The following is a 72,089-nucleotide window of genomic DNA, read 5'->3' on the forward strand; positions in this document are numbered from 1 at the left end:
TATAAACAGAAATTATTTCTCAGTTTTGGAGTCTGGGAAGTCCAAGATCAAGGTATAGGCAGATACTGTGCCTGGTGAGAATCTGGCTTTTTGGCTCAAGACAACCATCTTTTTGCTATACCTCATGACAGAAGGAGAAAGGGACTCTCTCTGCAGCCTTTTTAAATAAGGGCACTAATCCCATTCATGAAGGTGGAGCTCACCTCCTAATACCATCTCCTTGGGAGTTAGAATATCAACATATGAATTTTGAGGAGACACAAACATTAGACCATAGCAGATACAATGTAAAAATCTGTTTTTACAAAATATAAAGAAAGTGCTGTTTAGATAAGAGATTCCAAATGTTTTAGTATTTTATCTTAATGTAAGTCAACTAATTATTATACAAATGAAAAAGTATTTAATGCCCAAATTCCAATATTAACCACTACATTTAAAAAATCCAGAACTATGTTTCCCTCAAGTACTCAAGGCCATGTCCAAAAAGGCCCTGTGGACTAACAAGAATAACTAAAACTTACTGTGCACATGTGCCAGGAACTGCAGTAAGTGCTTTCAATGGTTTAATTCCTTTAATTCTCAAAACAACCCTAGAAAGTTATGCCTAATTTACAAGTGAGAACACTGAGCCTTAGAAGGTAAAATGACTAGCCCACAGACTAAATAGCAGATTAGGATTCACAGCTGTTCAAAAACACAGTGTCTCAATCCTCGTCAAATTCAATTGGTTTACCTGTAAATACTGCTTTGACTCTAATGTGGGTTTTGTAAAGATTTTTAAGAAACTTCAAACATATTTCTATATTTTAATGACTCTCAACATGGAATGCAAGTTCTTAAACAACTATTTGGAGGGTTAATTCCAAGTTATTATGATTAACTTTTATTAACTGGATAGCAAGTAAATGCCAGTTATTGACTATAGTGCTAAGTCATATGTTACTCCACTTAATCACAGCCTATTAAATAGATATTATACAACTTTACAGATGAAGAAAATAAGACACAGGGCGGTAGAGTGTACTGCCCAAAGTTGTACAACAGGTAAAGGGATAGACCTGGATTCAAATTCAGGTCAGTGTGCTTCCTTAATGCATCCAACAAACTGCTACCTAATAAAGCCTCCCTAGTGTCACAGGAATTGATTTGAGCAACCTGTCTTCTGATCATTTCAGGAGACTAACAGTCTGTTTTCAAATCACTGGTCAAGTTTTCTGCACCTAGAGCTCCGCTGAAGACACAAATACTCTTTAAATAAAAACACGTCTCTAGGATAGTCCAGTGTATGGCAATTTCTATTAACAAATTCACCAACTGCATTGCTTTTGTTACTAATGGCATAAGCACCCTAAATTTCCCTTACTGAAGTAAAACCTAGTCAAACTTTTTTGCAGGAAAATCTCTAAAACGTTTGTAAGTATCAAAAAGTTGCGGAAATGTTGATACTTTAAAATAAATCTTGACCCAGTAAGAACTGGCACTAGGCCTTTTATTTTCTTGCAGTCAGCAAAATTACAAACCTATAAAAATTCAAACAGTAGTTAAGGGCATGCATTTTGAAGTACCTGCATACGTGGTGAGTCACTTCAGAAACTTTATACTGAGACCATTTTTAATATGTAGGCAGACCTCACTTTAAAAACCTATAACCACTAAACAACGAAAGAAAAAGCAAGTCCACAAAGCGTTTTACTAATTGTTTTCTGAGAACTGTCTTCTCTAGGGGAGAAAAAAGAATATTACTGGCTCCTATGCAAACATATTTAGAAGTTGCCGTTTCTAATAGTGCATTAATCTCAATCTTTGGAAAAATCAAGTGAAGGCCACTTTAATCACTCAGCTTAAACAAGCAAGATGTAAGGAGAGAGCAGAGTTGGAGGAAGTAGAGAGAAATGGGTCAGTAGGTGGCAGATGTTAACTGATTCAAACTAGAAAGAACTTCAAAAGCATGGACCAGGCTTTGTGAAAATTATTAAAAGGAAGTACAGAAAAGAAAAAAAAAAGTGCAAAACTTGTGCAAGAGTGTTCTATTGAGTAGAACAGTGGTCATCCAAAAAATCTATTGTATTTCTTTTGAAAAAATACAGAATTAACAATATTGTCAGTCATACATTACCTTTCTAAAGCATTACTAGAGACAGCAAACTTTATTTCCACATTTACTTTGCATAATAATCCTGTGATATAGGTTGTATACTCATTTATACAGATAAAGAAACTGAAACTCAGATTAAATAATTTGCTAACAATCTGAAGTGAGCTACAGCTCAAATATAAACCTTATGATTCTAAGACCAGCATTTTATATAACACTATATTAAACTACTAGTGGCCTGGTGCACAAAATTCATGCACGGGGTGGGGCGGTGTCCCTCAGCCCAGCCTACACCCTCTCCAATCTGGGACTCCTGTAGGATCAGGCCTAAATGGGCAGTCAGGCATCCCTCTTGCAATCCGGGACCACTGGCTCCTAACGGCTCACCTGCCTGCCTGCCTGATCGCCCCTAACCACTCTGCCTGCCGGCCTGATCGCCCCTCACCACCTCTGCCTTGGCCCCACCACCATGGCTTTGTCCGGAAGGATGTCCGGAAGGTCTCCCGGTCTAATTAGCATATTATCCTTTTATTAGTATAGATGGCCATTATGGTCTTAAATATCTACACAAGAGGTAGAGCAATATATCATTTGGGTTAAGTTTTTTTTCATAAAACAAAGAAACAAAACAACTACTTCTATCTTCTCTATCCCTGATAAATGTTTTTTTTTTCTAAAATATAAGCTTACAAACCAATGACTGGTGATCATGTGATAAACCTATCAGAAAAAAAAGAGACTCTGAACAGCCTCAGCAATCTTGAGAAAGTAGAACAAAGTTGGAGGGATCACAATAACAGATAGTAAACTTTACTACAAGGCCATAGTAATCAAAACAACCTGGTATTGGCATAAGAACAGGCATATAGATCAATGGAACAGAAAAGAGAGCCCAGAAATCAACCCATGTCTCTACGGTCAATTAATATTTGACAAAGGAGGCAAGAGCATACAATGAAATAAAGACAGTCTCTTCAATAAATGGTGTGGGGAAAATTGAACAGGTACATGCAAAAAAGTGAAAGTAGACTAACGATTTACACCATACACAAGAATAAACTCAAAATGGATTAAACACTTAAATGTAAGTGGTAAAACCATAAAAATCCTAGGAAAAAAAAACGTAAGGAGTAAAATCTCAGACATCTCTTGTAGCAATATATATTTTTTTCAGTTGAAATAGTTATTATTTATTTACTTAGATTTGTTTATAGCTTTTTAAAAATCTTGATTGTTGAGATTACAGATGTCCCTCTTTTTCACCCCGCAGCTCCCTTCCACCCAGTTCCCACTCCACCCCAGGTCCTCGCCACCCTGTTGTCTGTGTCCATATGTAATGAATACATGCATATAAGATCTCTGTCTCATCTCTTCCCACACCCCCACCCCCAAATTCTCTGAGAATTGTCAGTGTTCCATTTCCATGCCCGTGATTCTATTCCATTCGCAGGTTTATTCTGTTCATCAGGTTTTTTATCCATTTGATTTTTAGATTCAATTGTTGATAGATATGTATTTACTGTCACATTCTTGTTCATAATTTTTACCTCTTTCTTCTTCCTGCTCTTCTTAAAGAATACCTTTCAGCATTTCATATAATACTGGTTTGGTGGTGATGAACTCCTTTAGCTTTTTCTTGTCTGTGAAGCTCTTTACCTGACCTTCAATTCTAACAGATAGCTTTGCTGGGTAGAGTAATCTTGGTTGTAGGCTCTTGCTATTCATCACTTTGAATATTTCTTGCCACTCCCTTCTGGCCTGTGTAATTTCTGTTGAGAAATCAGCTGACAGTCCTATGGGCACTCCTTTGTAGGTAACTATTTTTCTCTTGCTGCTTTTAAAATGCTTTGTCTTTTACCTTTGGCATTTTGATTATGATGTGTCTTGGTGTGGTGCTCTTTGGATTCCTTTTGTTTGGGGTTCTCTGTGCTTCCTGGACTTGTAAGTCTATTTCTTTCACCAGGAAGAGGAAGTTTTCAGTCATTATTTCTTCAAATAGGTTTTCAGTATCTTTCTCTTTCTCTTCTTCTCGCACCCCCATAATTCGAATGTCGGTATGCTTGAAGTTATCCCAGAGGCTCCTTACAATATCTTCATATTTTTGGATTCTTTTTTCTTTTTTGCTCTTCTGGTTGGGTTTTTTGCTTCCTTGATTCTCGGGATCTTCTAGTCTACTGTTGAATCCATATGTTATTCTTTATTTCAGTCAGTGTATGCTTAATTTCTGACTGGTGCTTTTCCATTTTTTTTGGCATTCTCACTAAGATCCTTGAAGGTCTCACTAAATTCCTTGGAGATTTCCAGAAGATTCTTGAGTAACCTTTTAACTGTAGTTTTGAACTTTATATCCAATAGTTAATCTCCTTGAGCTGATAGACTGGCCTTGTATAGTAGGTATCCTATAGGGCCCAGTGGCCCAGCCTCCCTAATCACCTAAGGTGGACACTCTTGGTGCACCCCTTTGTGGGCTATGTGCACAGTTTTGTTGTAGTTGAGCCTTGATTGCTATTGGTGTCACTGGGAGGAACTGACTTCCAGGCCAATTGGCTGTGGGGACCAGCTGCAACTACAGTGGGAGAGCTGCTGTGCAAGAGACACCCTTATGGGGCAGGACTTGCTTCAGTGGGGCTCTGGTGCTTAGAGTCTGCCCTTGAGTGTGTCACTTATGGATGTGAAGAGTTGTAATCTGGTATGGTCTCACACTGACCACTGGTACACTGGCTCTTGGGTCTCCAGGGAGGTGCAAAGTCAGCCACTGCCTGGGTCCACTCAGCAGGAGCTACAGAGAGATTTGCAGATTCCTCCTCTTTGTATTGGGTTTGGAAGTGTCCAGACTAGGCCCACCTGAGAAGCAAAGCAGGCTGGTGCTGGTGCAGGCAGGCCTTGGGCCTTTTATTGATATGTTTAGGGCTCCCTGACCCAGCTGCAGCTTGTTTGACAGGTTTTAGGCTGAGAAAGGAAAGACCATTCATATGCAAAAGCCCATGCACACAGCTTGAGTGGGGTTGTAAATTGGGTGAGGCAGGGTCTCAGGGAATCTCCAGGGCAGAGCAAACAGCAATGGCTGCCAGTCAGCCCCACCCCAGGGAGGTCCCAGCACAGGAACAATGATCGATGCGAGCACCTCCGTCTGGAAGAAAGCCACCCCCAAGTTCCTGCCCCAATGCCAGACAGTCCAGTTTCTCCCCATTATGTGTCTGAGTCCCCCAGAGCCTCGCCCTGCACTGGAGCTCAGAGCCAGTGGGAGCTTGTAAATCCAGTTCATGGTGCTGGCCTTTTAAGAAGAGCAGCTGGGTCTCCAGCAGCCTATGTGTCACTCAGCCCCAATCCGTACTGCTTTCTTCCATTTTTACAGTTCGTAGTTCTTACTGCCCATAGGGACTTCTTTCCCCAGCTCTGGAACCCTGGGCTGGGGGTCTGGTGTGGGGCTGGGACTCCTTGCTCCTCTAGGCAGCCTCCGCAGAGGCAATCTCCCTCCTGATTAAAAAGGCGGCACACCCAGGTGCCGTACCAGTCCCTTCCACACCTCCACACCTCCTACCAGTCTCAATGTGCTTTCTTCTTTACCTCTCTAGTTGTAGTACTTCCACCCAGCCAGCTTTCCCACGATTCTGGGTGATAGTTGTTCTGTATTTTAGTTGTAATTTTGGTGTGGTTGTGGGAGGCAGCAAGTAGAGGCGTTTACCTATGCTGCCATCTTGGTTCTCTGTTTATAGTTTTTTTTCTTGTAGCAATATTTTTGCTGATATATCTCTTAGGGCAAGGGAAACAAGGGGAAAAATAAACAAATGAACTACATCAAACTAAAAACCTTCTGCACAGCAAAGGAAACAAGATGAAAAGGGAACCCATTGTATGGGAGAACATATTTGCCAATGGTACATGAGGTAAGGGATTAATTTCCAAAATATATAAATCATTCATACAACTCAACAAAAGGAATACAAACAATCCAATTAAAAAATGGACAAAGGACCTGAATAGACACTTTTCTAAAGAGGACATACAGATGGCCAATAGATATATGGAAAAAAAAAAGCTCAATGTCACTAATCATCAGAGAGATGCAAATTAAAACTACAATGACGTATCACCTCACACCTGCCAGAATGGTTATCATGAATAAATCAACAAACAAGTGCTGGTGAAGATGTGGAGAAAAGGGAACTGTTAGTGGGAATGCAGACTGGTGCAGTCACTGTGGAAAACAGTATGGAGTTTCCTCTAAAAATTAAATATGGAACTGCCTTTTGACCCAGCCATCCCACTTCTGAGAATACAGCCTAAGAATCTTGAAACACCAATCAGAAAGAATGTATGCATCCCTATGTTCGTAGCAGCAATTTTTACACTTATTTACTAAAAACAGCCCAAATACCCATCCTATATAATAAAACCCTAATATGCAAATTGACCAAACAGCATAAGGACTGGCGTAATGACCGGGCACTATGACATGCACTGACCACCAGGGGGCAGACGCTCAATGCAATGAGCTGCCCCCGACCGGCATCTGCCCCCTGAGAGGGAGGCGACTGGCAGCGGTGGTGGTGGGGTCAGCGAGTAGGAGGCGCCAGGCTGCCAGCCAAGGTGGGTGCCAGCGGGAGCCCCCGATCGCCCTGCCGGTTGCCCCACAAAGGGAGGCGACCAGCGGCTGCGGCGGGAAGCCAGCGGGTGGCACCAGGCTGCCAGCCACGGCAGGTGCCAGAAGGGACCCCCGATGGCCTGGCCCACCGGTCGCCCCACAGATCGGCCCTGATCGCCGGCCAGGCCTAGGGACCCTACCCTATATATTAGGAACAGTCTCTTAGATTTAAGAATTAAAACCTGGCAAGGCTACTCTAACACTGAAAAAACAGGATGATGCAGCGATGATATGCATGGACTCTGACTTGCACATTTTGTGGTCAGCCCTGATTCTGACACTTATAACTGTGTGACAAAGCCAATTACTTAACTTCTCTCTGCTTCAGTTTTTCTACCCATAAGATGGGAAAAATGGTACTACTACCTCAGAAGGACCATGTTATGTACTATTTTTTATAATCAGGGCAAAAAAATATAGCTGCCAATACAACAGCAAGATTCTTTTCACCTGTATGAAAAGTATGGTCACTGGTGCATGCAGCATCCCGGATTGCGAGAGGGATGTCCGACTGCCAGTTTAGGCCCAACATCCCCTGAGGGGTCCCAGATTGCGAGAGGACACAGGCCTGGCTGGGGCCTCTAATAGTGAATAATCTTGAACATAGGGAGTTTCTAATTTAAAAGTTCAATATATTATGCTATGGAGACATAAAAAACTACATTCATCTAATTTTAGAAATTCATACTCCTTAACAAGTGATTCAGAAAATATATAAAACTGGTTTTTGTGTTATTTCATGTGAATATAAATCATGAATATCCAGTTAATAAAGTAAATACGTACTGGAAGAATTTGACCTATTTACAACTTTAAGAAATATATCATTTTGCCCAGCCAGTGTGCCTCAGTGGTTGAGCACTGACCCATGAACCAAGAGGTCACCAGCTTGATTCTGGTCAGGCACATGCCTGGGGTTGCAGCCTCAATTCCCAGTAGGGGGCGTGCAGGAGGCAGCCTATTGATGCTTCTTTCTCATCAATGTTTCTATCTCTCTATTTCTCTCCCTTCCTGTCTCTCTGAAAAATTAAAAATAAATATGTTTTCTCTCTGAAACATATTTTCTCTCTGAAAAATTAAAAATAAATTCATTTAACTAAATGAATTTAAGTGCCCTTCTTTCATTTCTTTCTATTCCAAGCAAGACAGCTGGCAAGTTTTTTAAAAGGAAAACACAAGACTTAAGGGAGGTGGAAAGGTGGACACTAACAACGAAACCTTGGATATGGCTGAATGGGACCGTGTTTACCACTAACTAGTCAAACTAGCTGGTGTATTCACATGGGTTTGTGTGTTGCAAAGACAAAACATGAAGCAGGTAAGCTGCTCAACTGACAATCTTACTATCCCCTTCCTTCCTAGCAATATATCACATGTTCTGAGACTCTGGGCCAAGAAGCAGATGAACTGCTATGCTACATCAATCTAACAGCATGTGATAATGCAAACAGGGAATTTAGTAGATAGGCATTCAGAGGCAGAGGCGGATGACCTGGTTGCATAAGTCCATGGATCCTGATGAAACACTGATAGAAAGATGGCAGCTGATCCCTAAACTAGAAGGTAGAGTTTTCATAGGCAGGAGGACCTTAGGACTGCCTGCTTTATTTAATGTGTATTTCACAATGTCTAAAACAGGAACATTTTATATCTCATTTTGAATCAAAACATTCTTATAAATAGTGCAATACTGAAAAGGTAAAATGCTTCAGATGTTTAAAACAGGCAAAACTGGTTCCATCTAAACTGGATTTCTTTCACTCACACTAAATTCAGAATTTACCAACACTGAAATGTATCCCTCTCCTCTGTTACAAATGTCAAACATCTAATTTATCCATACGAAAACTTAAAAGAAAAATAAATAGAAAAATATGGCATAATCTTCTTTCCTATAATTGAAAGGCTTATCTACATTTTCTAAAAAACGGAGCAATGACACAAAATACAGTACCGTCTGGAAGTGTTTCTCCCATATGTTAAAATACTGGCTCCTGAGAACAGAGTTCTGAAACAGCTCACAATCCAAACATTTCCTGAAAATTAAGAGAAATAAGTGTTACTTCAAGTGCATCTTATCTTTAAAAAAATAGTTTGTTTTACAACAAAACCCTAACTACTGACTAAAATAAACTAACTCAGAAAACAAACAAGATTTATTGCAAGATAAAAATATTCTTAACTATACAGGCTTTCCTTGGGCAAAGCTGTTGACCAAATATGATTTTAAAAATCTGCATTATAAAATTATTTACCAAAATAGACTACTTGTTTTTATTAAATTTTTATAGTAGTCAACAGAGAGTCTGAAACAACTTTTTTTTTTTTTTCTTGACCACTGGGAACAAAATTTGTTAAACTCAGAATTGGAACCATCCTAGATGTAGAATGGCATCCACTTGAGGGAAAGTTTACACTTTCAGGAACAAAACAGTGGGTGAAATGTTTTGGGCAGGAGGCACAGTCTCCATTTAATACTGTGGTAGCTGAGGAAGCTTCACATTGGTCAGCAGGCCAAGGGCAGTGAAGCTAGTTGGAGATAAGGAAGACATGATACCAACTCCCTGGCTCCATTACAGCAGCATTCCATTTATATCAGTCACTGTCCTTATATCTGTTTTACAGTTCTAGAATTCTTAATTTCTATCCTACAGCCTATAACCTATATTCATAAATGATAGCTTAGCCCAGAAATAAGTCCATAAACCTGAACTTTAACCTCTCAAAATAAAGTAGCTATTTTACTTATTTCTTCATTTCATCAGTGGTCTTTACTATCCCTAAAACCATACACAGGTACCAAATGTCTGAGAGATGATTCCTCAATATCCTAGGAGGGAAGGCTCTTCAACCACTGTACCTCTAAGTCACTGTCTCTATATCTTGCTTATTGTCATTCTCCCTGTGAACTTTTCATTCATCTTTGAATCCCCCAATACTAGCATGATGCAAGGTACAGAGCAGATACTCAGTAAATGTCTTAATAAACCAGTGAATCTTAGAAATGCTATCAATGACTATACCATGCTGAAATAAAAAATACCATAAAAGGAAAGAAAAGTTATATGGTTCAACTACAAGAGAGAATAGTTGCCTTGCTTTAAAAAAAAAAAAAATACACACACACACACACACACACACACACACACACACACACATACTTTTATTGATTTCAGAGAGGAAGGGAGAGAGAGAGAGAGAGAGAGAGAGAGAGAGAGAGAGAGAGAGAGAAAGAGAGAGAGAGACAGAGACATCAATGATGAGGGAGGAATTATTCATCAGCTGCCTCCTGCACAGTCCACACTGGAAATCAAGCCATAACCCAGGCATGTACCATGACCAGGAATCGAACTGTGACCTCCTGGTTCATAGGTCGATGCTCAACCACTGAGCCATGCTAGCTCAACATACTTGCCTTTCTTTTAATTACTTCATTCTTTCTCTCTCTCATCCTTACCCCCCCCCCCCCACCTCAGTTCTTTATCAGCAAGACTCTTCAAGTACCTATGTCAATGCTCAGCCAACCCCTATAGACAATTAGCCTAGCTGGGTAGCAGGTATCTTTATAGGTGAATTGGGACTCCAGTCCTACTGTCTGAGGTCCTACACCCTATTGGCATGATAAATGGACATTAACACAAATCCCCTAAGCACATATTGGTAGCTCCTAAGCTACCCTCCATCAACAGCAGGAAATGTCACTTATATGTGTAAGTCAAAATACCTAGAATCAACACTAAAGGCAGAATGTTCCCCAAACTTTAGAAGACAGAAAGTATCACCTTAAAGTAGAATTATAACTATTAGAAAAAACAAATACACAAACACCCTGAAGAGACTTCCTACTGACTAAAAAGTGTGTTTTTTTTAATGTGGGTTGTTTTTTTGTTTTGCCCCAAATCATTTCCTATTAGGACACTACTTTTTCAGCAGCTAAATAAAAACATTACCAAATCATTTTACATAATAAAATTTAACCTTATTCTGACCTTCCACATAAAGCAAACAAACCTCTCTATACAATAAGATCCCATCAGAACTATGTAAGGTGATAAACAATACCTTAATTGCTTTTATTTACATGACTTTGAAACTATTCTGGGCTGAAGTCACTGACTCAAGGTCACATTACAAAAAAGTAAAATGTGTGTCCAGCCAGCAAGGTTCAGTGACTGAGCATCAACCTATGTACCAGGAGGTCAAGGTTCGTTTCCCAGTCAGGGCACATGCCTGGGTTGTGGGCTCTATCCCAGTGTGGGGTGTGCAGGAGGCAGCTGATCAATGATTCTCTCTCACCATTGATGTTTCTCTCTCTTTCCCTCCCTCTCCCTTCCTCTTAAAAAAAAATTAAAAATTAAAAGACAAGGAAAAGGATGCAATATACCCAGGAGGAATGATCTACTTAAGACAGTGTGGTAGCACCTTCTCCCTCCCTCATTAGGAGACACCAAATGCTTAGTGCCATTAACAGGTACATCTCTATTTGAAATGTATTACATACATACACACTAATTTTATAAATATAAATATGTACTAAGACTATATATTTAAATAAGTTTATCACATATTATGGCTTCCTTTATAACACCAATCTGCCTGAATAGAGACAAATGACAATTCTATACCCCAACAACATTTAAAATCAAAACATGAAACAGGGCAACTCTTTTTTTCCAGTGTCTCATAAAAATTGCTAACAACTAAAATTCAGGTTACGAAGCTATAAAAAATTTTAGGACAGGAACTGCAAAAACAGCATCCCAAGTACAGATTTTTGGTGGTTCAACTTATCATTTTTTTCGACTTTACTATGGTGCAAAAGCTAAATGCATTCAGTAGAAACCATACATCAAATTTTGAATTTTGGTATTTTCCTGGGCTAGCGATACGCTGTATGATACTCTCTCCCTTGTGACAATGGACAGTGGCAGTGGGCTGCAGCTCCCACTCAGCCAGCCATCAAGGGTAAACAACTGATACTTTACTGTGCTGGCAGCATTTTTTTGGATATTGTGTTTTGTTTTCACATCCCATCAGGTCTACAAAATGTCAATTTATGTCTTCTGCTTCTAGTGGGAAAAGGAGGAAGAAGGCAATGACTTTTGAGATGGAACTCAAGATAACTGCCCAACTGTAGGCTAATGGGAGTGTTTTGAGCACATTAAAGGTAGGTAAGGCTAAGCTATGGTGATTGGTAGATTAGGTATTACATGTATTTTCAACTTACGATGGGTTTTCAGGATGTAACACCATCATAAGTTGAGGAGCATCTGTATATTAAGGGTTTCTGCTTTTTTTTTAACCTTAACAAGCATATGTCCAACCAATTTGTTTAGAGGAGCAGAAGACTTAACATGCCTCAAAGCCAATAATGCCACATTAGTAAAACTAAGGAGGCACAATAAAATGACAGAAATTAACTACCCTAGATTAAAAGGAACAACAAATATTTTTCAAAAACCTCAGAATATATCAAAACACACAAAAACAAGTTACCTCTACAAAATATTTCCCTTCAGTTTAGTAAAATTCTAACACAAATGAGGTATTATTGGCACTTGAGTTTACTGGAGAAAAGGGAAGGAAACTATAAAGAATGGAATCTAGGTTACACTAAAAATGTTTGTCATAATGGTACAAATGTAGAACGCCAAATTTTTTTAGGTTTATTATAATATCACCAGGAAATTCATTTAAAAAGTATGTGTCCATTAAATTAGATAAATTTCCATTATTTAATTTACTACACAAGTACTTTTATACTACTCAAGCCAATCTTTTGCAATTTAGAAATGATTTAATGAAAGAGAAACAATATTATAAAATTTATGCTTTTATACCTTCTCTCCTTTGGTAGAAGGGCAAGACCTTTATCGTGTAAACCTATAATGGGTCCAAATCATTTCATTTGATGCTACTCCACAAAGAACACAGGATGAATACATATTTAAGTACCATAATCCTAAATAAACTCCAATGTCATGATGTTACTTTGTCTTTTCTAAATGAGAAATAAAACACCTCAATTTCTTTTTATAAGTTAAGCCAATTTCCTTTGGAATTTCTCAGTTGTAAAATAAAAATATTTTTAAAGGTACTAGTTACCATTATGAATCACATGTAATGTTCAGTGACCATGTCCTCTTTAGATATTTTAATTTTCTTTCTTTAAAAAGCAATTCAAGGTCTAATACAATATATCTAAGGTTGACCTTTGAACAACATGGGTTTGAACATTGTGGATCCCCTTATACACAGATATTTACATTCAATAAATACCTGTACTATTTTTTATCCATAGTTAGGATCTGTGGATGTGGAGGGCCAACTGTATGCCATCCTACCTAATAATAGACAAATATGCAAATTGACCGTACCTTCGCTATGCCCATGATGGGCCAGGAGACGCGGGGGGGGGGGCGGGACTTGGCGTGGCCGGGATAGCCAATTGGGCCAGCGGGATGCTGAGCTCGCGTCGCCAGCAGCAGCGCGAGCACAGCGTCTGCGCCATGGCTGTGCTGCGGCACAGAAGGGGCCTCGGGGGCAGCAAGCTCACGTCCCGCCGCAGACCATCAAAAGCGGGGTGCTGGGTGTCTGTCCACTCAGGCACCCAGCTCCCCCGTGATCGAAAGCGAAAGCGTGTAGGTTACCCTACACGTGCATGATTTAATCATGCACTGGGCCTCTAGTTCTATATAAGGAACTTTAACATCTGTGGATTTTGGTGTCCACAGAGGTACTGGAACCAATCCTCTAAGGATAATGAAGAACAACTTAAGTTTATGAGGAGTCAAAAGTTATACAGGGATTTTCAACTGGGGGGGGAGCGGGGGGGGAAGAGGGGAGGGCAATTAGGGAGGGAGAAGGCACACCTAACCCCAGGTGTTGTTCAAGGGTCAACTGTAATCTGCATAATTATGTAACAGGCAATTCATGGTTCACATACTGTGAGAAGTATAAAAGCAAGGGGGCCAATCAAAATCTTCTAATATTATTTCCAATGTTCTTGGTTATATTTTTATTTGAACTCAAATTTTAGGTTGGCAGTAATTTGATGATAAAGATAACTTCGTTATTTCTCAAATACTTCCTCTGTCCACCCAAATGACTGAAAGCCTTATACTCCTAAAGCTCATTGATTATGATCACAATACCTAAGTTCTAATTCATCTACATAAAATTGGGATTTTCCTTTTCATGGATGTATTAAAGCCTTTGCATATCTTTAAATGGGCCACAACCTTGAACTGAAAATAAACTATATTAATGGCATCACTCTTACAGATCTCAAAGTTAAATAAAGAGATAACTCTGAGTCTCGGTTTAGACACACTTAATTTTAACACAATGCATCAATCTCAGGTGAGCCTAGTAAATCCTCCCACAAAGCCAAGTGTGTGTGTCTTTCTATTTTTTCTTTTCCCTTTCCTCTTCCCCATGAGGTTAATGAACTAAATATTACACTTCTTAAATATATTTGATGGTATGGAGGTAAACTATCCATTAGTCTGTAAAAGAGGTACCTGAGTACTTACCAGTTCAGTATGTAAAATTAAATCCTGGACTGACAGGGTTGCTTAGGTAACACTCAGAAAAGAACAATGTGACTCCAACTATAGGGAATAAGCCATAAACACTCCATAAAATCAAGTGTATCTAGAGTAGACCATCTCTCCATTTGAAATACCTGCTATAGAATATGTTAATTCACAATTCCAATTAGGAAATATATTTCTTCCTCTTTCACCTGTTCCCTCACCCATCTTGCATTCAATTCCATAAATAGCAATTATCTCCCATTATAAAACAGTTGGCGGTTAAAACAATGAGCCAAGGAAGAAAGTACAATATTCTATAACTGACATTTACTGCATTGGCCTTGGACTTCTAATCTTTACCAGACGGGCACACAAATCAATCCATCAGCTCATAAAGGTGTGCTTTTTTAACCTCTAAAACAGATGGGATTGGCCAGAAGTGTCTGGCATGTCAAACTGCTAATCACTGCTGCCCTTTGCACAAAATAACCCACTTAAGTTGAGGCATGGTTGCACTGTAACCGACATTAGTCTGTGGGAAACCCATTTAACTGTCACACACTCCTGCCACTCCTGCTCTCCCTTAATTAAGCCTAATGCCTTATGCTTTGACCTTTTGTTCTAGTCTATTAACCCTATCTAGTACAAGTTCAATTATGCTAAACTAAAAACTTTGCTATAAAATATTAAATGCCATGCTCAAAAAATCATAAGGAACATCCTCCCAACCCTTAGCTCTATGCACCTTGTTACTCAAAGCATGCAACAGTAAAACTTCACTTTTGGAGTGATACTGATTCTTAGAGAGTCTACAGTGAAGAAGAACCAAATTATCAATCTAGTCCACCGCCTTTTTTACAAACTGAAGCCTGAAAACGCTAAATGACTCTCCCATTTCATGGTATCAGAGGAGCCTCATTGAAATCTATCTAATTTCTAGCTCTAATCTTTTATTATCCATGGTACCTCTGATTAATAAACTACCCAGCAGTGTATTATGGTTACTAATGTTTTCACCACAACTCATTACATTTTACCACCTTCTAGACTACACCACACACAAAGACCTAAAGCAAAATAAATGGGCCAATCAATAGAGCTTAGAAGTAATGTTTTCCTTTCCTCCCCACACCAAAAATTTCTAGCTCCTCACTACTTTCTTTTTTCTTTTTAAAAGTAGCAATGGTTGTTTAGAACTGCTAAATTATGCAACACTTAAATAGCAATATGCATGAATACAATTTTTTTTTCCCCTGGTGATTCATTGAAGTCTTCAATAGGGCAAATGACTTAAGATCCAGAAAGCAATTACAAGTTGCTACTTAACCCCAATGGACAAATTCACAGCTGATTATCTTTAAAATTATTTTTACACCTGATATGTATATGGATTGCTGTTCACATTTATCCGAAGTCTAAAAAATAAAAACTTTAAAATTCACTGCAAAATGAAATGAAATGTAGTCCAAACTAACAAGCTATTATCACAGGGGGATTTTTGTTTTAGTATATAATAATGTGTCTTATTATGTCTCCTTCCACTTCATATAACTACAAAACATTTTACTACTCTATACAATTAAAGGTCAATAACATAAAATAAAATTTGGATTTCTATTTATAACTCGTTAGAAAAAGCATATCAATTTTACATTTTCAAAAATTTAGAGTCAGATTTTAATTTCATATTTTTGGCTGACTGCCCAAAGGCCCAATGCCTATTTTCAAATATTAACAAATATTGTCATTTTTGCCTTTAGCAACTTGAAACCGTACAGGTTGGTTAGCGCCATTATAAAATGGAAGAGATAATAGTTTTCAAATGAAGTATCATTTAGAGTTGTGATGAAATGATGAATAATTCCAATGACAAAATTTACTACTTTTTAACAGGTAAAAAGAGAATGTGGTACAAGAGTTTAAAACTCAAAGTGAATGTGTTCATGTTATTAGAATGCTGCCTTCAAAGGAAAGTATCTCTTGGAGGAACATACACAAAGATGTATAAAATGTAAAGCATGCGGATGGATGAGTAGTCAAAACTAAAACAAACACTTGTAGCAGCAAAGCAATGATTTAGAGTTTCATTTGCATTTTTTTGCCGCATTGGCAAATAATGTTAATGCCTTAGTTATTAAGAGTCAGTTCATGAAAACAGAAATTAAATTTGGGTCTCTGCTGAGGAACTCAACAGTGAAAAATTCATACTAATGTATAGAATTGATGCACTCTATAACATATTGACTGGCAAAGAAAGGAAAAGGCAGTTTGGATACTCGCTGATGAAAGCACAAAGAAGGATATACTACACTAGGGGTCCAGTGCATGAAATTCGTGCACGGGTAGGGTCCCTAGGCAAACAGGGCCGATCTGCGGGGCGACCGGCAGGGCAATCAGGGGCCCTGGCTGGCAACCGCCTTGGCTGGCCTGGGGCCTGAGGGCTGGGGGCAGCTCCTGCATTGAGCATCTGCCCCCTGGTGGTCAGTGCACATCATAGCGACTGGGCATTCCACCGGTGGTTCTGCGGTTAGGTCAATTTGCCTATTAGGCTTTTATTATATAGGATAGTGTGCTAAGTTTTTGCTCTTTACTGAGGACAATAGTCCATTAGTCTGTATATCTTCTTTTGCTATGATTTATAAGCATGTGACTACACAGAAAAATATATGAACCATGAGAAGAGATGGTTTTTCTGTTTACAAAAGACATCTACTTCCACGCAAGCAAAATTAAGTTTAGTAAAAAACTTTGTCTTCATATAACAAAAGAAACTGGGTTAAAGTTATTTTAAGAGCATTTGTTAAATCTCAATGCTGTAAATATATAACCCAGATAATCTATACATTTTCTTTAGCATTTGAAAATTGCTAGTCTAGAAATTTCTGAGCTCCATTTTAAAATAATTTTCTCTTCTGCCTTAGCATTATTACTCTAGTTGAACATGACAGTGTTCTAACAGAAAATTCACCTCTAGAAAAGAACAAATCTCAATTTATAAAAAAATAACAAAAGAACTTCATATACTAAAGTATTATAACTTACTGGTTTGAATCAAGTCATTCTTGATACTCTAACTTTTAAGATTATTGAATGTCAAAATTTACTCTAGACATGAGATTTGAGAGGTCTCCCTCCTTTCCAACTAGTCAAATCCAATGCCATTAAATGTGTCAAACTGGTGGATTCTTATGACAACTGGAAGTGACTAAGGAACCTGCCTATAAGATTCTAGAAATATTTTGTTACATTTCCTAAAAAAAAAATTTAAGTGCTCCCCAATGATTCTGCGGACCATATTTTCTAATATATTATAAATTGAATATTTTTAAAGAAAAACATTACAAAATAACCCCAAGTGCCAAGTAATTATAATGTCACCAACAGTTAGGTTCAGTTTTCCCTTCATAATTAATATGCCTGAAAAAAGATAATAAATTTTAAGGAAGGAATATTATTCCTTTTAGAAGTTCTAACTTAACCTTTTGCACTTGGATGTCGAGTGTGACTCGACACGGTTAGCATCAGTAGCAGCTCGAGAAAAAAGCAAGCAAGTGCAAAGGGTTAAATACATTAAAGAAAAAATGAAGAACAGCAGCTATTATGCAAAACTTATCCTATATAATAAAAAGCTAATATGAAATCAACCAAATGGCGGAACAACTGGTCGCTATGATGCGCACTGACCACCAGGGGGCAAACGCTCAATGCAGGAGTTGCCCCTTGGTGGTCAGTGCACTCCCGCAGGGGGAGCGCCACTCAGCCAGAAGCCCTGAACCTGGCTCATGGCTGGCGAGCGTAGCTGTGGTGGCAGGAGCCTCTCCCACCCCTGCGGCAGTTGGACATCCCCCGAGGGCTCCCGGACTGTGAGAGGGCACAGGCCAGGCTGAGGTACTCCCCTGAGTGCATGAATTTCATGCACCAGGCCTCTACTACATAATAATTAGCAGCTATCTATACTAATAAAAGCCTTGAGGGTGATCAGGCCAGCAGGGGAGGGCCTTTGGGGGCAATCAGACTGGTAGGGGAGCAGTTAGGCATCAATCAGGCCAGCAGGGGAGTGGTTAGGAGGCGATCAGGCTGGCAGGCAGAAGCAGTTAGGGGTGATCAGGCAGGCGAGCAGTTAGGAGCCAGCGGTCCCGGATTGTAAGAGGGATGTCCAACTGCCGGTTTAGGCCCAATCCCTGTGGCCTAAAGCGGCAGTTGGACATCCCCTAAGGGGTCCGAGATTGAAGAGAGTGCAGGCTGGGTTGAGGGACAACCCCCCCCCACCAGTGTATGAATTTTGTGCACCGGGCCACTAGGTATAAACTAAAGGCTCAGTGCACAAAATTTGTGCACTGGGGGGAGGGGGTGTCCCTCAGCCCAGCCTGCACCCTCTCTACTCTGGGACCCCTCGGGGGATGTCCGACTGCCGGTTTAAGCCCACAGAATCGGGCCTACACGGGCAGTCGGACATCCCTCCCACAATCCAGGACCGCTGACTCCAACTGCTCACCTGCCTGCCTGATCGTCCCTAACCGCTTCTGTCTGCCAGCCTGATCACCCCCTAACCACTACCTTGCCAGCCTGATCGATACCTAACTGCTCCTCTGCTGGCCCGATTGCCCCCAACTGCCCTCCCCTGCCGGCCCAGTCACCCCCAACTGCCCTCCCCTCCCGGCCCAGTCGCCCCCAACTGCCCTCCCCTGCTGGCCCGGTCGCCCCCAACTTCCCTCCCCTGCAGGCCCAGTCACCCCCAACTGCCCTCCCCTGCCGACCTGGTCACCCCCAACTGCCCTCCCCTGCTGGCCTGATCGCCCACAACTGCCCTCCCCTGCCAGCCATTTTGTGACTACACAGGGGCAGCCATCTTGTGATTTGGGCGCAGCCATCTCCTGACCACCTTGGGGTGCCCATCTTGTGACCACATGGGGACAGCATCTTGTGCGAGCGCGTGATGATCAATTTGCATATTACCTCATTATTATATAGGATACACAGAGGCTCCATTCCTGACCGTCCCCACTAAAAAAGCCAGATTTTCCCAAGAGCTGGCATAGGCACAGTGCAATTCAACAAATGTTTATAACAGCCTTATCTGTGCCAGGCAACTACAGCACTGACAACACACTGATGAATATACTCCTATTCATGGGGCTTTCCCTCTACTGAGGAAGACAGACATTACACTAAGCAAGTGTGACCATTACAATGCAGAGAACCATGAGAGACAAATGGATCTTGTTAGAGGCTTGGGGACTGTCTCAGCATCTATGCTCTTTCTCACTGTCCCATAGTGGGAATATTTCTTTCTTGTTTGCTTCACCAAAGTCAGGAATGTGGTCTGTCTGTGGCCCACATAAACAGCTACCATTAGATTTCTTCTCTCTTGCTTTCTTTCTAGGGGGTAGACCCAGGGGGTTGGTTCAGGGCACATTATCAGCAAAGGTCCACACAGTGCCCTCTCATCTTGTTACCTATTCACAGGAGAATACGGGAATGGGGTCCACAATCTTCACATTATGTTCCCAATTAAACCCACAGACCCACTCACCTCCATTAATGGTTTTAGGACATTACTTTTCAGTAGTAAGTAGAGCTGGCCTGTGAGTATTCTGATCATACTAGTTGACTAAAGGTACCTGGCTCTGTTAATCTACAAAAAGAAGTTCCCCTGCTGATTTTTAAAATAGAACTATGTATTTACATACAGAAACAAAGCTGAGGAACAGATGTGCACGTGTACTGTAAAATTTCTTTTTAAATCTTCAGCCTAAAAAGTACATTCCAAGTACCAGAATATCAAATAAATCATAAGACGGTTCTGAAGACCATGTTTTAATAGCATGCGAAGAAAACAGGCTACAAAAATAAGGATGACATAATTGGCCTTTTCTCACTCTCCTTCTTAAGAAGACCCAGTCCTTCTGGTCATCACAGATCCTTCCTATGTGTTTGCTTGGACTACGCTTTAACACCTGAAACACAAGCCCCTCATTCTGAGACTGATTTAGTAAAAACCAAAAAAGTGTGAAATAAATTAAGACTTGGTTTCTTATCCTGGGTTTACCCAACTGCTAGCTATATGAGTTTAAAATTTCTTTAAATTCTTAGGGCTCAATTTCTTCCTGTGTAAAATATAGGCAATAAATGTTAAAGAAATTTTTAATTACCAACAATAATAAAAATGTGGAATTAATCATTTACCCAACTGTATCACAAGAATACCCTTAATAAAAAAAATAAAAATAAAAATAAAAGGATAAGTGAGAAATTGAAAAGGAAAAATAGGGGGAAGAGGAAACAAAAATAAAGAAAAAAAGACCGCCGAAACCGGTTTGGCTCAGTGGATAGAGCGTCGGCCTGCGGACTCAAGGGTCCCAGGTTCGATTCCGGTCAAGGGCATGTACCTTGGTTGCGGGCACATCCCCAGTAGGGGGTGTGCAAGAGGCAGCTGATCGATGTTTCTCTCTCATCAATGTTTCTAACTCTCTATCCCTCTCTCTTCCTCTCTGTAAAAAAAATCAATAAAATATATTAAAAAAAAAAAAAGAAAAGAAAAAAAGGTATATCAGTACCAAATGGTAGCATTTATCACTATTTGGTATACAGTCCACACCAACCACCTATCCTATGTGCTTTTCATTAAGCAAGATGCCTCTATAAATTGACTTGACAATGGGGAAGTAGAACAAGGTACCTCTGAGACAGTATGTTTAAACCCAGAGCATCCATATCAAATTCTCTTCTAACCAAAAAACCTAAGGTTTCTATGAAATTACTTCAACTTGTGAAAGCCCAAGTCAAAAAAAAAAAAAACAAAAAACACACACTATAATAATAAAAGAGTAATATGCTAATTAGACCGGACAGCCAAACGACCTTCCAGATGTAGCAGGGGCTGCGAGGGCCGAGGCAAGCCGCTGCAGCTGCGAGGGCTGAGCCCCTTGCACGAATTTAATGAATCGGGCCTCGTGTGTGTGTGTGTGTGTGTGTGTGTGTGTGTGTGTGTGTGTGTATACACACATACACACACACATATATACAAAAGTTAAAAAAGAAGAAAGAAAATGTGACAGCGATTCAGGTCAATCATGGATTACCAAGATAGGTAAGAGTAACATTTTACTAACAAAGTGAACAATGGGGCATTCATTGCTTGAGTTTTGCCTCAATAACACTGGGTAGTGGGAAAGAACCTGATGGTGAATAAAGCAACTTCCATCTTTAATCCTTGTCTATTTTAATTAAACTTGTAAAAAGGCATGAATGGATTAAAGAAATAATATATGGATCTGAACTCCAGAAATATATATTTTCCCCCAGACTGTTCACTAAAACAATTTCTCTCTTATTTGGCTAGATACACTATATTATCTTAATAAATCGTAGTAAAACATTTCTCTGCAGCTTTTATACAAACACTTTTGTTTATCCAACATTTACTTGGCAATTCAAAAATCCAAAGCTCACTAGAAAATATTATGTATAGGAGACTTACATCTCCAATATAGTTTCAATTTGACTATACCTTTTAGTGTAGAGGGAACCACTAAGCTTGATTCTTTTGGGTTCAAAATTCCATAAATTTTAAATGAGGCAAGTAAAAAGATTTGGAGAGATTTATAACCCCATTTCTCATTACCTCAACAATAAAAGAATATGCCCAATGTGTACTTTAAAAATACTATATGCTACACACCTCCATATCTCAAAAATATTTTTCCTCACCATGGTCTACTCCCAAAATGAAGCTAAATACTCCTCATCTCTTTATTTCTGCTTCCCTCTGATAAACTCACAAATGCACTATCAATTTCCTCTTTTTATTGCAAAACCTAGTTTATTAGTATAGGATAGTCTTTAAAATAAAATTATTGTGGATGAAGATAGGGCAATAAAAAAAAAAATCACATAAAGAACTGTAAGTCAGGAGGTTTAACTTTTCAACCAGGAAGAGCTATGGCTCTGAATTTGCTACAACTGCTCCTTGAAGTGGGCAAACGTAATTATCCTTGGGAATACCTGAATTAAGACCATAACAAACTATTTTAATGAATTATATCAAGAAACAGTTGCTTTCTCTGCCTCAAAGAACACGATGGTAATTCTGTGGTACACTTCACAGGGGTTAGCACTGATTGCATCGTTGCCCTGGTGAAGACATTTCCCCAGTAAGCACAGGGAGCAGGACATCAGCTCTGACAACTGACATCAACTGCTGCAGAAATCATACACTGGAAGTGATGTCCCTTCCCAGCAAGACTGGTCTGAGAATCCAGGCTAGGTAGACTATGTGCTGCATGAGTTCTGTGGCCATCAGACTGCGAGCAGGGTTTTTTGATGATTTTCTAAAAATCAAAGAGAGACTGGTTTTCTCTTCAAATGATGGCATACTCTCAGGAAAAAGCAAATTGTTATCAATGAAATTAGCTTTGTGACCTCAGGCAAGTTACTCAGGCATCCCTCAGACTACTAGTAGGTTTCTTTATCTGTAAAATAGTGAAAATGATACCTATATGTCACTGGGGAACTGTCAAGTGACCAGCACAAAATCTTCCTTTCCCTGCTCTTCATCCCAATAAAAAAGGCTAAAGACAAGTAACTAGAAAACAACTGTTTTATAGTTCAAGTTTTTACCCAATCATCTCTACTCTCCTTTTAAAACAACAGGCTTGAAATCTTTACTGTATATTGTCAACAAGAGCATATATTGATGTATAGTCAGAATTCCCGAATTTAAAAATCAAATCTTATTCCTTTATACAGATTCTACGGATGTTGCCCAGAGATATAAAATGATGCTCCTTTTATCTGTATCATATTGTTTTAGTAGCAGAATCTAAGCTAGAAAAGTATGTGTGAATAACAAAACAAAAATACTTTTAAAATGCTTTTCAAAAATCAAACTTGAGCCTACATGACCCACTGTGCAAATATTCCCTTTAAGAGTAAAAATATAACTGATTAACTTATTTTGAAGATATTTCTATATCCCATTTGGGAGTGTTTCACATGTTTTCAAATAATTTTTCTCCTCTTTTTTCTGTCCTCCTTCCATTCCTTAATTTGTCTTTTTTCCATTGTATAAATCTACCACTTTATTGTAGAACATTAAAGACTGTTTCAAAAAGCAGTTGTAATCCTTTAAGCAATTCACATCTCTTGATTTTTAGATAAGATTCCTCAAGAGAGAAGTCCCATTTTATTCTGAACTTCTGACTCCAACTTTCATTGTGTCCTGTTACATGTCAGGCTCTATCTATATTGTCATTAAATCACCAAAACAATATAATACTATTCTCATTTTAAGGTTGAATATAAATGCAATTTCCTATCTTACTATCGCAGTGCTAAATTATCATCTGATTTTTTAAATTCAGCAACATATTAACATGTTCACGTTATGTACAGTACAGGCAAATTCAGCAATTAAAAGCACAAAATTACAAAAAACTAGCTTACCCACAAAAAGGCTTAAGTTTTCTTCTCATCTATTTTAGCTGTTAAAGAAAAGTAAAATAAAGCATACTACTAACAACAAAAGCTTCTAATTCCTCAACCCATTAGCAAATTATAGATTTGAAAACAAGGAGTGGCCCTAACTATCATTTAACAGGTGACTAAAAAATGACTTTCTTAATTAGAAGTCCAAGGGTGAAAGACTCCTTTCCACCAAAGCTCTGAATAAACACCAACATCAGGTCAATGAGAGTTGGCCTAGGCCCCCTGGTATCTTAAGCTGATGACTCAAATTCCCAACAGGCTTCCAGTTTAAGATTTCTTGAGACAGTAGGCTTAGTCACACAAGTGACCTGGAATTTAAGTCAAATAAGGGTCTCTTCCTTCCATTCTTAAATATATTTTTGTTAAATGACACAAAGCTAAAGAGGAATATGGGTTTTAATTTAGAACTTTATTCAGAGGCATACAAAGTTTAAAGATGTTCTGGGGATTCTGAACCACGTTAGCTTTGAATTCAAAACGTAACTATTAACCCTGTCAGAGAAGCAATTCTATTTCCAAGTTTCTTAACAAAATGTTTTTTTATTCTAGCCCTATTTATTGAAAGAGGGAGGAAGGGAAGAAGGGAGGGAGGGAAAGTGGAGGGAAGAAGGTGGGACGAGAGGGAGGGATGATGGTTGGTTGGATGGATAGATACCACAAGCACCTTCCTAGCTGAAGCTTCAATCCAACAAATTCTGGAGTTCTTCTTAAATTTATTTTGACCAAAAAACAAATCAGATGAGTTATAATTTCTGTAACAGGTAATTATCTTTAAAATTATCTTCAAGAACAATCCATGTTAAAATCTGTTATAGCCTTTTAAAAATAATCTTAATACTACTAAGTAAACAGAGTGAGTCCTTTTTACTTCATATCTCCAAAAAGTGACTTTTTTCTATATCTATGAGTTGCCAGTCTTCTAAATTCTTCAAATTTGCTTCTCACTATATTACTTCTAGAGTTCTAGACTAAATGTTATCTCCAGCATGGTTCAAAGTATTAATTTTAACAAAATCCTAATAGTCGTAAAATGTATCACATTTACAATTTCCTCATTGTTCTTCTCAATATTTTACGATCTTAAAAAACTTATCTTATGTTCCTAAAATACCACAAGTTTTGTAGTGCTTTATTTTTACTATTTGCAAAATAGTGTAGGAACCCATTTGAATTTGCAAAATGCAGAGTATGTACTATATATAAATGACAGCAATTAGTAAAAAGGTCCTACTTATCTCAATCTTTATATTTAGTTTGAAAAAAATAAAACCACCCTTTCTGTAATTATTTACATCAAATATCCTATTATCAGATATCCTATCAAAGAGTTCTCCAGTTAACCACCCAAACCTCAACATTCTGTTTTCCATGTTCAAATAAGACCACTGGAAAATACCAGATCTTAAAAAGAATAATTTAAAAAAAAAAAATCTAATATTAATTCATTTTCCCCCAAAACTATAATTTCTGGTTCTATTCTGGCAACCAATGTTGATCCTCTTTTAGATATATTTAAGAGAAATTTAAAAAACAAAGTGCACAATGCACAAATGGGAAATTTGTCATTGCTCCCCCTCAAACAACCACTATTTATGTAATATTGCTGCTCTTATAAAAGGGAATCCATTACCATCAGCAATTCATGTCCCTGCTTCAGCATCAGATGCAAACAGGATACAGAAACAAGATCTCTCTCATTTACTTTTTGTTCATTGCAACCTCTGGACATAATCCTCAGTTCCATTCCATCAGCCTGCTTCATCATCTGACATGCCTGATTTTTACCTTCTCAAGTCTTACTGACTATCCTGGTGTTCTATTTCTCTGATTGTTGTGTCACCTAAATACCTGCAGAATGAGTTTGCTCCCCACTCCCACAGTCCCTTCAAAAAACTTCAACTTAAGGATATGCATCTTGAACAATTCAATTCATGCCTTTGAACTCATTATCCTGAAAGTGCTCCCCCCCATCCCCCGGCGCAATTCTGTTGAAAATGTTCAACTTTTCAATAGTAATAAAAAGTTGCTTTTCATAAAAATATTTCTCCAGTTGGAAGACATGGGTACAAAGGACTTCATTAGAAGAGCAAATGCTTTTCCCCCCCATCTTCATCCACGTAACAGTAAATCATCATTAAAACAAAACAAAACCGACCCTGACTGTGTATCAGCCACATGGAGTGGCACACAGAAAAAGCACAAGAATAAAGAACCTTCACCCCCCACCACAGCCAAGAATAGAAGCAACAAATGAAGAAGGCTTTTCATAGACAAAAACATCCAAAGATGTAGCAGCTATTTATTTTAGAAAAGGAGACCAGAACTAGAGCAATAAAGAGAGGCTTAGCATAGACTAGAACTCCTTCTTCTCTATTAACCTACACTTTAAAAACTAATCCTGAATTTTAAAAGGCAAAACTGAACCTATCAAAATTTTAATTAAACAAATTTTCCTCATAAAAATGAGATGTTTTGAACTTATTTGGGGCAGTATTATCTTTTAACCTGATACACAAAACTAGTGTTTTTAAGTTTCTTACAATCTTAAAGTTTTAAAATTAAAAACCTAATTCCTTTAATGTCAGATATCCTTAGCCACTCTGGTTTAAAATTACTTCTATGCCAGCATCTTCTAGTACTGATTTGCAATGGAATCTGTATAATTAATACTAACATTCTTCCCTCTAATAGTTCCAGAGAGCCAAGGATGACATCTCCTTGTATCCCTATTTATTCCACTGGATTGACATGTTTTACCTCATCTGTCACCTTCCATAAAATTCTGCTTTCAGATATGACTTAATTCATTTTTAGTTGTCCTCAATATTCTAAAATAGTGATGTTTGACAGAATTAATAGTGTTCTAGTTCTCTCTGTTCGACTGGTATTTAATTAAAGATCCCGGAGGCCTTCTTTTTCTCGGGTTATACCATTTAAAGAGGAACATTACTTCCTCCATGGACAATATAAGCCACGTGGCAACAAGGCTGCCTTCCTAAGGTCTCCCATTTAACAGATTGCTTTATTATCTGTAAACTTCCAACAAGGCAGATTACCCCTTTATTTCACGTTGATTTTACTTTTCACATCTCTGAACCACAATTCTACTATAGCCTACATTCTCTTTTACCTTTGAATTTCCAGAATGTTTTGGAGTTTTAACATTCCCTTATATTTTTATTTTATCATTGCTTTTGTTTCAACCTGGACCTCAAGGAGTCCGAATGGAATTTAAATTCTTGAAGATTTCTTGAATCTCTGGTAACAATGCAGCAAGTCTTTAAGCAATGAGAGCTACCTTGGGACACAAACTGAGAATACCTGTTTTAAATTCTTCTGAATTAGTATCTTTTGGAGAACAGCCCACTCAACTTAATATGTCATAACTTTCAATTCTAAAGGTAGCACGGATCATTTAAATTGCACTTGCTATTTAATACACAAATATTTGTTCTCTTGGATTGCCTTTTGTAAGCTAGCACTTCTTAATCATTTTTTAGGTCTATTGGAAACCACAAGAGACATGTCAATTTAAGCAAACTTCAGGAGCAATCAACTAACAAACAGACTCTAGGTGGTGGTATAGGTTATTTTTTTCCCCAGGATGTTTTGCTCTTAAAACTCCAAGAGTCAGAAGAGCCTTTAGCTTCTTTTACAAACACTTCTTTATTGGGAACTTACAATATTTCAGGGTGTTTACATTAGTAAAATCCAAGTTCTGCATAGTTCTGAGACACATGCAAGAAGTGGGTCTAAAGCAAGTCTTCCCATAGGTGTAAAATCTGGTTTTCAACTACCTCGAAGGCACTACAGAGAATTCATTTGAGTAAAACCAACTATCTATATTTTCATTTTTATTTTTCTTCCCTCACATACCTCAGGCACTTTCAGAGGTTAAGCATGGAAAGGGGTCTTTCCCCATGAGAATGTATGCAACAGACTAGAGTAACAATTCTGCAGCCTGCAGGGTAAGAGCTGTTCTGCTGACTGACCCTTCTTTGTCTCCAGGAACTAATTCCGGGCAGAGAAAAGTTACTATTGGTCACGAAGCCACTAGCCTCTGAACCAGTTAAACCCAATCCCCATTACCTAATGGCTGGGCAAAACCAGTGCAAGTTACTTCGAAGTCGAAACACATTTCAACATATTACAGGCAGCAACCCACATTAGGTGCCAGGCACTTGAAGCACCATTTGTTTAAAAAGTCCACTTATTTCAGTCTCTTCAACAAAGGTAGCACACTGGTCATTAAACACTGAATGAGCCCATCAGGAAGGGGCCACCCACTTGCTAAGCCTATGATTCACTAATAAGCAGGTTCAATGCAATTCATAACCTTAAAGAATAAACTTCCAAAGCCCTTTACTTCACAATCGCCCCCCCCCCAATAATAGAAAGAGCATTTATCTTATATAACCCGATAACCTTATCACGTTGGATACCTACAGACGGTCTCTCTTCCTCTAAAGACAGTTTTTCAGAACAATCTCACATTTGATCCTTTACATTCCTGGAGACAAACTGCAACTTAGTTGCACCAACTGAGTAAAAATCCTTGTAGCTGGGAACGTCTTAATTTTTTTTTTTTCCAAAATACAATGTCCTATTAAAACACTATTTTAAAAACTCAAGAGTACTTATCATTCCGTACTTTTACTATCTTCGAAACCCAATCTGGCCACGAAGGAGCTAGAAGGCAGAAACTCCTGAAATGCTCCCGAGATCAACATGTGTCACAGGCTCCCAGCTTGTCCACCTCCGAGACACAGTGGATTCCTTTGTTCCTTCGGCCTGAACACCAACTGGACTGAAATTGGGAAACTACTTTGGGAAAGATGGGAGCATCTGCAGAGTATGTCCAGGGACGCCTTCCCTAAAGCGGCGGCACTCACTAGAGAACACCGAGGCAGGAGGAGAGGAAAGAAGCCCCCCGGTCCTGGCTCCGGGTAAGGTGATGGCCGAGGCCTCGGGTCCACGGAGCCTGGCCCGCGGGAGGGCAACGACTCGTACCGACGACCCGGCCGGGGGCTTTGGTGGGGCCGGAGCGCCGTCCCCCTTCCCGCTCGCTTTTCCTGCCCGGGTTCCCGCGAGCACCGAGTCGGGAAGCGCCGGCGAGAGGCGGCGAGCTGCGCCCGGCGCCGCCCCGGCCGCCCCGGCCGCCCCGGGCAGCAGGACCGGGAGGAGCGCGGCGAGGAGCGCCCGAGGGGGCAGCGGAGCGCCGCGACCCGGGCCCGGTCACCCGGCCCGCGCGGCGCGCGGCGGCCGCCCCTCGACCCGGGACGGGCACGGACCGGCCGGCGAGCCCGGGGCCAACCGCACAACTTGCCGGCCCCGCCGCCCGGGCCCGGAGAGTTCCCGGGGGACGCGGCGCCGGCGGGAGGGGCGGGACTCCCCGGGAACGCGGCCCCCGCGCCGAGCCCACCCGCCGCCGGCACCCGCTCCCGCCGCCCGGTCCTCGACGCCCCGCGGCCCTGCCGCCCACGCCGACGCCGAGGGCCGCGCTCCCGGCCGTTTCCGGCGGCGCCGCCGCTCCGAGGACCCCGGCCGCCGCCGCACTCACCCGAGGCGCCGCGGCTCCGCGCCCGGGCTCCGTCCGGCTCGCTCCGCGGAGGCGCCCGCGCCCGACCTCCCCCGGCGCCCGGCGAGCTCTTCCCTTCGGGTGCAGTGGCGGACGCGAGGCCACGGGCGGGCGTGGGCCGTGCCGTCCCCACCTCGCCGCCGCCGCCGCCGCCTCCCGAGTTCGGGGCTCTGCTGCAATGCCTGCGCGGCTGCCTCCGAGCGCCTCGCTCCCGCCGCCCGCCGCCGCGCTCCTCCCTCCGCCGCCCGGCGGCCGCGGCCGGCCCCTCCCCTCGCCTCTCCACGCCATTCAGCGCTCCAGCCAAGTTTCTTAACCCTTTTTTCCCCTCCCGCCCATTGTCCCCGGGGCCGCAGGAAGCCGCTCGGGGCCGCGCGGCTCGCGGGAGCCGAGGACCCCTCGGCGGGCGGTTTTCCTCCCGCCCCGCCCTCCAGACGGCCGGGCGGGGGCTGCGGGGCCCCGAGGCGGCGGGCCGGCCCCCGGGCTCCCGGCTCCGTCCCGCCGCCCCCGACCGCACGGCGCCCGGAGAGCCCCCCCCGTCCCTGGGGCCCGGGGCGTCTTTCTGGTTACAAAGGCCACGGGCTCTCTTTGGGGGCACAGCGTGGGGCCGGGGGCCCCGCCGGAGTGCTGGCGCCTTGGGCGTCCCTCCTCCCATTTCCCCCCACGACTCGCGTCCCCTGGGCTCCCTCACCCCGACTTCCTCCTCCCGGTAATCTGCTTGTCCTGCTTTAATCTTGGGGACCGGCACTAACTCCAGGTCACTCTGACCCCACGCCCAGCACGTAGTAGGCGCCCGGGAGTGAGCGCGGAGGGCCGCCGGGCGGCATCGTGGAGGGAGCCCGCAGGGTGCCCCCGGGGGCCGGGCTCCGCTCCGGCGGCTTTGTGTCGGCGGAGCCTCCGGCGGAGTCCGTCCGCGAACCCCCGCATCCCGGGGAAGAACCTGACCCCGCAGGACAGGGCTAGAGGAAGAGGGCCGCGCTGCTGGGGCAGCTTCTGCAGCTCCGGCTCCGAGTGAGAAACAACAGTTACATCTCCAGGCCCGGGCGGCAGCGCTGTGGAGCCTCGGAGCTGCCTGCAGCCTAACCTTGCTGAACCCGCCTCTAATTTGGGGGGATACGGATTGGTGAAGAGAGAAAGTGGAGGGAGGAGGGTGTCATAGGAAACCGTAATTTCTCCGTTCTTATATCTGCTCTTATAAAATCTTACCCTCCGCACAGCTCACTAGATTTATTCACACCCCCTTCCATACTTCCCCAGATATCAGGTTGCTTTTTGACTCTAGCATCTAGCATTTAGGAACTCGCCGAGAGAAAGATTACCAGGGGAAATGGGTGTCATTGCTGAATTGCGCCTAATACAAAAAACGTCAAAAGTGCAGCTTAGCCTTGCCTGAGCTTTGAAATGGCATGCCTGTGTTAAATAACACACTTATTACACAAAGCAAATGAGCAATGAGGCACTCCATTCTTGTATGTAGGTTTTCATACCCTTTAGAATTCTATTCTTTGAAAAAGAGTTGCTTGTGACTTTTTAAAAAAATTATCCAAATCCTAAAACAGTATTCTATGCCTGTTATATAATGGCTGTACTGTGCATTTAAAATTTCATTTAACCTTTAAAAATGTGAGAGTTTTGGAATACTTCATAATCTTAAAAGTGGAAGCATTTTTTAAAAAAAATAAATACTTCATAAATCCAGCACTGAGCACAGTGCTGGGCACCTGATAGGACTATTTTTCTGAATGGTAATGGTGCATTTTAGAACAATTATTTTACATCATCCTAGTGATTTCAACTGTGCAGTCAGTTGCTATCATGTATAGCTTAAACCTCAGATGATAGCTCATTATTTGCATATACCACAGTTTGAAATCTCCAGGTAACGTAACAAATCTGCTGTTCTATAATGCATCATTTTCCCAGGATTGATCCAAAGCTAATTGTTCCAGTTACAGCATAATTTGAGCTTGGCCCTTTAAGAAGTCAAACTCACTTTTTGAAAAACTGTTTTCAATTTGTTATACAAAGTTCTAAAATCTATTATAAATGTTTCTATTAAGCAGTTTACTGGACTTCATTCAGCTTTTTAAAACAAAATTCAGGGTTAATTTTACTTAAAGTATTGATTGTAGTGGGTTGTAGTAGATTCAACAAATACATCAAGTTCCCATCATATATTAGGCTCCTTCCTAGGTGTTAGGGATGTTCCCAGGAGGTATGTAAGTTGCAAATCGCTGCATTGAAGGACTCTAGGACACAATGACCTAGTGATTATCTCTGTCTTGTAGTTTCTATCTCTCTCCCCCACTTGACTAAACCAACAATCCGTTGTCCTTTCTCTGTTGCCAGCCTGCCTGCCTCTAATATCCTCCTCCTCTTCTGATTGGCAGCTTCTAGTCTGGTGCAGGCTGGGAATCCAGAGAGCCTCACTTTTCAGAGTTCAATCTAAAGTAAAAATCTGTTTCTGTATATAAGGGACTTGTGCTCACCAAGAAGTAAGGCCTATGCACCTTAGTGCATAGACTTTGGGACAGATATTTGGACTGCTCAAACGTTGCTTTAAAAAGCATTTTTTTTTTCTTCTTAACTGGTGTTTAGATCATTGAGATTGGTTGTATCTCCTAATAAGTGAAGTTACACTTACCTGCCTTGCCCTCCAACACAAGTGTTAAGAAGTCCACTGCCATATGTTAGATGACTTAACAAAGTTACTCACCTCTTATTATTTATCTATCTTTTCAGCCTCACAGAAATCCAATTATTGAAATCCTGAGCTTTTTTTTTTTGATAGTACATTAATGTTAAATTAAGTGCAAACATTTTATAGAATACATTTTTACTTAATCATGCTAACTGGAGCCATTTTGTTTTTGTTCTTTGTTTTTAAAAAATCAATACCTAAATTTCCTGGCTAGGAGAGTCATTGCAAGGATACTGGGGCATATGTGTAATATAAGATTGCCTATTCAGTAATTTGTATTTTTTTATTTTATATTTCAATTACAGTTGCTATCTAATATTATTTTAGTTTCAGGTGTACAACATAAAGGTTAGACATTTATATAACTTAATGAAGAAATCCCCCTGATAAGTCTAGTACCCACCTGACACCATACAGTTATTACAGTATTATTGACTGTATTCCCTATGCTGTATTTTCCATCCCTTTGACTATTTTGTAACTGCCAATTTGTACTTCGCGGTTCCTTTACCTTTTTTACCCAGTCTCCCAACCCTCTCCCAGTAATTTGTATTTTGAAGATAACTTTCATTTTAACCAATTATGAAGTGAAAAAAAATGCCCTTCAGTTTATATACTAAACATGAGTATTTTTATGAACCAAGGGTTTCCTTGGGATCACATACTTATAGTGCAGGCTTAATATGTTCATGTACCACAAAGAAGTAGCCTGGGAAAGGTATGTTTATGATGTGCTCCCTGAATCTGTCCTGTCACAGCATTTTCTGTATCACTGTGTGCCGGGTGTTGACTTGTCTGCATTCCACTCCAAAGGCAAGTTCTACAGGCACAGGGTTCATTTCCCTATTGTCCACATTTGCATACTCCCACTACCTATCTCTGTGCTCAGCAAACCATAGGCATTCAGTAGATTTGGGGCAAGATATTGTCATATCCCAGAGGACAGAGTGTTTATTTTTACTTGGGTGTAAGATGAGGTGTGAGATGAGGGAATTCAAAGAAAATTTTACTGAGAAAATAATGCTTCAACTGATTATTAAAAGGTAAGAAGAATTTGCCAAGTAGGCAAAGTGGGAAAGGGGCTCTCAGTAGAGGAAAATGATTGTTTAACACTAGAGTGGGGTGAAGTAAACAAAAATATACATTGGGAAGTATTTGAACCCACATTATACACTTTGAACTAGTGACTAATGAACTACGACAACTGACAAAAATATAAATAGGTCGAACTCCAGCATAGTTACACTGATACAGTCTCTTAGCCTCTAGAGAAATAAAAACATAAAGCAAGCCACAAATGTAAGCTGCATATGCACTTTAAAATTTTCTAGTACTTACATTTATAAAATAGAAAGAAACAGGTAAAATTAATTTTAATAACATACTTTATTTGAACCAATATATAAAAAGTATTATTTCAAAGTGTACACAACATTAGCTATTTTACATTCTTTCATTTTCACTAAGTTTTCATACTCCAGTGTGGCTTTTATACTTATGGCACATCTCCATTTGGACTAGTCACGTTCAAGTGCTCAATGGTTGAATGTGGCTGACGGCTGCAATACTGGACACTATTACTCTAGAGAATGGATGAATTCTTTTTTGGATGAATTCTTTAATAAGGTAGTTAAAAAAATTTTAGAGATGAAAATTTAAACCTTGTTAAATTTAAGGTTTCATTTGTTGGTTATTGGTGTTTAGCTATACCATGTTATAAAGATTACTTTCTTGTGTCTGGGCTTTTATGAAAATTAGAGAATCAGCAAAGTTTTCATTTTATGTGCTCTCTAGCCACAATTACTCCTGTCTCTATTAACTGTGGTGGTGGACTGAAAATGTAAACTGGCTTTATGGCAGAAATAAAGCATTATATATTTGTGGTTGAATATTCTTTTAAAAAGTCTTCTCTGGAACACAGAACTACCACTATGCTAGCTCCTATCAAACATATTCCTGGCTCTAGGAGCTCAGGGTTTTGTTCTTTAATTCTTCCATGCCCCGTTGGTGATGGGCTGTAAAATCTGCCCCAGCCTTTTGCAGTGCCCGAGGATTGAGAAAGGTTCAATAAAGGTGTTTAGACACCCTGTGCAGTTTTCCCTGATGAGATTGGAGCTTTTACTTTCTGGATATCTTGAGTGCCAAGAACTGACAATTCTATACTTAAATGAATCCTGAATATGGGATCTTAAGAAATGTCTGACAATAAAGTGGTCTTTATGACATAGTATAACTAAACACCTATAGCCAAAAGAAAGCAGCTGAAAGTGTGCAACAAAAAGGCAGGTACTTCGATGAAATGCAGATGTGGACAATGTCTTCTCATTCCCCAAACAGGAAGTTGTCTAGTATAGTTGAGGAGTCTAAAGGCAAAACATCCCAGTGAAGGTAAAGAAAACCTGCCAGTTTTGATGATGTGTCAGTATAACAGTCTAAATGGTTGAAAGTAAACATTACATGGAGTACTATCTCTTTATGTAGAAATGGGTTCTATAGATTTCACTTAGCAGCCCTGTCATAAATGAATACAAATTTTATTTTCAGGATTTTACAGACATCCATCCATAAATAAATCAATTGAGTAAAACATAATCCTATTAGTATTTAGAGATTTTATTCAGACAACCTTCAGCTAAAGCATATCTGTTTTCCCAATTATTCAGGGATCTGTAGGGAAAATAGCTATAAGAAAACAAAATGTATACTTTATTTACGATTTGTATAACTGTTTGACCCTCAAAGGAAATAGACATAGACTCTGACATATATGTTTTAGATTTAAGTAACATAAAATTCCTATATAGACTATATTTTCATAACATTTACTAAAATTAGCACGCACGCGTGCGTGCACACACACACACACACACACACACACACACACACACTCACACTCAGGTATATCCCTAAGATTCTACACAATTTAATGAGGAACATAACCTTTATAATAAATGGTGCTGTGACAATTGGATATTCACATGCAAGAGAATGAAATTTGAACCATTTTTTTTTGCACTATACACAAAAATTAAAATGGATTGTAGGCCTAAATGTAAAAACTAAACTACAAACTCTTAGGAGGAAATGTAACAATAAATCTTCATGACTTTGGTTAGGCAAAGCCTTCTTTGATATGACACCAAAAGCACAAGTGACAAAAATAAATAGGTATGTTGGACTTAAATTAAAATATTTTGTGTATCAATGGACACTCAAAAAAATGAAAAGACAATCCACAAAATGAGAGAAAAAATAGCAAATCATATATCTGTTAAGAGACTTGTATCTAAATATATAAATAAATTTTACAACTCAATAACATAAAGATTGTTATTTTTTAATGAGGCAAGGACCTGAATAGACATTTCTCCAAAGAAGATATACATTAAACAAATGGGAAGAAGCTCCATATCATCAACAGGGACCTACAAATCAAAACCACAATGAAAAACCACTTCAAACTCACTAGGAATGTCTATAATAAAAAAGAAAAAGATAAGAAATAGTGTTGAAGAGAATGTAGAATAGCTGGAACCCTCATACACTGCTGGTGAAAATTTTTGAATGTTGTAGCCACCTTGGAAGAAAATCTGGCAGTTCCTCAAAAGGTTGCTCAGCAATTCTACTCCTAAGTATATACTCTAAAGAAATGAAACATTTATCTCCACATGAAAACATATACATTAATGTTCTACCAGTGCTCTTCATAACATTAATAAAGGGCAACAATCCAAATATCCATCTACTGATGAATGGATAAACAAAGGTGGTGTATCCTTACAATGAAACACTACTCATCAATAAAAAGGGAATGAAAGACCACACATATGCACTACTAGTACATACTGGGACATAAACAAACTTGAAAAGATTATGTTAAATAAAAGAATCTAGTCACAAGACCACATATTGTGATTCTTTTTATGTGAAATGTTCATAATATGCAAATCTATAGAGACAGAGTAGATTAGTGATTATCTAAAGCTGGGGAGGAGATTGGGAAGAAATGAGGATAGAATGGGTAGAGAATTTCTTTTAGGAATGATAAAAATGTTCCAAAATTGATAGTAGTAATTTCACAACCCTTGAGCTATACTAAAAACCTTGAATTGTACACTTTAAATGGGTAAGTTGTATGCCATGTGAATTATATCTAAATAAAACTATTATATATATTTTTAAAAAGGAATAAACATTAAAGAACTTTGCTATTTCTCTTTTTGAGAAAAATACTCCAAACTTTGACATGTATCAGAAAATTAAGTTGGTAAATGTTTTAAAAAATAGTACAATTCACTATTATTTTTTGTTGATATGACTTGCCAAAAATCAGCATAATAATATATATCTCTATAAAACCAGAAAACTATATGTTGAAAATTAACTTTAGCTGCTTTGTGATTCTTAAATGACAGTAAGGGTGAAAGACATTATCATCAGGACAGCCCCAGTGTTAGTAATGCAGTGTGCACCATACTAAGCGTCCTTATGTGTGGTCTTTCAGCAATGCCAACATGGAATTCCAGAGGTGACCTAGGAAAAGAATCCTGGATGAACAGTATATACCACTCCTGTCCCACAAAGCTGACTTATACTAGGTATACAACTCAGTAATTTATAACTATTCCTACAAAGTTAAATTATTACTCCTGTTAGGTAGTTCAATGTATTGTATTTCTAAAAGTCAGATTTCCAAGACATCGAATTCCACATTTCATCAGCTAATAAATACATTTGGTTGCTAATTATAGATATAAAAAAAAATAATGATTCAACCAAGATAGAAGTTTGTTTTTTCTTTTTGTTTTTTCTTTTTTTTAAAATATTTGGGTGTGCCTAAATGTCTTGAGTGTTTTGGAGCAGTAAGTTCATTTTCTGTGAAATTCTATATATTTTTAAATTGTTGACAGTATTACAAATATCTCTATGCCTTCCACCCCGCCCCCCTCTACCTAGCCCCTATCCCACCCCAGACTTTCACCGCACTATTGTCTGTATCCATGGGCAATGATGCCATCATCATTTCTAGATTGCTTCTATTCTGTAATCTTTAGCTCTTGACTTTTTTCCTCAAGGTTGCCTCATGATGTAAGTTGGCTAATAGAGTTCTATTTATCAGGTAGGAAGAATTTGGGTGTCCTATCACCTTTTTAAGGAGCTTTCCTAAAAGTACCATCCAACAACTAGTGCTAACATCACATTGAATGTATCCAGAGAGAGTGTGGGGATTAGCTAGGAATAATACTCAAATAAAATCAAGATTTTTTTTTTGTAAAGAAGAAGAGGAGACTTGATGTTGAGTGAGTGTATTATCTCATGCTGCATAACAAATCCCCACAAATTAGTAGCTTAAAATAAGAAACTATTATCTCATAGATTCTGATAGGTAAACTCTCCGGGAACAGCTTAGCTGGATTGTTTTGACACAAGGTCTCTCATGTGGTTGCAGTCAGGATATTGGCAGGGTCTGCAGTCATCTGAAGGCTTGCCTGGAGCTGGAGGATCCAATTTCAAGAAGGCTCTCACACAAGGCTGTTGGCAGGTGGCCTCAGGTCCTTGCCACATAAGCCTCTCCACAAGCTGCTTCAGTATCCTGATGACGTGGCCACTGACTCCCCCCACCAGAATGAGCTATTCAAAAGAAAGTAATGAGGTAGCCGTGTCCTTTAGGACCTGATCTCCTAATTCACACAAGGTACTTCCACTTTTTCTGTTAATTAGAAGTGAGCCACTAAGTTAACTCCACTCATATAGGGAAAATCATCTAGAATGGAAGGGCATAAAAAAATGTGTGGACATACTTTAAAGCACTACAGTAAGCTATTAACATTTTCTGTCATGGTTTGCCTCTTTGATTTCCCAAACCAACATACATGCTTTTGTTTTCACACATAGAACAATCATACTGCTTCTCCAAGGGGTCAAGACCTGTGTCTCTTTCTGTTACTGCATCAAATCCACTGCCTAAAATTTCTGGGTGATACAAAGCTCTCTCCTAGAAGCCCAGATGGGGTAACTTATATGCTGGCAACCAATAAACTAAAGACATGTTTTCACCAATCAGTACATTTAAGTTTTTTAATGGTGGAGAAGGAATGGATCATTGTGATAAACCTGTCATGTGGAAAAGGGAAAATTAAAAATACACATTTGTCATAATGCATAATAATGATCAAAACTCACTTAGCTACAATAGACCCCATGCCCTAGCTCTGCAGGAAGTTCATTGGTTGGCCAAACTGTCAGTTTCTGGGTCTTTCTCTTAAATGTTTTTCTTCATGTCTTTTGCTCCTGGATCTGACCCTGGGAGGTTCTTCCTTGTCAATTTTCCTCAACAAATATATTTGAGGTGAGTAGGGAGTTTAGGTATGGAAGCAGATGACTTTCTCAAAACTGCAAATCCCAAATCATTGGTGTCTTCATCAATGTTGTTAGCAGGTATAGGCAGAGAATGCCTCCATTAGTAAATTTCCCTTCCTTCCACCTCTGCTTCCACAAAGTTTGGTTCTAATCTGAGTTCATCTTATTCATAAGATTTTGCTAAAAATAGCAAAAATAAACCACCACCTACCAACACTATGAATTTCTTTTAGTACTTCTCTTAACGGTGTCACTTTAGTCAGCAAATAGCCTGCTTTTTAAGTTAAGCAAGTGACAATTTAAACAAATATTTGGCTACTACATTAAAATTAGACCCTCTCCACTCACTACCCAACTGCTTCTACTAAATCAGTGTTACTTGTACTTTGCAGCATCTCATTTCTGGTACCAATTATTATATAGACCATTGTTCTTTGCTTCAGAAAACAAAATTAACTCTTGCTAGTTTAAACAGAAAACACTATTACAAAGTAATTGAAAATTTACAAATTTTTTGCTAGGATCCAGGAATCAGGCTTGGATAATACATAGGAGAAATGTCCAGATGAACCATGGACAGCCAAGTGGAAACTCCACCCACCATCTGCCAGTTAGAACTAAGGAAGAAACAGACTAAGTACCTCCATTATAATTCATTAGAAGAGCAAAATAGCTCAACCATCTTGCTTGCCAAAACAGTCCATAGATTCTGCATCCCTATGTTCATATTCACCTTCCTTGTCTTATAGATGCACTTGGTTGACAGAAACCAGATCACTTGTGAAACGCTGGCTTCACCAAGTCTGAGAAATGTATGTAACATTCAGCTTCCCAGTCTCTAGGAACCAGAAAAGCATGCCAGAAAAAGCTTAGAATGGTATTTAGTATGTCATCCTGCAGTATTTGGCAGAGTGAGCAACAAGTTATTTCCAGAAGAGATCAAGACCCAAAGTTTCTGAAGAACATGAAGTATTTCAGATTATAAAATGAACAACAATTTACCCAAGGATCATTAAATTTGGGTACATTTTGCATTAATCATATTTCATTGTATTCCAGCTCTTGGAAACTTGGTCAACCAGTGTTAACAAGTACACTATATCTTGATCTTGTTGGGATACAAAAAAATACACTTACTCTTGGATAGGGAATTTATGATATTAAGGAAGAGAGACCAATTAATTTGAAGAGAAAAAAAAAAAGAAACTTGTAAGGTATAAAACACATGAATCTAAGAAAATGCTGTCCCACTAGCCCTCAGGAGACCATAGCAGCCCTTCTTCCTGGTGCTCCACCAATAATGGGCCTTCATTCTTCACTTGTTCAGACTGCCTATTGGTCCAGTTCTCCAAAGAGAAGATTTGATGGACTGTTCATTTTATGGGCAAGTATCCATCCTTGGTCTAATCAGTGATAGCCATGAAGTGGAGGTGAGAGAAAATTTATTTAGTACACAAGAATTGGTATTCTCAAGATTGTGAATAGGGCTATTAAAACTGAAAGGGTAAAATTGGTGCAGTAGATCAATAAACTAATGTTTCTAGTACATTCGTTATCTTTTGCATCACATAAATTAGGACTTGTAACATCATTAATCTTATTTACAAACTGTATACCTACAAATTAATGCTTGGGGTTCTTATATACAAAATAAATTCAACATATTCATTCTTTGACCAATAATTTATTGATATACCAAATAAACAAACCATGGTTACTTGCCTTGTGACACCCATAAGAGGAGATAACTAATATTAAGTTTGATAGGTTCTTTAATAAAGTTATGGCTAAGATGGGTGTTATAGAGAAAAGAAGCATTGGTTCATAATTTTGGAGGTTCAAGAAAAGGCATCTTCTTGTGAGGAAGTGTTTATTGAAGTAGATAATGAGTGAAAATTTTATTTATTTATTTATTTATTTTTTTTTATATATATTTTATTGATTTTTTACAGAGAGAAAGAGAGAGAGATAGAGAGCTAGAAACATCAATGAGAGAGAAACATCGATCAGCTGCCTCCTGCTCACCCCCCACTGGGGATGTGCCCGCAACCAAGGTACATGCCCTTGACCGGAATCGAACCTGGGACCCTTCAGTCCGCAGGCCGACGCTCTATCCACTGAGCCAAACCGGTTTCGGCGAGTGAAAAATTTATTAATATGCTTTTTTCTCCTATGGTCATCACTGATTATCTTTCATTAAGCTTACTATAACATCCTGTTATCAAATAATATTTTGCAGGTGTTATTATCTTTCCAGGAAGCTTAATTGATTATCAATGTGTCAATATTTAGGGCTAGAATGGTATTTTAGCAATTGAAAGCAGATTCAGAGTCCTCCCATGGGGTAAAATTTGTTTTTCTAATAGCCAGATGGTTTGCATGCACATTAAAACTTTTCAAGTCTCTTTGTAGTAGTGATTGTTATCATGTAGTGATTGTTATCATTTCCGTGATCTCTTCTTTGGTATCAAGGCCAGCTTTAAAGTTATTCAATGCACCAACCTTACTTTTGGTTCTAATACATACCCTTTTTCTAGCACTTATAATGAGACTTCACTGTACATTTACACTCCAATTTTCTTTCCAATATACCATCAATTGTCTCATATATGACTAAGAAAGAATATTGCAATCAAATAATGACACAATAGTTTCTTATCACATATAATTTTAATCTCATTTATTGAAAGAACGATTTTATACTAATTTATACATAGATTTTAAAAATCTTTTATCACTCTTATCCTATATTATAAAAGCCTAATATGCAAATTGACCATCACTCCAACACACAAGATGGATGCCCCATGTGGTCAAAGATGGCCGCCCCCATGTGGACACAAGATGGCTGCCACAAGATGGCCGGCAGGGGAGGGCAGTTGGGAGGGACCAGGCCTGCAAGGGAGGGCAGTTGGAGGCAATCAGGCCTGCAGGGGAGGGAAGTTGGGGGGGGGGACAAGGCCTGCAAAGGAGGGCAGTTGGGGGCAACCAGGCCTGCAGGGGAGGGCAGTTAAGATCGGGCCTAAATGGGCAGTCGGACATCCCACGAGGGGACCCAGATTGGAGAGGGTGCAGGCTGGGCTGAGGGACAACCCCTCCCTGCACAAATTTTGTGCACCAGGCCTCTAGTGTATAAATAAAAGAGCAATGTAAGTGACATACATTCTTTAACATCTTCCTAAAATGTTTTCACATTGAGTCTCCTAAGAATAATTTTTGACTCAATCATTGATGTCTACGTTGTGTTTTTTTAAAACACAGTTCAATCTTTTGTACCATTAAGCAACGTATCTTATTTTTAAGTTATTTATTTAGCCCTAGCCATTGTTGCTCAGTGGTCAGAGTGTTGGCCTGCCTATCAAAGGGTCTCAGGTTCGATTCCTGGTCAAGGGCACGTACCCGGGTTGCAGACTTGATCCCGGGCCCCAGGTGGGTGGAATGCTGGAGGCAACCAATTGATGTGTCTCTCTCACATCAATGTTTCTCTCTCTCTTTCTCCCTCCTCCTCCTCCTCCTCTTCCCTTCCTTCCACTCCCCCTAAAAAAAAGCAATGGAAAAATATCCTCAGTTGAGAATTATTTTTTAAAGTTATTTATTTATTTGAGATGTACCATTTTAAAAAGAGTGTTCCACTGTTTTCTGGGACTTTTTTCCCCAAGCTGCTGACTTCCATTGGGCATGTTTTGATATAAATGCACTGACATATGACACCCTCAGACAGTGACTGTAAGACACATTCCCATTTCAAAGATGTTAAAATATCAAATGATAAATCATGACATAGAATCAAAGACATATGATATCACTTGATAACTTCCTAAGTGTTATTGCACAATCTGTGTCTACTGAGTATCATAATAATGTAAGATAAGTCAGGTAGGCATTGATTCTCATTTTGCAAATGAAATACTTATGTACCCTAAATTAAACAAGTTGCCTGGATAACACAAAGCTAATAAGAAGTAGAAATGGAACTATCTTCAGTAGAAATAGGACATTTTATTCATAATCCAATTCTCCTTCCATCAATTTGTGCTATTTTTCATCATGCTTCTTGAATAATCATAAATCTATGCTGCAATTCTTAATCTGCTACCTATCCTCAACCACTGAAAATTTTAATCCAACAGTTCACAAATGCTTTAGAAAAATACCAACGTTACAAGATTTTCTGCTTTTCAAAATCTAATAATCTATAGTCACATTTCAGGGTGTTAGGAAAAGCTTTGCCACAAGTGTTTCATTTCTTGAACAAACATGAAAAAATTTGATTTCATTAATTCTTCCAGAAACCTTATCTCTTCCAGTGACACAGATATAGCAATGTCTCGGATACATTAACCTCTATTAATAAATTGGCTAGTTATTGTGTTGGAGCCCTTAGAAGAGGTTTTAGAAAATTCATAAGGAGTGAATTGAAGACTGAAATTTTGAGACACTCCACAAGCCAATCGATAAAGGGGTTATATTTTTTTGTCAATTAGGGATTTTCAAATTTCTTCAATTACATAATATAAGCAAGTCATTCTAATTTTATCCTAGCCCAACCTGTGATCCCTCCTCCCCGCCTCCCCCGCCCCCCCAGCTCATTTTGGGGTGTGGGGGTTAGCTCCATTCTGTATCAAAGAACCAAATTTACAGGTTCTTCCTACCCAGGAAGAAACCAATGAACTTAATTACTCTTTCTGGGAAGCCAATCTGACTCTCACTACTCCAATGTATTGTAGGTTTAAAGCATGTGTGATTTAATCCTGTTTGAATGATGTGTGAAAAAAAATTGACATAAAATAGCAAAAAAAGCTCTGAAGTGAACCGAGCTATATAATTGGGGCATAAACATTCTTAATGTCACCTTTAAAAGAACTTGAAATGTGTTTGATGGTGGGAGAAATTTTAGTATAGCTTTAAAAACTATCAAACAGCATCTGTTGCCTTTTCCATTTTGATTAAAACATGCTCACAGGGAAAATAGTGTAGTGGTTTGTCTGTTAAGTCAAACACTAATGAAACATTTGCTAAAATAATCTCTTGAATTTGGGCAACATTTGGCAATAAAGTGCACTCATTTGCCTATATTTTGATCTTTCAGAGTTAACTGAGCACAGCTAAGTCTAATATGGTAATGGGCTCTTTGCTAAAACCTGGGCATATGCATTTCTCACGCTCTGTTGTGTTCTACTCTGGCGAAGAGAGATAAGAAATGTTATTGTGATGGCATTAAAGGCTTCTCATTGACATATCTAAATACCAGCAGCCTGAACTGTCTTATTTAGTCATTTCCTGTTTCTATATATTTTATAGATCAAAGGCACCATGTTTAGAAAGCTCAGGTACGTAAATAAGGATTAGTGATATTCAAGTCATCACAAGAAGAGTTGGTAATTAATGCTCAAATACTGTGTACATGCTTTTGAACTAGCCTATGGTAGTTAGAATGAAACCACAATATTTCTGCATATTAAAAAAATCCAGTAGCTAATGCCAGTAGGACACAGAAATAGTGCATATTATCACTGAATACCATTATTTTATTGAAATTAGACTATTTTAGAATTCAAAGTAATTTTTGTTTCTAAGTTACTGTTTTAAATTTTATGTATGTATGTATGTATATATGTATGTATATAAACACAAGCACATAGCACCCTTCCCTGATACCCCTGCACACATTATAATGGACTTTGTGTTAAATCTACCCCTTGCATTACATTGGGCAAAAAGTTAGTGAACCAAGACAAAACACACGAACTATCCTTTCAGCTGCTTCGGGCACCATGCAAAACCAAAAATGTCATTCACACATATATACTTGGAAAAACTGACCTGAATGTGCTCTTTCAGAAGATCTAAGTAGCTGGATCATCGTGTTGAAAGCCTTTGTTGGTTTGGGGTTTTTGTACTATTAAAAGAACAGTAAAGTGATGGCCTTTTTAAAAGCTTATGACATTATCGTTGCCTGAGATGGTCTTCCTTTTATTTTTTGTCTATCAAAACACGGAGTCAACTCAAATACCAATTTCTACATAAAACTTCTCTTTCTCTATATTTTTAATACTTCTTTGAAAAAAATATACTTCTTTGAAGTACTTATTTCATCCAAAAATATACTTCTTTGAAGTACTTATTTATTATAAATTTCCAAACGTCCTATAACCTACTACATTGTGAGTTCCTAGAAGACAGGGACACTATCCGATCTTGGAGTAGCTAGGGGCAATGTTAGTGGAGTCAGGGTTTGAAGTGGTGTAGTGGAGATGGCAGGGCATGTGGTAGAGGTGGCAGGGGCTGCAGCAAAGAAAAAGTTGCCAGCAGGCATAGTAGTAGCAGAGGTTGAAGAAGCAGAGATGTCATAGAAGTGGAGTCCCAGGAGGAATCAGTGACACTGACCTCAGGCCTGGATATCAGAAACAGACTCAGATGCTGGAATATATTCCTGTGCCTCCTCCTACATCATCGCTACACCCTAGAATTTAGTTTTGGGTTATAGCATGTAACTAGAACGCATTCTTTTTTTTTAATCATAAAGGTGTCACTTTATATTGTTTCTCTGGCTAGATCCTTTCTCATCTGTAACTCTGGATACCAGATTCAGTTTCCAAAAGATCTTCTTAATTAAGGGTCAGAGACTGGAGCATAAGGGGGTATCAGACAATTAAAATGTTAGAGATGATTCCTACGTGCCAGTTTCTTGTTAAGAGACTATTTCTTTCTTCCTGGCCAAGTATTCCCAGGGATTAGCACAGTGCCTAGCCCATATTTAACCTCAATAAATATTTAAGTGAGTGACTAGTAATAAATAATATTTATTTGGGGCTTATATATGTCAGGCATGGTACAAAATACTTTTCAAATATTGTGTCATCTAATAGTAGTTACTATTACTCCTATTTTATAGATGGGCAAACTGAAACTTGAGAGATTAAGTAATTTGATCAGTGAAACAGACAATAAGTGGTGAAATTAGGACTGAACCAAAGAAACCTACACTCAATATATTACACTACCTCCCTATACGGAAAGCTTTCAAGAATTGAACGTTCCACATATTGCATAAGAAACAATCATTCTCTAGGGCAGTGATGGGCAACCTTTTGAGCTTGGTGTGTCAAACTTCGCCAAAAAACTGAGCATAACTCGGGTAGTGTGTCACTTTGAGGAAAAAACTTTATTTCGCAAATGTTTCATCCTCAGGAGCAGCAAATGTTTCATCCTCGGCATGCAGCCGCCTCAGCGGCCACGTGTCATCAGAAATGGCTACGCGTGTCAGTGCTGACACGCGTGCCATAGGTTCGCCATCACTGCTCTAGGGTAATGGTGCTCCAATAGTACAAAATTGCTTAATGCAAGTGTAAAGGCTTAGGGCACTGGCCATCCTCATAGTTAGTTTATGAAACAGTAACTCATTTTTTTCCCCTCAAAATGGATGACATGCTCTATCAAAATTTTCCAACTTTATTTTTAAACTTAACACATCTACATGATAAAAAGAAACTTAAGATGGCAACTACTTCAGCAAAGAATGATAAGTGAGAGACCAGATGCATCATATTTTCAATTGCAAAAATATCACGGGAAGCCAGCTGCATCTTCTAAAATTTCATGATGTCATCATATCGTTTTAGGATCTATTTAGTTGGTTCATAATCTTATTAGCTTATCTCTGTTTCCAGCCATGCACTAGGTTTAATTGCATAGGTTTGTTTATAACGTTGTTAGAATTAGAGTTCTGGTCTCGTATTGCACGCAGAAGCGTCTTACTGGATAGTGTACAATAACTTGCCACCCTGCCTGATACTTAGTGATCCACTGCAAACTGATGTCACTGTCACATTTTTCTGAGGAGGTCATTGCTTCCTGGCATGGAGTTATCACACAGGTGACTCAGAGGGTTTTTTTTTTTTTGTTTTTTTTATCTTGTTTAACTTTTCCCAAAAGTTCAAGTCTAGGATGATGATTTCAAAGTGTGATGAAAGCAAAGTATTTCAGTTCGGCATGTTTCAATGTCACAGTGAAATTTACTGTTTTATAGGCATCAGTTTACACTGCCAAGTTCAGAGAGATTTCAATTATACGAGAGATGGAAATAATTTTGCATTTCCCACACTTCTACCCTGAATTTCACTGTCTCATCTCTTTGCCTCCCAATTTTATTCACCTTTTTATTCAGCCTCAAATCTACATTCTTTTACAGGTCAATATTTTCTGTTACAATTTTTTAGATAAGCTAATGTCAGATATTTTCTCAGAGATCCTACATTGGGGTCTACCATTTTCTGACTTTTTGAAAATGAAACCACTAGTATTTATTGTCCAGAAGAGCCTGCTTCTCGTGGCCCCATCAGAGCTGGGTTGGATCTTTCTAGGGAATGAATGGCCAGTTACTTCCATAAGACAGACCTTTACCTGTATTTCCTGATTAGTCAGACAAAAATAAGACCATCTTTCCCCCCACAAACTCCCCCCTGCAGGGTCTTATATGAGTAGAACCCGTTATTTAGGACTCTGCTGTACAATGAAAACTCAGTCCAAACTATTTTAAAGTGGTAGTGGTGAGGGGACTGGAATTGATTAGCTTAGGTAACTGGGAAGTCCAGGAGTAGGGATGGGTTTAGGTGGGGCTGATTTAAGCAAGAGCTCAAGCAATGTCCAGTGGGTCTTGGTTTTTCTCAGTCCTATTGGCAGGACTCAGCTCTCCACGCTTGGTGTGTTGGCTGGATTCTCAGCTTCATTCACAGAAGTGAGATGGCAGAAGCATCTCCTGACTCTAAATTTCTCAAATTCCTAGTCCAGTAAAAGGATATATATGGCTTCTCCAAAGAGCAATATAATTCTCCCAAATAAATGTTAGTGGCTTTGATTGGCCTGACTTGGGCCATGGGATCATTGAGAAGCAATTACTGTTGCCAGGCAAATATGATGCTTTGATTGGCCAGTCTTGGACCACGTGCCACCCCTGGAGTCAAGGTAGCATTTTCTCATCAGGGACCATAAGAACTGAGACTGAAAGAGGACCAGCTCCCAAATAGATAAATTGGAGACAGTTATTAGAATAAGGTGAATGGATATTGGTTACCTACTATATAATGCTTCTACTATAGTGCCATTTCAGTCATTGATTCCTACCTGCTCTACTCCTTCCTAAGTATGGATATTTTCCATTTCTCTCCCCCCCCCTCCCCCCCCCCCTAGTTCTTTCAGCAAGTATATAAGACAGTCAGTCTCTGTTTTCTTAGGAACAGTTTGCTTCTGGCCATTGTATAGTATTTATTCTTGAGTCATGCCCATACCACTTTATTTGTCCATTTAATGTATTTTTAAATTTGCTGTTGTTTTCTTTCGTTACTTCTCATTTCAGCAATGTAAATTGCTTCTCCAATATATTTTGCCTAGATTTAGGGATAAATTTTGGAATGTCAAATGGACCAATAAGCATCTAAATAGGCTTTTGTGCAGATCATATTTATCTTTTTTTTGGTAGCAGAAGAGAAAAACCAATCTTTAGCAGTAAGAAGTGTGCATAAATGTGAAAGAATTAAGAATAAAAAGAAAAATAAATTAAAATTATTAAAACATCTTATTTTATTCACTAACCTCAAGCTTTTCTCCTAAAGCTTTTTTTTTATATTTGCAATTAATAATAACAAATTTATTTGAGTTTTGCCTTCTCTTTATGACCATACACACTGGATCTGTTAATGAGCAGAAAAAATGATTAAGAAGCAGGTGGCAGAGGAGCTAAGGATGTGAATCAAAGAGTCTAGATAATGCACAGCTCAATAGTGAATGCTAAGTAATTGATATCTGTGTGTAGACAATACATAAACAGAGGACATTGATATGCAGACAAAAACACTATTGTTACTAGTGATCTCAGGTTACTGGCTACCATACACCAAGACTGACTTTTTATATTCAGTTCTCTCTATGATATAATCCATGATTTTGAGCCAGCATATTCAAAGTGAATTCTCTTGGAGGCCTTTGGACATATCTTTTTCATTTAGTAAAATAGCCCCTAGATAATAGTAGAATGAATGGATATTAAAGCAAATCATATATTTACTTCAACAAAACCATCATACATACCTATTGGCTTATTAGTAGAATCAATTTTTAAAACTAATAATATCTGTATAAAAAATGAAATTTGAAATCTAGACAAAGTATAAAGAGAAAGTAAATATCTCTTGGTCAGCTATCAGTTTTCTTCTCCAGAAAAAAATACTCTTACCATTTTCTTAAGTATTTGACTACAGACAAAGCCTTTGAAAACATATATACATCTACAAGCATAAATTTATTATTATATGCATTTGTAAACAATTACTAAATTCCTTACTTATTTCTTATTAATATACGTTAAAATTTTCTAATGGTTAGATTAACAAAAATGTTAAAAGACCAAGTTTCTAATATGAATTCTACCATTTGGAAAAATAGTGTTGTAACTGCTATGAAAATAGCCATAAAATAGTTAAACCAAAACACCCCCTTGACTAATAAACACATAAAAAAAGTAAATTACATTAAAAATAAAATGAAAAATAATATTTACCTATTGAATAAGCAAATACTACTAACAATAATAAAACAGGAATAATAAAAGCTCTAACGCCTATAACTAATTGCTGAAGCAGGAACCCTGGAAATATTTTCTGATTTCTTTCTTTGTTTCATCCATATTTTTTAAAAATATATTTTTATTGATTTCAGAGAGGAAGAGAGAGAGAGAGAGAATCATTGATGGGCTGCCTCCTGAACGCTCCCTACTGGGGTTGAACCCGCAACCTGGCCATGTGCTCTGACCAGAATAGAACTGTGACCTCCTGGTTCATAGGTAGGTGCTCAACCATTGAGTCACATGGGCTGGGCTACTTCATCCACCTTTTATCTTTCACTGAGGCCTGCCTTGTCATCCTCTAAAATATATATATTAAATCTCTTCAGTGGATATAGCTAAGTTGCAACTAGATTCCTAACCCACAGAGACTGTAGGATAATAAATGTTTATTGTTTTAAATCACTATGGTTTGGGGTAACTTTTACACATCAATACATAGCCAATACACACCTAATAACACCTTGTTTTTTATAGTCATGGCACTTTTTAGACTTTGTAATTGATCATTGTAATAGTTAATTAATAGTTATTTAATGTTTTTCTTCCCCCTTTAAACTGCATACCCAGGAGAGCAAGATTCTTGTATGTTTGGTCCCTAAATTATCTGTAGCATTTATCATAATTTATAAAATTCATGTGTTGAATTTAAAAATGAGCAAATGAATTGACATTTGGATGTGCTGCTGATGGGAGGCTGTAAACAGGAATAAGCTTGTGTTCTGTAGGGAAGTGGGTTGCTCTATATCAGAGGCTGTGCTATGCCAGCTCTTTGACCCAGCAGTTCTGTTATTAGAAATTTATTCTGGAACATAGACAATTAACTAGAACCGTGTTTCCTGTAGCTGTGTTTATTGCAGAAAAATAACATAAACACCTCATGTCTAACAATAGAGGATTAAATTACGGTGCATATACTCTCTAAGTTGCTGAGTGATGTAAGCAAGTAACAAATCAGATATAAAACAATAACTCAGGTTTTCTGAGTGTTTAGTGTGATACACACCTTTCCTGTGTGATCTCGTATATGCATATATGTGCGGCAATAGTGTGTGTGTGTGTGTGTGTGTGCGTGCGTGCATGCGCGTGCTGAAATAGACCTGGAAAACATCTGGAAGGCCATACCACTAAAATACTATAGTGATTACCTCTGAAAGGGAAGGTAAGATTCTTGTTTTTGCTTTTAGTTTCTTTCCATCATTTTTCTACAATGGGAAGAAAGCTAAGGCCCCAAATGCCAAAAGGACAGTTGCCAAATGATAAGGGTCACAGATACCAAAGTTAGAAAATGGTGTGAGACAGACAAGGAGCACAGCAAGAGATCAGGGTTTAGACAGGGATCCAGGACATGCCTACAATAAGGAGTTATTGTTAATTGTTCTGCTGGGATATGCTGCCACTTTTCTAAGATAGCCAGGGACACTTTAAAGTAAGGTAAAGACTCCAGGTGGTACCTTGGTTAGACACTGACATGATCAGGCACTCATATGCTGTCCAAACGGAACTGTTTTGGTTACAGTGACATCTGGATGGGCAGAAGGTTCCCAGAACATAGGAGCTTTCAGTGAGGTGCCTTTTCTACTTTAGAAAAAGCCCTGCTTTTTTGTGTGACCTGATATCTGTTTGGTGCTAACTGCCCAAAAGTTAAACAGTGTGCAGGTTGCAGCATTTAAAGAACACAGCCATTTCACCTGTCCACTCTGGTACCTCAGCTTTTCTGGACTGCAGTGTTTAGATGCCTTGTCATCACTTGACTGGAGATCTGACTCAAACTTGGTATCAACCGCTAGAATTTCCAGTTTCATAAGCAGTGTTGATTTCAGGCAGGACCATGTTTCTAGAGATGTGGGCACTAAGATTTCTCTTGCCAGGATGCTCTTGTGGCATCAGCTGTGGCGGTCATGGAAGGCTAGGTGGTAGGAGGATAAGGGTCAGAGCTTTTAACTGTTGGAATGCTGAAGGCTCATCCATGGCCAGGTTACCCATATCAGTTCCTGAAGAGTTCTTTATTGCGATGGTCAAAGTGAAAAGGTAGGGCATGAACCACTGTTTGTATATAGAAAATCACAGGAAGTGTTGGACATCCTTGGTTTTAGCTCCCCTCCATGATTAATGGTATTTGTGTTCAAATAATTGTACTCCCAAACTTGACAATATGTTATTGGTGTTAGTGCAGAGATACCATAGTCACACTATATTTAGAACATTCTTAATCAGGAACTGGGGAAAAGGATATCAAAGGTATATATCAAGATGTCAACATTTATAATTTGGTTTGGCAAAGAATCTATAGCATCAACTGTTAGGACACTTAATGGTAATTAAAGTACATTCAAAAGTCTGGAGGACCGTCTTCCATTTGCCATCCTCTCAGATCAAGGGTTCAGCTTGCAGACTCAACCTCTGTAGAGCTGGTTCAAGCATAGTTAAAGATCTCAAAAGGGAATCTTATTAAGGCTATAGCAAATTGTGGTGTGTGTGTGTGTGTGTGTGTGTGTGTGTGTGTGTGTGTGTGTGTGTGTTTATTCATGTGTGTGAAATCCCAGACTATTCTGTTCTTTTCCAAAAGAGATGCCATGGGATTTAATGAGCTTTAAATATGTGTTTCAATCTATGTAACTTTGATTATGTACAGAATGAATATACTTGCTGAGCAGAAACCGTTGTAATGGGCAGAAATAATTGCACAGAATAGGCTCCTATGCCTAATTTGTGTTACCAGATTTCTCAACTTGGAGCCCCCAGGGCACAGCCTGGTCACATGGGAACAGATTTGTTTTGGGATAATTGCTGGGTTTACTGGATTGGTGTGTGGATAAAGCAGCTATCTGATGCCTCTAAGTCTATCAAGGATGAGAATTGGATGTGGCTCCCTTCTAGTTTTAATTCCTTGGGATGAAGAACATTTGCCTCTCCTCTCATCTAGTGCTGTGATAAGGGTTTGAAAGAAGGCCTGGCCTGGTGGGCTGGTGGCTCTTGGATTGGGCACATGTGCACAAACTAGCCCATTTTCACAGTTTTGCCCCTTCTGGCCTAAGCAATGAGTGCTGCCTGCACATTCTCTGTAACCTTTATGTTTTGTCCTCTCATGCCATAGTCCATAGGTACCAGGCATAAAGTCTGGCCACAACTTCAAATGTCTTGCTTAGAGAAAGGGTAGGTCAGCAAGGTTCCCTGGGTAGTTAACAGAGTCGGTAATGATGCTCAAGACAGGATTGGTAGAGGGGTTTAAACAAATTGTCAATTTAAGTATTGCTTACATAAAAGGGGGTTGATAGTGAAGCCATTCAGTAAAAACACTTTCAACCCATTCAGGAGAAAATATTACTTAGTGTACATTGTATGTATGGACTAAAGAGCAGGTCAACAGACCACTGAATTATTCATTTCAATCTGAGCATAAACTGGAAGCAAAGAGCCATAAATAAATAGAAGTCTTTTTTTTAGTAAATATGTAATTTTTTTCATAAACACAATTGGTAGCTAGTCATTAACAGTTTATTTATAAAGCAATGAAAATTTAAAGGATTGTTCCATAGAAAATTAGTGTATCAGATTTAGACCTGGAGCTAAATTCCCAGATATCTAATATTGAGTCTTCTACCTGGCTAGCTTATTGACCACCATATAGCTTAAATTTGTCTTATTGATCTAAATAAGATGAAAAGAGATGAGATTTCCTGGAAAAGGGATGGCTATTTCTTTAATATCAATATTTTTTTTGACATCTGTCAAGTCAAACCCACATTTGTTTTTAGTCATTTCAAGTTACTAAAAACTATTGCTTTATGCTATCATTTTGGAATGCAAAACCATTGATCTTTCTGGAAAAATCACAATAAAGCATGTTTGACCACCCTTCCTCATGACCCAGCTCTATCCATCTTGGGGAAAGAAATTCCTATTAAAAAGATCTAGGTTATTATCAAGAAAAATTATTCTTCAAAGCTCTATTGATTGCCAAAAAAACTATTACCGTGAAAAGAGAAATCTTCAACTACTCCTAAAATAATTGACTGGACATATGTTATGTGTGACCCAAGGGCACTAAAAAGAATTTCATTTAATCAACAAAAAAGATCTTTCATAGAAATTGGCTTCCTATAATGACATACAATAATCACCAATTTTATAGTAGACTTCAGTACTAAAGAAGCCCGTCTGAAAGCAATTATCTTTTAAGTGGTTTCTTTTTATATCATTAGATTCACCTGCTCTCTAAACTAAGTCGTCTTGGTCAGTTGCAGTGTGGTTTGGGTGGGCCGAGGAGCTTTCAGAAAGGCATCTGTTCGACTAAGCCCTGCTGGTTCACGTGACATGGCATTTGCTTGAGGCTGAATGCCCAGGATTAAGACAGTGTGCAACGAAAAAAAAAAAAAAAAGACAGTGTGCAATGTAAACAAAGGATGACTACATGCAACTCCTTGGAAAAGAGTCCTTTTATGTATGTATGTATGTATTCATTCATTCACTTAAAAAGAGTAGATTGGCTACAATCTGAACAGGTCACTTTTTTTTTGGGGGGGGGGGGAGGCATGGTTTTCTTATCAAAAAAAATGAGGAAGGAATTGAATTAGATAATGTCTAATTCCCCTTCCACCCCTACGATGCTATGCTTTTATTAATTCATACTAATGGCTGTCAATATGTTTGTGAATGACAATGTGTTGTTGAGACTTTTTCATTTCAACCCAAGGTGAGATCCCTTTCATTATGACTTTCAAACTAAGTTTTATTTTATGAGTATCTCTTTCCACTGTTTTAGCTGGTCTACTATTTCAAATAAAATTTTCAGAAATTAAAACTTTGTGAGCAAAATTATTTCAACAACAATAAACTGTAGGGAGGTGAGGGTTTGTACTTGGGGGAGAGGATGGTGGGGGAGAGGTCAATGGTGGAAAAAGGAGACTCATGCAATACTTTAAACAATAAAGAATTTAAAAAAAACTGTAGGACAGTAGCTTTCCCCCGTTCACAAAAATTTTTTTTTAGAATATGGCATTCCAGACCCAGCCAAGATCTTTGGAGTGAAGGATGGAAGAAAGGAGAGATTTTGCTTGTCCTGATGTGATTGGCAGTCTGCAACCATTCAAAAATGAAGAAATTAAGTTAAAACTACCAAAGCTGTCAAAATGAGAATTATAAAACCATGCTGTCTGTCACCAAGCATTATAAATACATAGTTTAAAACAGGATCATTTCTGTATTGGAAATCTAAAATATTCATTATTGTTTCCAAGCATATTTGGATAAGGTTTATAAAACAAGTGTTTACTTGATTTTCTCATTATCTTGACTCTGAAATTGATTCTGAGTCTACATGTGGCTATTGTATTGATTATTTTTAGTTTAATCCTTTTTTCTATCTTGATTATTCAGTTACATGCAATTGATCACATTGGTAACTTATTCAACCTGATTCAGTGGAAAGACCATTGAAATTACATACTCACCTTTTTTTTGCAAATAGGTCTTCCTTCATATGAAGCTAAGATAAAGATCCACTCTGTTTCCATTCATTTAAACTTGTCATCATTTCTGTCTTTCATGAATTATAGACCATGGGATAGTGCTCTCAGGTGAGCTGGTTTCTTCATAGATTGCTAGAGGAATGCAAAAATTGCCTTTACTATTGAATTAAGTTAAACTTAACTCTAATTTCACACACATACTCACACACACACACACACACACACACACACACACACATGTTATAGAAAGAAATACTTTGGGGAAATTAAGCAAGCAATTTAGTTTGAAAATAAAAACAATTTAGTTAGAAAAAGAAAATTTACTTATAATCCTATCACTCAATCATTAACATTTCAGTTTGCTTTTTATCCTAGTCTTTAACTTAAAACATAAACATAAGCATATGTACATGCACACCCACAAAATGTAAAGAAAATGGCTCTTATTTATCTGTATTATCTATCATCTATTCTATCTATTTTCATGCGTGGGTATATATGTAAATATATATGGATCATACTATGTATGCAGTTTAGCATTTTTTTTCTTTTTTTTGTTTTATAAGTTTAACATTGTGTCATGGGCCTGTTCCTATATTTATTAAGTAGTCTTCAAAAATATGATTTTATAGATGCTTGCATAATATTGTCATTAAAATACTGACCATATTTTGCTTATGTAGTTCTTTATTTTTGAACATTTAAGGTTTCATTCAGAATTATTTCATTTTTGAAGACTGTTCCAGATTTGTCTTTCTGGTAAGTCTGCTGCCTCAACCAACTATTTATGTCCTGATCTTCGTATTTATTCTTGTCTCCTCAACCATAGTCATCTGGTCAGGACTGGAGTGAAGGGGTTTCCTACTGTCAATTGGTTTGATGATGCCACATATCAGAAAGAAAACAACTTTTTTCTTTCAAATAAGCAGTTCTTTTCTCTTCAGTGCCCTACTCAGTGTTTTCAACTATATAAATGAAAAGAAATCTGATTGGCTGAGGAGAGGGATAAAGAACTAGCAGTTTTCTTTGACAGCTAGTTGGTTCATAGAAGAATCCACACAAGCTCAGTATTGTGATTGCCTCTGAGGAATGGGCAGGGATAGAATAAGAAGTAGTATAAAGGGGCTTCAATAGTATCTCTAACATTCTATTTCTTAAGAAGAAAACAATATCGGAAACACCTTTTGTAAAGTATTAATATTTGTTATATCTGGGTGGTGGGCTGAAGAGTGTTATATTAATCTCAGTACTTTTCAGTATGTTTGAAATGTTTCATAATTTTAAAATTCCTTAAGTATATATTTTTAAATTTCTGCTGTAGTAAAATGTCATGGAGAGGAGTCTAAAGTGTTTGTTTTGCTGTGGGGCCTATTAGGGAGGTGGGAACTGAGAGCACTTGGTGGGTGGTGGGGGTGGGGTTGGGTACACCTGATTGATGGTTACAGGACACTGCCCCTGAAAAGAGGGGGCAACTGCCCAGGAGGACTGACTGGGTAGATGGCCAGACGCTGCTGGGAGGGTACTGTCTGAGTTTCAAGCCTCTGGTGAAACAGTGTTCCCTTGAAGAATTCTCTGTTGCCTGCCCCAGGCCATATGAAAAGTGTTCCTTCTCTCTAGACTGGAGAGGACTATGCTCTGACACTTGTCACAAGCCAGGGTGAATGACACAGACTTTGCTTCGTCCCTCTACACAAGATGGACATCTCCCACAATGGGCCAGGATGGCTGGAAATGGAAGGGCCCCCTACTCATTGAATGTAAATGAGGTTCGTAACTACACAAATCTCCCACATCCCCACTCTCTCTTTCCCCCCAAAGTTAACTAAAATCATATCCAAAAGTTATTTGTTGGCAAAAAATAGTTGTTTATATTATGCACAGTGTTGCCAATGGTGGTGAAACTGGCATTTTGCTCACTGCTAGTGGGATTGCAAATTTGCCAATAAGTGTCATGAGCCTTTAAAGCACTATAGTTTCTGATTTCCTTCCTTATCCTGAAGAAAGAGTCAGATATGTGCTTCTAAAAACTAGTAGGAAAAGCTTAAATGTCTAAAAATAGTGAAATAAACAAATTCCAAAGTATTCCAAAATATGGAATATTTTGCACTCATTAAAAATCATAGCATGAAATCACATTTATTTGCAAGAGGGAAATATTCACAATATATTTTGTTCAAGGAAGAGAGCAGGATACAATAAATTATACAGGGTGAGCAAAAATAGGTTTACAGTTGTGAGTAAACGAAACATAGAGTTTATTTTTGTATTGTTATTTATTAATTACTAGAGGCCTGGTGCACGAAATTCGTGCATGGTGGGGGTGTGTCCCTCAGCCCAGCCTGCACCCTTTCCAATCTGGGATCCCTCTCACAATCCAGGACTGCTGGCTCCCAACTGCTTGCCTGCCTGCCTTCCTAATTGCCCCTAACCACTTCTGCCTGCCAGCCTGATTACCCCCTAACCACTCTGCTACCAGCCTGTTTGCCCCCAACTTCCCTCCTCTGCCGGCCTGGTCACCCCTAACTGCCCTCTCCTGCAGGGTTGATCACCTCCAACCGCCCTCCCTTGCAGGCCTGGTCCTTCTCAACTGCCCTCCCTTGCAGGCCGGGTGCCTCCCAACTGCCCTCTCCTGCTGGCCATCTTGTGGTGGCCATCTTGTGTCCACATGGGGGCAGGATCTTTGACCACATGGGGCAGCTATATTGTGTGTTGCAGTGATGATCAATCTGTATATTACTCTTTTATTAGATAGGATAGAGGCCTGGTACAGGGGTGGGGGCCAGCTGGTTTGCCCTGAAGGGCATCCTGGATCAGGTGGGGATTCCCTTGGGGTGTGGGGCAGCCTGAGCGAGGGGCCTGTGGTGGTTTGCAGGCCGGCTACACCCCCTGGCAACCCAAGCGGAGACCCTGGTATCTGGAATTTATTTTCCTTCTACAATTGAAACTTTGTAGCCTGGAGCAGAGCCAAGCCTGGGGCTCCGTCTGAGGCCCGAAGCCATTTGTGTTGGGGTTATAATTGAAACTTTGTTGCCTTAAGCGGGTGGGCCTGGCCAGGGTGTGCGGAAAGCTTTGCTTCCCCTGTTGCCAGCGGCAACCCTGGCCTGCTCTCTCAAGCTCCATTCTGCCGCCATTTGTTTGAATTTGTTTACCTTCTATAATTGAAACTTTGTAGCTTGAGTGGAGGCTTAGGCCTGGCAAGGGCAGGCAGAAAGCTTTACTTCCTCTGTTACCTAGGAAACCTTGCTCTCTGTGGCTGTAGCCATCTTGGTTTGGGTTAATTTGCATACTCACTCTGATTGGATGGTGGGCGTGGCTTGTGGGTGTGTCGGAGGTATGGTCAATTTGCATATTTGTCTATTATTAGATAGGATTGTATTACCTTCCATACAACTGTATATATCTATTAGCTGCAATTTTATAAAATATCTTTGCATATTTATATATATATATATATAAATGACAGGAAATATTTCAATATATTATTACCTTATGATTTTTATTTATTCTTCATTTATATTTTGCAAGTAACATGTTTTAACTTCTTATATAAAATATAAAGTTTAGGAAAAAATTGGGCACTAAAATCATACACCTTTTTCATCTTCCTTTCACTTTAATGACATACATTTCATGAAGAAAGAGAAATGGCCTAGAAGTCAAAAGTCTAGAACTTATCTTTCTTCTAACATTTTATTCATGTGTCTCTCTGGTCCCCAGATTTGTCATCTGTAAGACTGGGTGATAATACACTGCCTATGTACTGAGTAAGTATGCTGAGTCAACGCTTGGGTATATTGAAGACCTTTAAAATCTGTGCCCACTTTCTGTTTGTAGTTTTCTCTCCTTCACTCCCGTATTGCAGCCTATTGGCGCTTCTATTGTGAACCTCACACAACTGCTCCTGTCCTTGTAAACCCTCCTCCCAGCCCATGTACAAAGCACTGCTTCCTCTTCTGTGCACTTACCACATGGTACTGCAATTATTCCCATGGACTCCAGAATGCGAACTTCTTGAGGTCAGTCATAATGTTGTATTTGCCTTTATCCCATGTGCCCAGCACACTGTCAAGATATACTATTTGTCAAGCAATGAATAAAGAAAAACATATTGTGAAAGCAATGTGCAAATTGCTATAAACTATGTCTTACTTTATATATGCAAAGATCTTAACATTAAGTGTACATAAGCAAAACAATGTAATAGGTAGGAATTGAATTACAAACTCAAGATTATAATGACCATTTATAAGTTTGACTAAATATTATGAAGGTTTTAAAATGAATGAGAAATTTTCTTAGCCTAAACCACAAGGAAAAGTTAAACAAAATATTTTTTAGAATCATTTAAAAAGAAAGCCACTTGATCCACTAGGAATAGCATATAATGTGAACCACTTAGAAAAAGTGAGCAATACTGATACTTATGAGAAATGCTTAGCTGATGCCATCATCATAATATCATGGTTGTTAAGCACCCTCACAATATAGGAGTGCACATTATAGTAAGCCACAGAGTGGGGTCATCAGTGCCAGTCTATAGTCATTAAAGCTAATACAACATGGGGATATACTTGCATACACTACCAAGCATAAAATACTGGCCTGAAAACAATCTAGAAGCTCAGACTAAGCCAGGTCCACAGAAGATTTTGTCCCATTTCAGGCTCTATATTTTTTAAGTGATTGGGAAAATTGGAAATGAACCATAAAGAGCAACAAAAATAATTAGTGTTGGCAAATGGACCTACGGGGAACAAAAGAAAAAAGAACTTAGAATTATTTGAGCTGAGGAAGAAATTGCTGCAGGGTGACCTCATAATCATTTATAACTGATAAAAAGGTATTATAAGGATAACTAGAGGCCTGGTGCATGAAATTTGTGCACGGGTAGGGTCCCTAGGCCTGGCCAGCGATCAGGGCCAATCTGTGGGGCAACCAGCGGGGCAATCGGGGGCCCCCACTGGCACCCGCCTTGGCTGGCCTGGGACCTGCAGGCTGGGGGAAGCTCCTGCATTGAGCATCTGCCTCCTGGGGGTCAGTGCACGTCATAGTGACCAGTCGTTCCACCGGTTGTTCCACAGTTCAGTCTATTTGCATATTAGGCTTTTATTATATAGAATAGGTGATGGGGATAGAGGATGCCAATTACTTATTTTCCTCCTCACTTCCTGTTTCCAAATTTCCAAAACCAAATTGAGAACAGACACAAGCAACCAGATGATAATTAAAGGATAGAATCAGTGTTACTAGCCTAAATAGTCATGGTTTCTTGTGTTGCAGGGCATGGCTTGGGCCTGAGACCCAAGCAAGGTGCTCTGTTACTTTGCTTACTTTCCTTTTTTCACTCACCACTTCATTTCCATTACTCAGCCCCACAAATCGTAATTTAAGACCCAATTAAGAGAGAGTTGAGTCTACAATGCATGGCACTTATTCATGGGCTTATGTATGCTTACAGTCCACGTTCACATGTAGTCACAAGAAGAGAAAACCAAGTGGTCAAGCTAGACAACAGCAGTGATTTTGCCCCATTCTCACCCAGAAGAAAAGCAGTCATAAAAATAGAGAGAAATAGAAAGTGTGCTCCCTGAGTCCTTCTCAGAAAGGGGACTCAAGTGGTCTTTACTCTGTAGAAATAATAGGGAGCTAATAAGCATTGCTCTTCCCCCTTAATAATAAGAGCCAGGGATCCCCATTTTTTAAATATAGAAACCAATTTATCAAAAGAAAGTTTTCAAGAATAATGCTTAATATTTCTGAGAGGATGGCATAACTCTCTGAAGGACAGTTTAAAATTCCCTCTGGATATCTGGTGATTGTAATCATTTGATCAACATTATTCAAAGTTTATTTCTGTATATCAGTGATTCCACAGGTTGTTAACAGGGGTAATAGAAAAAAAAAGAGTTCTGTGATCAAATTTATTTGAGAAATACTAGGTAAAACCAACTTAGATCATTTTCTATGCTGAAGGTCATAATAAAATTCTCTCTCTGGCAGAGTATATAGCTTGGCTTGTTTGGTTCATAAAATATGTTTTGGAAAATGTAGTCTTATATGGTTTCATTAACATAACATGGAGACAGACACAAAAGTTGGATCTCATCTGCAAGCCTTTTCTAGCTCCACTATTTTGTAACTAAGTTTGGGGCAGTGACTCATCTTATTCCAAACTATAATCACACCTTTCATTAAGCGTAAACCTACAAGCAATTGGTACAACTTTTTTAAATGGTGAGACTTGGATTGGACCTAGTTGGCTACCTCTCCTTGGTAGATAGTACCGCTTTGTATCAACATTGTACACTGATAAAAGAATGGAAAAGCACATATTCCAAGTTCATTTACAAATGTTTTCTGTTTTATTTGTTTTTAGCAGAAACTTGGTTGTTGCTCAGATGCTTAGGGTAGGATGCAACCGAGTGTAAGTTTAATATTCAACCATGTTACTTTATTCATTGCCATTTACAACTGTATTATGCTTTGACTTAGGAGGGTCCCAGCAACAGTACAGTAAGGACAGGAAAAATTCATGGTTCCTTTATGGCTTTCCCTGTGGTAACATCACACCACACTAGAGCAGAACCAAATTTCCTCTCACAAGGAAAGGACATTATTAACCCAAAAGGGCCCGTGGTATCTTTTGTTTTGTTTTTCATAAAAGCTTCATGACAATTTTCAGATTCTGAAAATATTCCCTTTAAAGTTTTCTGTTCTTATAGATAACACAGTGATACCTGAAACAACATACCACTCAGTTTGGGGCTTTGGCAGGAAGGGTCTGATGGAAATTGCTTCCCTCTGCAGGGAAACCTGCTGAGGCTGCACCACAATCATGGAGGGGCACTCTGCTGCTTTCAGGGTTTTGCAGCTTGGTTGGTTAGTCCAGAGAATAGTAATTAAAAGATCCCTTCAAGGGAAAAAAATCACTTCAAGAAAAGCAGGATTTGTGAGTAAATTAGAAGTGTTTCACAATTCAAGTGTGGCTTAAAGTGCAGATTGCTCCGTGGCTGAGGCACACCTGAGGGGCTGAGAAAACCCGGACTCGCATTTTATTTCTCACGCAGAGCCCAAGTTTCTTACAAGTTGCCCTGCTGTCAGCATATGTGTGTACCATCTTTTACAAGGGAGCACTGAGAATGAGAGAGCATATTATATTTCCAGCTCTGACGTACTTGTTCTGGCTATATTGTTTGGAATCTGCCATTCAGACTGAAGATTTATCAGCCACTTTGTCAGTCCTATCAGGAAGGAACTGGGTCTGAGACTTGTCTTGGAGGAAGTGATGAGAATGAGGCATCTGATAGATAAATAAGAAGTCAAATTTGCTCAGAGATATAGGTAAAGTCTGGCCACACACTGCTGGGAGCCAAGATCGCCAGGGCTGCACTCTGAAGTTTGCCAGAACAAATAGAGCTAAATATATGCATATTTCTGTTGCCCATTAGCCCTCAAGCATTCAGCTACTCCGCTGAGAAACTTAGTGCTTTCAAACAAAGCTATAGAGCTGATGCATAACCCATGTCTACACAAATACTAAATATCCTCCACAACTTGAATTAATCTGGTTACTAATGGCCTGGAGTAAATGAAAAGAATTGGGCTGTGCAATATCCTCCTCACACTTACTTGCAAATAATAGCACTAAAGAACCACTGGCCCCTGCTGAAATGTATCAAGAAAGTATTCACAGATTATTTTAGGACTTTATGGAAATAAATTATTTTTTATGTTGTACTATAAGTGGATACCTGGATAAATGAGAAATACATTTTTTAAAAAGCAAATAATCCTTTTCTTCCTCCAAAGTTTATAATCTATTCATGACGATTGGTATATAGCAATATTCTCCAAAGCCAAAGAAAGCATAAATCATTTTCACCCGAACAAGCTTCCCAGTGGGAGGATTTTCAGGCCTCTCAGAGAAAGAGTAAACATGCGTAAAGAGAGCAGTTGGCCAACTGTGCCATATGTAAGGAGAGATGAGTACAGAGGGTCACATCAGGAAAGACAAACATTAGGGATCACAGTATCCCTCAGGCTCTTCAAGTAACCATCATTGTGATTTTAATGGTTATATAAAAGGAAGACAGCCTAGACAAAAATGGGCAAAGGAAATGAGTAGGCATTTTACTGATTAGAACACCTAAATGGCCAATAAATATAGGGGGAAAAACATTTTGTCAAGCTGTTACTAGGGAAATGGAAACTCAAGTAACAATGAAATATCACCCTTTGTGACAGCATGGATGGACCTGGAGATTATTATGCTAAGTGAAATAAATCAATCAGGGAAAGACAAATACAATATAATCTCACTTATATGTGGAATCTAATGAACAAAATAAGCTGATGAACAAAATAGAAACAGAGGTATGGATATATGGAGCAGACTGACAAATGTCAGAGGCAGGTGGGAGGACTGGATAAAGGAAGATGAAGGGATTAGCTAAAGAACATATATGCATAGCCCATGGACACAGATAATAGTGTAATGAAGGCCAGGGGAGAGGGTGGGCAAGGGCTGGGTGGAGGTGGGCAATGAGGGTGAAAATGGAGGACAAAAACATTTTTTTAATTAAAAAAATTATAAAACAAATGGTTTGTGTCCAGTTGCCTGTTGGGTTGCAGGGAACATGACATCTTTATACACTGTTGCAGACATGGGAACTGTTTAAGTTTTCTTGGGAAAGACTTTGACAACATCATTAACATCAAATATATGTCTGTGTATACATACCATGGGCTCTTCTGGATTAACAATTCTACTTTGAGACACTATTTTATAAAAATAAAAGCACCAGTATATGAAGATGTTTATTGCATCATTATTTGTGATAGCAATAAAATTAGAAACAATCTGGGTGCTCATAAATAGGGGGATAATTGAATAAATTGTAGTGCATTCATGCTAGGATTTATTATACAATTATTAAAAAGAAATGTGTTAATTTTATCCCAGTCACCCTTTCAGGATTTTAATATGTGGCTAGGTGGGGAAAGCAAGATACAGAGAAGTATATGAAATATGAGTCTGTTCTAAGGTAAAATATGTTTATGTAATATATTTGTATATGATTAGGAGAAAGATGTACATGGAAGGAAACATAACACTTCATGACATTTAAAAAAATCTTATTACTATGGTCATCTTACCTAATAATAGAGAAACATGTAAATTTACCATAACTCCGCTACACCCACAGCCAATCAGAGAGAGTATGCAAATTAACCCAACAAAGATGGAGGTTAATTTGCATGCATACCTGGGTCCCGGGAACCTCTTCAGCACCCAGGTCACTCCCAGCCAGCCATCAGAGAGGCCAAGCCTGCGATTGGGGGGGGGGGGGGTGCTTCCCAAGCCTAAAGCCTGGGGCTTGGGAAGGGGCTGAGCCTGTGACCAAACGCAGACCATCCGGCAGTCAGTGCTGGGTTGCCCAGCTGCAGCCTGGCGATCCAACACTGACTGCCCAGGTGGCTGAGACCCAGAAAGTGAGTCAGGATCTGATCTGCAGCCTCAGTGGAAGCTGTTGATCAGTGTACTTACCTCTCTCTTTCTCTCCCTCTTTCTTTCTGATCTTTGCCAGCAGCCAGGCTTTTCTTTCTCTCCTGGCCTCTGCAGGGGCTGCTATTAAACCCCACCTCTTTGATCAGGCCCAGAGATAGGCCTGGAGATGCTGACTGGCATAGGAACCAACCAATCAGAACCAAAGGTGGGTGCTGTGGGGAACCAATGGCTGCCTAGGAGGCGGAGCTTTTGATGCTGACTGGCATAGGAACTGACCAATGAGAAACAAAGGTGGGTGCTGTGGGAAGCCAATGGCTGCCTAGGAGGCAGAGCTTTTGATGCTGACTGGCATAGGAACTGACCAATGAGAACCAAAGGTGGGTGCTGTGGGAAGCCAATGGCTGCCTAGGAGGTGAAGCTTTTGACGCTGGCATAGGAACCGACCAATCAGAACCAAATTGGCCAGCAGAGGAGGGCAGTTGGGGGTGACATCAGGCCTGTAGGAGAGGGCAGTTAGGGGTGATCAGGCTGCCAGGCAGAAGCAGTTAGGGGCAATCAGGCAGGCAGGCAGGTGAGCAGTTAGGAGCCACTGGTCCCAGATTGTGAGAGGGATGTCTGACTGCTGGTTTAGGCCCGATCCCTGGGATCAGGCCTAAAATGGCAGTTGGACATCCCACAAGGAGTCCCCAATTGGAGAGGGTGCAGGCTGAGTTGAGGGAATCCCCCCTCCGTTCATGAATTTCATGCACCGGGCCTCTAGTATTTAAATAATAGCATATGGGTAGATATATATGAACAGAAATAAGTGATGGGCACTGGAATGTTATTGAGCTTCTGAGAAGTGGAACTTCAGGTAAATTTTACTTTTTCTTACGTATTTCTTTTTTTCTTTTTTCTTTCTTATATATTTCTGAATTTAAAAAATAATGCATTTTTTATCAGAAGAATAAATATATATATATTTATATATATATATAATAATTCTTTATTGTTGAAAGCATTGCATTTGTCACCCTTTTCCCCTCATTGACCCCCTCCAGCCCACCTCCACCCCAGGCCTTCAGCATCCTATTGTCTGTGTCCATGGGTTATGCATATATGCACACAGGGTTTTTAGTTGATTACCTCCCACCTACTCACCCTACCCTGAGTTCCCTCTGAGCACTTTGTTCCATGCTTTGAGTCTCTGGATCCACTCTGTTCATCAGTTTATTTTGTTACATAGATACCACATATGAGTGTGATCATGTGATGCTTATTTTGCTCTGACTGACTTATTTCACTTAGCATGATACTCTCCAGATCCCTCCATGCTGTCTCAAGGGGTAAGAGATTCTTCTTTTTTACTGCTGCATAGTATTCCATGGTATAAATGTACCACAGATTTTTTTATCCACTCATTTACTGATGGGCACTTGGGCTGTTTCCAGAGCTTAGCTATTATAAATTGTGCTACTATGACATAGGGGTGCATACATTCTTTCTGATTGCTGCTTTGGGTTTCCTAGGATACATTCCTAGAAGTGAGATGACTGGGTCAAATGGAAGATCCATATTTAATTTTTTGAGGAAATTCCATACATTTTTTCCATAATGGTTGCACCAGTCTGCATTCCTACCAGCAGTGTACTAGGGTTCCCTTTTCTCCACATCCTCGCCAGTATTTGTCATTTATTGATTTGTTGATGGTAGCCATTCTGACAGGTGTGAGATGATACCTCATTGTCATTTTGATTTGCATCTCTCAGGTAATTAGTGACTTTGAGCATTTTTTCATATGTCTCTTGGCCATCTGTATGTCCTCTTTGGAGAAGTATCTATTTAGGTCCCTGGCCCATTTTTTAATTGGATTATTTGTCTTCCTTTGGTTAAGTTGTATGAGTGCCTTATATATTTTGGATATTAACCCTTTATCAGATGTATCCTTGCCAAATAAGTTTTCCCATACAGTGGGCTCTCTTTTCATTTTGTTGATGGTTTCTTTTGCTGTGCAGGAGCTTCTTATTTTGATGTAGTCCCATTTGTTTATTTTCTCTTTAGTATCTGTAAACCTATTGCTACAAGAGATGTTTGAGATTTTGCTACCTATGGTTTCTTCTAGGATTTTTATGGTTTCATAACTTACATTTAAATCTTTTTTTCCATTTTTAGTTTATTATTGTGTATGGTATAAGTTGTTGGTCTAGTTTCATTTTTTGCATATATCTGTCCAATTTTCCCAACACAATTTATTGAAGAGACTGTCTTGACTCCATTGTATGGTCTTGCCTCTTTTGTCAAATATTAATTGAGCATAATAGCTTGGGTCGATTTTTGGGTTCTCTGTTCTGTTCCATTGATCTGTATGCCTGTTCTTATGCCAGTACCAGGCTATTTTGATTACAGTGGCTTTGTTGTATATCATGAAATCTTGTATTGTGATTCCTCCAACTTTGTTTTTCTTTCTCAATATTGCCGCAGCTGTTTGGGGTCTTTTTGATTCCATATAAATTTTTGGATTATTTGTTCTATATCTGTGAAATATGCCATTAGTATTTTAATAGGGAATGCATTGAATCTGTAGATTGCTTTGGGTAGCATGGACATTTTAATGATGCTGATTCTACCAATTCATGAACACAGTATATTCTTCCACTTGTTTATATCTTCTATCCTTTTTTCAGCATCCTGTAGTTTTCTACAGGTCTTTTGCCTCCTTGGTTAAATTTATTTTTAAGTATCTTTTTTTGTTGTTGTTGTTGCAATAGTAAATTGGATTGTTTGTTTAGTTTCTCTTTCTCAGAATTCATTATTGGTGTGTAAAAAAGCCATCAATTTTTGGATGTTGATTTTGTTTCCTGCTACATTGCCAAATTCATTTATTAAATCTAGTAGTGTTTTGGTGGAGTCTTTAGGGTTTTCTATGTACAATATCATGTCACCAGGGAATAATGAGAGTTTTACTTCCTCCTTTCCAATTTCGATGCCTTTAATTTCTTCTTGTTGTCTGATTGCTGTGGCTAGGACTTCCAGTACTATGTTGAATGAGAGTGGTGAATGCGGACATTCCTATCTTGTTTTTGTTCTTAGGGGAAATGTTTTTAGTTTTTGCCCATTGAGTATGATGTTGGCTGTACATTTGTCATATATGGCCTTTATCATGTTGAGATATCTCCCTCTATTCCCATTTTGCTGAGAGTTTTTATCAAAAATGGATGTTGGATTTTGTCAAATGCTTTTTCTGCATCTATTGATATGATCATGTGATTTTTGTCTTTCAATTTGTTTATGTAATGTATCATGAATATACTTTTTGATTAGATAACAACATTAACATAAAACCTCAGCATTCTTTATGTAAAATGTTCCATACAGATTAGTATAAATTGTGCCAGTGGTCAGTCAGAGTGCTGGGATAGAGGCTGGAGAGAGAAGCATTTGAGCCAAAATGTGCATTCTTTTTATTTCTTGCACTCTGGATCTGTTCAAATCTCCTCTCCTGCTGAGAGATTCAGTGCAGAACTAAAATATGATGACTTACTTGGCAACAGCAAAAAAATAAAAATAAATAAATAAAAAAGAGCACTTACTCAAATGCAATAAAGATAAGCAATAAGTGATGCATATAGCATATTCTCTGCTTGCCTGCTTGTTCTTTCTTCTATCAGCAGAACCTCAACTGAAAATAAGCTCAAACAGCAATTCACCAAATTAGCTAGTCATGTCACTTATGACCAAATCACATCCTACAGAGAGATGCTGAACCCCAAGCTTTGCTTCCTGCAATTTATATAATTTAAAGAGACTTCACTTAGCAAGTGAAGGGGTAGCCTAGCCAGTTTGAGTTATCTGGAGATGAGATGCACAAACGATATTTGTGCATAATGTTTTTATATGATTCCCAATTAGCTCTCCTTAAACTACCCAGCTTCCAAAAATGGCAATGCAAAAATTATACACTTTCTCTTTATCCAGTCTTTTCCCAAACACAAAAGAAGGTAAAATAATTAGTTAAATTCTAAAAAGCAATTTGTTGGAAGAAATGAAAAAAAAAAAGAGAGAAAAGAGAACTTTGATAAAGCAGTGACTGGGACATCATGAATTTGATGTATGGCACAATTACCCTTATGCAGAGGCTGGGCCTATTTATTGTTTGTTTCTTATCTTTTCCTGATTAGTTCACTGGTTGATGGTGCTTTAGTAGTATGAACAACTCTGAACCAATCATTATAAACAAATGGTGTAGTTTGGGGTCTTCTGATTGGCTAACATGAAGCAAGTGTTGATCCCCTCGAGGAAGAGACCGTGTTATGTGAAATCACCCATAAGAAAAAAATGCTAGGCAAATCAGAAAATATTAACTGCTCACTGTGTAGAAATGCTCTTGAGCAGTAATGTCATAGTGGCTATCCTGGGATATTTTTTCCTATTCTATCTTTTAACATATTTGACCAGTACAAATAATATATAAATGCAAGACAATTGAGTCTTTACATGGGGATTCAGAGTGATGATTTTACCCCATGTGCTTATTTTGAAAAATTATTTCTAGAAGTAATCCCTATTTGTTTTTTGTGTTGGCCACCTACCTTCAGAAAGGTTGGAACTTGATTATCTATAGTAACCTGTTTTTGTATGCTATTAGGAAAACAAAAGTGCTACCTTTTAATACTTTTATTGATTAAAATTCGCCCACGAGATTTTTCTCTAAGCAAACATGAAAATGTCCTTTTTGGAAATTAACCCAAACATTTAGAACAGGTATCTTTTCCGGGTGTCAAGCCATTCTTTAGGCTGCCTGTATTAGTTTTCTGTTGCTGTGTAACAAATTATCACAATCTTAACAGCTTAAGACAACACATGCTTCTTATCTCACAGTTGTGAAGGTCAGCAGACCATGTAGACACAGCTGAACTCTATGCTCAGAGTCTCCCAAGGATGAAATTAAGACACTGGCCTGATTGGGCCGTATTGTGGAGCTTCTGGGAAAGAATCCACTTCCCAGCTCATTCAAGTTGTTGGCAGACTCTAGTTACTGGGGTTGTAGGACTGAGGTCACCATTTCTTTGCTGGCTGTCAGCATAGAGCTGCTCTTATTTCTAGAGGTTGCCCTGCATTTCTTCTCAAGTGGCCCCTCCATTTTAGAGAAAGCAATCGAGCTATGTGTCCTTCTGATGCTTTGAGTCTTTCTGATATCTTCTTTTGACACCATCTGGTGAATGTTCTCTGCCTTTAGGGACTCATGTGGTTCAATCAGGCCCACATGGATAATCTCCCTTTCTTAAAGTCAACTGTGCCATATAACATAACAATAATCATCAGAATGATATAAAATTCATAGTTTCTGGAGGTTGAGGATTAAGGCAGGACATCTTTGGAGACCATTTTAGAAATTCTCCTTACGACCTTGCCACTGCCACCTCCTCATCTTCCCCTTCCTCCTCCAGCCAATGTTTTATTTAGTGCTTGTTATGTGCTTCACAGGTGCTGTGCTAAGTGCTTTATATGAATTATGTTATTAATATTTACAGTTTCTCTATGAGATGGGTACTATTGTCAGCTTCATTTTTACATAAGAAAATAGGCTTAGGCAGCTAAGTTCCTTGTGGTGCCATGACATGAACCCATATCTTACTCTTGGAATTTCATTCATAACTGACTCACTAGTTTGTCTACATCTATGATCTCTCAATAGTAATCTTATAAAATAACCAATCATTAAATTAGCTAAACATCAAAATTTCAAAATTACATTTAGTTAACATTTAGTATGTTGTTAATCTTAGCTATATTATTTTATATGAACAATATATAAAGCACTCTAAGTACACTGTAAAACTAAATAAATAATTTGAATTTTCAATAATAAGTAAATTTTACCATACTTTAAATGCAAAAGAAGAGCTACTGTCATTTTCAAGACATGCATTTTGAATTAAGTTTCTAGTAGAAATGGTTATTTAAACCCAGTAAAGGTCACAATTGGCAGAATATCTTCACATGTTATTATTTAAGGTATCACTTCTAACTTCTGGGCAGACCATTCAGAGAAAAAGAGCCCTCCTGTGTGGATGGATTAGAAAAAGGCACCCTGTCTTCTGAGCTGACACCTGGGTAGTGAAATTCGACCAGCTTTCACCACCACCCACACCCTTGGCAGGCTGCCCCATGCAAGCTCAACTCTGACAGCCACAGGCAGAGGCCCACTCTGAGCCCTGCACATTCCTCAAGCCCACCTTTTGTACAGCAGCACTAATTTGCAAAACTTCTACATGCAGTATGCATTCCTTGTTGTGGCGTAAGTTGCTGGCCTGTGCAGAGTCCAGTATCTGTTCAGTGCCTCTCATTAGATCAAATACTCAGGAGACTGGCTTGAGATACCAATGGAAATGTTTTACAAAAAACAGTGTAGTTAATTTTGAATTTTATAGGTGTTAATTTAGAGGAACTTTTGCACTGCACCTTTGATTAGACTTTTTACATTAATTTTTTCTACTTTATGATTTATCTATAGAAACACAGAGAGGGGAAAAGTCAGAAAAATAATCCTTTGGGTATTTCTAAATTGTCCATTTTACATTTTATAACTAAGCTTAAGAATTAAAACTCAAAAGACAAGAATAAAGAATTTACTGTGTATACAAGTCAACAATAATAAACACTGTCATTCTAAAGTTTTTTTCACATTTAATGTAGAATTTATGAATTCCCATAAACCGTTCATGTTTCACTTAGCACTCTTTTGAGTCTTTTGAGTACTAAAACATTTGTTTTAGTGCAGCACATTAGTGTTTAGGATTTCCAAAGTAAGTGGCTATATTACTCATTGTCTTGAAAGGAAATAATAGTTGCTTTCACTTTTATGGCATAAGCAGTAATGACAAAAACAAACAAACACAAAAACCCTTAAAAAAGTCATTGCCTCAGAAAAGACATCTGTTTTCTTCAATAGCCACAGTTTGTGACTTTCATTTACAGTGTTTTGCTTCTAATCTCAAACTTTATTGTAACAGTCAAACATTTGGGATATGAGTCTAGAGGGGCCTGGTTCAAAGTCCAGGCCGACAGATTGCTACTGCTGCTCGCAGGTAAGCAATAAAAACTCAGTGACTTGTCATTAACACCCAGTACTTAAATCTATTTAAAAGTCTGATTTATTCGTTTACCTTAAATCTTTTCTCAAATTAAACTTTTAGTGACCAAAAAATTTCTAATTTGATTTTAAAATTTTATTTATTCTGTAATTCCTCTTTAGGATCAAGTGGTTTATTATTTCTGTTTTTTAATATATATTTTATTGATTTCAGAGAGGAAGGGAGAGGGAGAGAGATAGAAATATCAATGATGAGAGAGAATCATGGAGCGACTATGTGCTGCACGCCCCACACTGGGGATTAAGCCCGCACCCCGGGCATGTACCCTGACAGGGAATTGAACCGTGACCTCCTGGTTCATAGGTTGATGCTCAACAACAGAGCCATGCTGGCTGGGCTCTATTTTGATTAAATAAAACATAGACCATAGTGATCAACATAGATGACTCTGTTAACCAAAGTTATTTCACTGCTTAATCATGAAACATACCCAATATTGAAACAATACCAAACATTCATTCACTGAAACAAAAGAGCACAACATATTCTAGAGTGAAAAAGCACAAGAGATTAATCAGAAACCTTAAATTGGAAGAAATTTGTATCCTACACTTGACAAATATAATACTATAATCATGAATTTATTTTTAAGCTTCTCCACAGAAGCCGTGTAAGCCATATACTGTTATCCATCCACAGTTAATTTAATCTTCTGCACCTTCTTCATGTGCTGTGGTGGTTGTTCAATAAATATTGATGTTCAGAATACTGATGGAAGTGCAGTACCAAAGAAATGCTCAAGGATCCAGGAGTCCAGAGAGTAAATGAAGTAGAGTAACTCATTATATTAACACTAGAGGCCCGGTGCACGAAATTCGTGCATGGAGGGGGGTTGTCCCTCAGCCCAGCCTGTACCCTCTCCAATCTGGGACCTCTCAAGGGATGTCCGACTGCCCGTTTAGTATGGGGACAATACTAAACGGGCAGTCGGACATCCCTTTCACAATCCAGGACTG

General features: G+C 38.9%; 1 protein-coding gene across 1 annotated transcript; it reads right to left on the reverse strand.

Moving 5' to 3' along the window:
* Nucleotides 1-8,735: 8,735 nt before the first annotated feature.
* Nucleotides 8,736-29,633, reverse strand: LOC129147587 (translation initiation factor IF-2-like). The gene is made up of 2 exons (XM_054710164.1): nt 29,328-29,633; nt 8,736-8,779 (listed from the first exon to the last, which is right to left on the reverse strand). The coding sequence occupies exons 1-2, from the start codon at nt 29,631-29,633 to the stop codon at nt 8,762-8,764; spliced, it is 324 nt and encodes a 107-aa protein (XP_054566139.1). The 3' UTR covers nt 8,736-8,761.
* Nucleotides 29,634-72,089: the final 42,456 nt, after the last annotated feature.

Source organism: Eptesicus fuscus, chromosome 3 (assembly GCF_027574615.1).
Source record: "Eptesicus fuscus isolate TK198812 chromosome 3, DD_ASM_mEF_20220401, whole genome shotgun sequence".
Taxonomy (NCBI): domain Eukaryota; kingdom Metazoa; phylum Chordata; class Mammalia; order Chiroptera; family Vespertilionidae; genus Eptesicus; species Eptesicus fuscus.

Bases quoted from the DNA above. Each gene is read 5' to 3' on its own strand.
- LOC129147587 (XM_054710164.1), bottom strand. From the start codon at position 29,633: ATGGCGTGGAGAGGCGAGGGGAGGGGCCGGCCGCGGCCGCCGGGCGGC.